Raw genomic sequence first — 55429 nt, forward strand, 5'->3', positions numbered from 1 at the left:
TACACCTTTAATCTTAGCACCCAGGAATCAGAGGCAGGGGGATCACTGAGTTCAAGACCAGTCTGGTCTACAAAGTGAGGACTGCCAGGGATACACAGAGAAACCCTGTGTAGAAAAAAATAAAAGGGGATGGACTGGAGAGATGGCTCAGAGGTTAAGAGCACCAGCTGCTCTTGCAGAAGACCCAGGATTGATTCACAGCACCCTCACAGTGATCCATGGCTGCCTATAACTCCTGTTCCAGGTGATCTGATGCCTTCTTCTGACCTCCCTTAGGGTTCACACACATACATGTTAAATAGACAGACTGCTGGTAAAACACTCATACAGTAATTGAATGAAGAAAAAAAACATTTTTAATCATAAAAGATAATATTCTTAATTTTTTCTCTTTAACAGAGAAATGCATACAATGAGAATACAAACAGTATTTAATAACAAGTAGTATGGGAAATAAAACAAAAATGTGATCTAATAACTACTCATATAATGAATATTTGTTAATAAATAATTCACTAATAAATATTCAAAGTAATAAAATTCATGCTGACAAGTGCATGACCCAAAAATTATTCGTTTACCCGGGAGTAAATGAACTAATGAATGAATGATAAGCTGTTGTACAAATAAAACAGCTTTCAGTGGGCTGGAAAAATAAGCACCTACTGGCTGTCAGCTCTGATTCAACAAGGACATTTTTATCACAAACCTCACCGTGGTGGTCTGAGTGAGAAATATGCCCAATAGGCTCAAGGACCTGAGCACCTCGACCCCAGTTGGTGGCCCTGTTTGAGGAGGTTTAGAAGGAATGGTCTCACAGAAGCTTTGCAATTTCATGAAGTCCCATTTGTCAATTCTTGATCTTAGAGCATAAGCCACTGGTGTTCAGTTCAGGAACTTTTCCCCTGTGCCCAAGTATTTGAGGTTCTTCCCCACTTTCTCTTCTATTAGTTTCTGTGTATCTGGTTTTATGTGAAGGACCTTTATCCACTTGGACTTGAGCTTTGTACAAGGAGATAAGAATGTATCAATTTGCATTCTTCTACATGCTAACCTGCAGTTGAACCAGCACCATTTGTGAAAATGCTGCCCTTTTTTCACCGGACAGTTTTAGCTCCTTTGTCAAAGATCAAGTGACCACAGGTGTGTGGGTTCATTTCTGGGTCTTCAATTCTATTCCATTCATCTTCCTGCCTGTCTCTGTACCAATACCATGCAGTTTTTATCACTATTGCTCTGTAGTACAGCTTCTGTAAGGCAAAGGACACTCACTGTCGATAGGACAAAATGGCAACCAACAGATTGGGAAAAGATCTTTACCAATCCTACATCTGATAGAGGACTAATATCCAATGCATACAAAGAACTCAAGAAACTAGACTCCAGACAACCAAATAACCCTATTTAAAATGGGGTACAGAGCTAAACAAAGAATTATCAACGGAGGAAACTCAAATGGCCAAGAAGCACCTAAAGAAATGTTCAATATCCTTAGTCATCAGGGAAATCCAAATCAAAACAACCCTGAGAGTCTATCTCACACCAGTCAGAATGGCCAAGATCAAAAACTCAGGTGATAGCAGATGCTGACGAGGATGTGGAGAAAGAGGAACACTCCTCCATTGTTGGTGGGATTGCAAGCTGGTACAACCACTCTGGAAATCAGTCTGTCTGTTCCTCAGAAAATAGCATTACCTGAGGACCCAGCTATACAAATCCTGGGCGTATACCCAGAAGATGCTCCAACATATAACAAGGACACATGCTCCACTATGTTCATAGCAGCCTTTTTTATAATAGCCAGAAGCTGGAAAGAACCCAAATGTCCTTCAACAGAGGAATGGATAGAGAAAATGTGGTATATTTACACAATGGAATACTACTCAGCTATTAAAAACAGCGAATTTGAGAAATTCTTAGGTAAATGGATGGAACTAGAAAATATCATCCTGAGTGAGGTAACCCAATTACAAAAGAACACACATGGTATGCACTCACTGATAATTGGATATTAGCCCAAAAGCTTGCAATACCCAAGACATAACTCTCAGATGACATGAAGCTCATGAAGAAGGAAGACCAAAGTGTGGGTGCTTTGGCCCTTCTTAGAAGGAGTAACAACAACAACAACAAAAGCTGGGCAGTGGTGGCGCACACCTTTAATCTCAGCACTTGGGAGGCAGAGGCAGGCGGATTTCTGAGTTCGAGGCCAGCCTGGTCTACAGAGTGAGTTCCAGGACAGCCAGGGCTACTCAGAGAAACCTTGTCTCAAAAAAAAGAAAAAAAAAAGTGGTAACAAAATGGGAGCAAATATGGAGACAACACTTGGGGCAGAAACTGAAGGAAGGGCCATCCAGAGACTGTTCTACCTGGGTATCCATCCCTTGTGCAGTCACCAAAGGTAAACACTGATGAGGATGCCAGGAAGTGAATGTTGACAGGACTTGATATAGCTGTCTCCTTAGAGGTCTGCCAGAGCCTGAAATATACAGAGGCAGAAGCTCACAGCTAACCATTGAGCTGATCATGGGGTTCCCAATGGAGGAGTAAGAGAGAAGACTGAAGGAGCTGAAAGAGTTTGCAGCCCCATGGGGAGAGCAACAATACCAACCAACCAGAGCTCCCAGGGTCTAAATCACCAGCCTGGGAGCACATAGGGAGGGACCCATGGCTCCAGCTGTATATGTAGGGGAGGATGACATTGTCAGGCATAAGTGGGTGAGGAAGTCCTTGGTCCAGTGAAGGCTGGACGCCTCAGTGTGGGGGAAATCATGGGTGGGGAGGTGGGAGTGGGAAGGTGGATGAAGACATGTCCTCATAGAAGCATGAGGAGGGGGGATGGGATAAGGTGGTCCTGGGTGGGTGGGAAATGGAGAAAAGAGATAACATCTAAAATGTAAATAAAATATCCAATAAAAAATAAGAAAATAAAAAAGAAGAAGGGATGGTCTCGCTGGAGGAAATGGTCACTAGGGGTAGGGTTTTGGGGTTTTGTTATTTTGTTTTGGTTTTGTTTGTTTATTACCTTTAATTTTTTTTCAGTCCAGTCCTTATCCCCCTCCCAGTCCATCTTCCGACAGTTCTTCATCCCATTCCTCCTCCCCCCTGTCTCCAAGAGGATGCCCCCGACCCCACCCCACCCTGCCTGGCCTCTCCACTCCCTGGGGGGTCTCAAGTCTCTGGAGGGTTAGGTGCATCTTCTCTCACTGAGTCCAAACCAGACAGTCCTCTCCTGTATATGTGTCGGGGACTTCATATCAGCTGGTGCATGCTGCCTGGTTGATGGCTCAGTGTCTGAGGGATCTCCGGGGTCCAAGTTAGTTGAGGTTTCTGATCTTCCTGTGGGGTCACCCCAGTTCTCCCAGCACTTCCAAGTCACTGTGCTTACATTTGAGAATGTGAGCGTCCTGTCCCAGCTGCCAGGCCTGCCTGCTGTCATGTCTTCCCGACTCCATGGTATACTCTATCCCTCAGGAACCCAATGCCCAAATAAACTCTTTCTTCCTTAAGACACCTCAATCTGGTACCTTATTAACTTAGATGCCCTCTACAAACCCCACAAAGACCAATGCTTCCCCTTCTCCCACTTTCTCTCTCTCAGCTGTACATAGTGTTAAAGAATCTGGGAGCCAAATTACAGAAAGAATGTCTAGAAGAATTTTAGCTTAACGCTAACAGGAAACTAAACCAATGTGCTAACAGGAAACTATCAGTGGACATGAATTATAGATTACAGTTGACTATAGAAAAAAATAGCTTTACTGGGAGTTTGTTCAAAGTGGAATGAGTTGTCTAAGAAAGTTATTTCAGGAGGAACTCAAGCAGAGACTGTCTGTTTTCCTCTTAGAGTTGTTATGGGTCATTTCTACTGAGGCTATAAACGGGTCCTTTAGGGCCATTAAAAAGAGTTTAATAACGTGATTGGAGCTAGAATGTAAAAAGTGAACAATGAAATAATTTATAAGCCCCCATCTCTCAGCTCAGTTCAAAGGACAGAACCCACGCCATCTATTCAAGTAAGCTACTTCATGATATTAGGTGACTTACAGAAACATCAGAAGAGTAGCTTCAACTTTCCAAACTTCACAGCAGGTATCACCTGAGGGAGCCTCTGACAGACGGAAAGGAGGCAGAGGAATTAGGAAGCTGTCAGTATACCTGCTGGCTCCAGGGTTATTCTCTGCCGTGCATAATGGAGCATGTGCCTCCTGTTGTCTACCCTGCCTTACCAGTCTCATGGGAGTGGGGGGGGGGGGCAGCTTGCCGTGATGGTAGACATCCATAATCCCAGAACTTGGGAAATTAAATGAAGCAGGAAGATCAGGGGTTCTAGGTCAGTACTCCACTACGTAATGACTTTAAGGCCAGCCTGGGCTACAGGAGACTTTCTCAAGAAGACAGAGAGAAAAAGAAAGGAGGAGTAGATATAGGAGATATTTGCTTCCAGTTGTGTGTCCGTGTATGTGCAAATGTAAAGACAGTAATGTTGGGATTACAGGACCTCCAGCTCATCTAAATGGTCTCAATGTGTCATCCCAACTTCACAACCCACAAATGTTTGACCTTCACATGTTATCTTTTGTCTATGAGCTCCATCTATGTTGTAATGACCACTCCGACACACACACACACACAAAACAGAATCTAAGACTGATTTTGATTATATCACCTCCATAGCAACAGAGATATCAGATTATTTTAGGACAGAAGAAACATTAATTCTCTGACTGAGCCTCAAAATGAAAATTTAAAAATCCAAGTCGTTTGTCAATTCTTCCTATGTCATGGTAGGCAGCCAGCACATCTCTATGGTTTTGTATTACAACTCCACTACTCTCTGTGTTAGGCGTGGTTCTAAACCGCATGTTACTCCAGATGACCTTGGGATTTAAGTGTCTTTCTTTCTCCCTTCCATGACCTGCCAGGAGCCCATTTATTACTTATCACTAACTGCTACATCCTAACTACTTAAATTATCAGATCCTGAGGGCTTCAGACTCAATCAACTCAGGAAGCCGCCCCAGAATCCCACCTCTGAATGACTTTCTAGGACCAATTTCTGTATTTCTTTAGGTTCAGAGCATGCCACAGAATCTATGTTAGTAACTTTTAATCTAAAATGTATTTAGAGGCATTATCAAACCATTGAGCTGGTCCTGCAGGAGTGCCTAAGAGGACAGTGTAGCATGTAGAACTTGCCCATCTATTCCACTGTGATCAGGACATTTTCAGGGAGGCTGAAGCCTACACAATACAACTTGTTATGATTTAGGTGCTTATGTAATTTAAATTTTTTATTTTAAAAATATAAATAATCCCAGGGCCAGGTGGTGGTGGCCCAGACTTTTAATTCAAGCACTTGGGAGGCAGAGGCAGGCGGGTCTTTGTGAGTTCAAGGCCTTCCTGGTCTACAGAGTGAGTTCTAGGACAGCCAGGGCTGCATAGAGAAGCCCTGTCTCGAAAAAGAAAAAAAAAAAACTTACTCCCAGGTCTGGTGCTGTGCTCAGGAGTTAAGATCACACACATGCTGCTCTTTAAAGAGCCTGAGTTCCTTCCCGGCACCATGTCCCTCAACAGCTCACTACTGCCTGCCACTCCAGAGCCAGGACACTGATGCCATCTTCTGGCTGAAAGCTTACATCCAGAACCACAAGTTAGAGGAAAAGGTGGGAGGGAGTTGCGGGGGAACTGGGTCTGGCATAAGCTTCTGAAACCTCAAAGTCCATATCCAGTGGCACAGGCCACACCTTCTAATCCTGTCCAGGCAGTTCTACCAGTTGGGGACCAAGTATTCATGATCCTATAGGGACCACTTTAGTTGTGTATTATTTAATAAATCCCGAGATGGGTTCCACACTACCTGCCCCATGAAGGATGTACATCTTGTCTTTATGTTTTGATACGCATTAATCAGCTCAATGGTTGGGCCACTTCCTAATCTCCATGTGGTTAATCCACCTCCCACGAATAATCTTTAGTTATTACTAAGTAAATCTTATATTCCATCTTGGCTGCCTTGAACCCAGTCAGGCAGCTCTCCCACCAGGTCCTACACGGGGGCTATGCTCTCTGTCCCATACCCTCTCAGGTATGGCATCTCCACTCCTCCACCTCTCTCAGCATGGCAGATTTCCTTCTCTCTTTCTTCTCTGTCCCAGGAATCCTGAAAGTCCCACCTCTGTCTGTCTTGTCCAACCATTGGGCATTCTCAATGAAACTACCATACCAGATAATCTAATGTGAGAACTCCTTCCCTCACTCAGCAGCACCCCACTCAGAGCCAGTTTGGGTGACTTCTAGCCTCAGATAAAGTCATCATAAACGGATCTGTAAGATCCAGGAAAGCATGGGAAGTTTATTCAGTGAAGACCCCCAGTATGAACAAAGTTTGGTGGTACATGGCATCATCCCAGCACTGGCTGAGTCAGGAGAATAGCAAGTGCAAGGCCAGCTTGACTTATATAATAAAACCCTGTCTCAAGACAAAAGGAGTTCAAGAGATGGCTTCGTGGTTAAGAGCATTTGCTGCTCTTGCAGTAGACCTGAGTTTAGTTTCCAGAATCTATATGAGGTGGTTTATAATAACCATAACTCCAGCTCCAGGAGATCCATTTGATGGTACAGGGTTGAGGTACAGTAACAAAGAGCAGAGGGTAACCCAAGGAGTTCTGTTCTTGAGTAGTCAAACAGATATTCGTTGTCTTGATCATTGGACCTGAGTGACAAATCTCTAGTCCGTTAGAAGTACATTCCTGAAGTGAAGAGTCATTGCAGAAGGAGAAGCAGAGTAAATCAAAACCAAATCATGATGAAGTTCTGGGGCAACAAGAAGTTTATGGATAAACAGAAGAAGGAAAATGGAGTTGGAGAGGTAAAGAGACACAGCCCAGAAAGCACAGGACAGACTGGAGAAGTCGTTTTCTCTGTACCTTCTGGCTTTAGTCTCCAGGTTTCTAAGCCATTTTTCTGAGGTAATTGCCTGTGAATTGAAATATCCTCTCCTGGCAGAAGGGTGGCTCATAAAACTGAAGAAAGTGCTCAAACTTGGAAGATCCCAATGTTCAGAGTTATGCAGTTCTCAAGGTCCCTCCCCAAGGTTATATGAGCAGTAAGCAATTGCTGAAGAAGAGGAAACTATCCTGTACCGCTTCTGGCACACTGGGCAAAGAACTCCAAGAATTCAGTTTCAAGAGTCATTCACCACACTGAAGACAGCCTTGTGCTGACGCAACAGCTGTCTTTGAATAGCCCATGCTCCTGTAAGCAGCCCCTCACCCATGCCCCAGTAAACTCACTGCTTCACTAAGCTAGATTTCAATGAACTCCTTCCTTTGGTCCAGCATGTTATCTGAGGTGAAGAGAAGACATTTGTCCATGCCTCCCCAGGAAAATACACACAAGTGCCATACATCCTTCAAAACTGAAAATCAAAAGACAGCCTTCCTAATATCTAACCCTATCAGAACTCTTAGGTTAAGAAATTATCTGCTCGCCGGGCGGTGGTGGCGCACGCCTTTAATCCCAGCACTTGGGAGGCAGAGGCAGGTGGATTTCTGAGTTCGAGGCCAGCCTGGTCTACAGAGTGAGTTCCAGGACAGCCAGGGCTACACAGAGAAACCCTGTCTCAAAAAAACCAAAAAAAAAAAAAAAAAAAAAGAAATTATCTGCTCCCAAAAGAAAGATACTACGGGAAGGATGAAACTAGGAAATGTTGATTATGTAGAATCAGAAGTAATGACCTCAAATCCCATATCACTCTGCTTCCTTGCACAGTTAAGCAACTGCTTTACCCTCTACTGACTCTACTTTCTTGTCTCTGAAATGGGAATAGTATCTGTTCCATTCATTTCCTAAAGGATCCCATAAGATCTCAAATTTAAAAGATGTTTTTAAGTTAACATTCTAACTGAGATAAAGGATGAGGCGCACACACAGCAAACACTCAGTAAGCTTACAGTTTCAGGGAGTTAGTCTGCCGGACTGTGTACTGGATGCCGTCTGCAGAGATCTGCAGAGCTCTGGCCCAGCCTGAGTGGCCAGAAAGTGCCCCAAGCTTGGTGGTATTAACTGGAGAAGGTTGATCTACAGATGGAGCTCCTGGTCAGTGCACGCTGCCGGGGAGGATGCAGAAAGCAGAGTGAGCATGTAGAAGGCTGTTCACCTGTCCTGCATCTGAGAAGCCCATTTGAATGACACCTCTTCATCCCTAAGCTGCTCTCATGGGTGGTCCAGACCAGCAGCACACCCACATCATCTGGGAACTTGATTTTTTTTAAAAAAAAAAAAAAAGTAGATGATTTGCCTCAGAACTTCTGTATTAGTCATCTACTGCTAGGGGAAAAGTGACTCCTTAAACTGGGTAGCCTAAAGTGTTTTAATCTCATAATTGCCATGGGATGGTGTAATCATTATTGCTCTGTTGCTGTGAAGATACATCGTGACCAACACAGCTCTTATTTAAAAAAAAAAAACACATTTAGTTGGGGCTAGCTTACAGTTTCAGGGAGTTAGTCTGCTGGACTGTGTACTGGACGCTATCTGCAGAGATCTGCAGAGCTCTGGCCCAGCCTGAGTGGCCAAAAAGTTGCACTTTTCCAAGAGGAGAGGAGAGTCAGCTCTGGAACACGGAAACTCTACTCATGAGCTAACAGGCGGCGGGACACTAAGCAGAGCTGGCAGTGGGGCTCGGCTAGCCTTCCAGCTAGGAGCCAAGGTCAGGAAGTGACCTTGGTAGGCTTGGCAGCTTCCAGCAGCAAAAGCTTTGAGAGAGTGCTCTCTTTCCCAAAAAGTGTTACAGTTCTTATATGACGGATGCTCTCAGACAGTCTTTGATGAAGCAACTCTCAAAACTTTATTCCTTGTGGTCAGGGTCTTACAAATATTTGGGGGTGGGTTGCGGTCTTAAGGCAGATGCTTTCTATTGGCTTGGTCTGAGATGTTAGGGATGCCTCATCTGCATGTGGGGTATCCTCAGGGTGCTACCCTTATATGACTGTCACTGTCCTCTCCATGGCTGCCGTGGTCAAGTGACAGGAACCTGGTCAGGAGTGGGTGAAATGCCTACTGTCCTCAGGTCTGAGGGTACTGGGTTTCTGAACCCACTCAACCTTACCAAGTTTCCTGGCACAGTCGACTTCCCCACATTAGTCCATCATGGCAGAAAGTAGACAGGTATGGTGCTTGAGTCAGTAGCTAAGAGTTTCACAGCTTGACCCATAGGCAGTAGGTAGGGAGAGAGACTAGGCCTGATGTGAGCTTTTGGAACCTCAAAGCTCCTTCCAGTGACACACCTCCTCCAAGTCTACACTTCCTAATCCTGTCCAAACAGTTCATCAGCTGAGGACTAAGCATGTAAATCTATGAGCCTACTGGGACAATTTTCATTCAAACCACCACAGGTGGGAGTCTAGGCTTGACTTCACAGGATGCCCATAGTTCAGCTCCTACCACAAGGCAGCAGTCACAGTGTGTATGAGTGGTCATCTCAAGGACAACACTCATTAGCATGGCTGATGCCAGGCCACTTATAGAGTAATTCACAACAGACAGCTGGCGTTCCTCAAAGAAACAGCATCAGAATCGTGATCTGTGTTACTTAGTCTTGGAAGTGACATTCACCCACTTTTACCATGTCCTATCTGTTAACAGTAAACCATTAGGTTCCACCCACGCTCAAGGACATGAGTACCAGAAGGAATGATCAGAAGCCATTACAGGAGCAGCCTGCCAGACCTACTGAATCAAAAACTCATCAGTGGGACCCAGACATCTGTTATAACAAGGTCTCCAAGTGACTGGTGCATAGTAAATTTAAAATCCATTGGACTATAAAGTAGGTACAAGGTTCTCTGTAGCTTTCTCAGTAGAATCCTTCCTAAGTGGGTAAAATGTTTTGCTCCCACAATCATATACCTCAGTATAGGTAGAGACCCAATATCCATCCCACTCAATGCCACACAGATTTGTTCCGTATTAGAGACTAGGGATGGAAACATTGAAAAACAAATGCATCCTGATACCAAGACCCCCAGACATATAGAGTATTTAGAGAACTTACATTTGTGTTTATTAGCATCGGGTACCACTGATGAGTGGTTGGCATGCAGATGCTACTGTACTTTTTAAAAGTATTTTTAAAGACCACTCATTTAGCCTTCCCAAGAATCCAGTGAAGAACATTCCATTCTTCTCATTAGATGAATGTGAATTTTATTGATTAGTTTTAATGGTCAACTTGCCACAATCTAGACTCACCTGGAAAGGGAGTCTCAGTGAGGGGATATGCATATCAAATTGGCCTATCGACATGTTGATAGAGAACTGTCTTGGTTATATGAATTGAGGTGAGAAGACCTGCCAACTGTGGGTGGCATCAATCCCTATCAAGAGGATCCTGAGCTGTGTAAGAGCAGAGAAATTGAGCTAATCACAAGCATGCATGATTTCCTTGTTCTCTATTCCTAATTATGAATGTGTGTGTGTGTGTGTGTGTGTGTCTGTCTGTGCCAACTAGTTTTATGTCAACTTGATACACACTAGAGCCATTGGAGAGGAGAGAGTTTCAATTAGGAAAATTTCAAAATGTTCCAATTCAATTGAGAAAATCCACAAGATTGGGCTGTTGTCAAGCTTACATTTTCTTAGTGATTAACGGGGGAGGGCTCAGCCCATTATGGGTGGTACCAGGCATGGGCTGTTTCTATAACACAGCAGACAGAACAAGGCAGTAGACAACTTTTCTCTATGGCCTCTGCATCAGCTCCTGCCCTGCAGCTTCCTGCCCTGTTTGATTTCCTGTCCTGACTTCCTTCAGTGATGAACAGTGATGTGGAAGCATAGGCCAAATAAACCCTTTCCTCCTGGGGCTGGAGAGAGATGGCTCAGTGATTAAGAGCACTTGCTGCTGTTCTAGAGAACCTGAGTTAGGGTCCCAGAACCCATATCTGGTGGTTCACAACCACTTGTAACTCCAACTTCAGGAATTCTGACACCTTAATACCAACACATATGTACATACATACATACATACATACATGCATGCATACATACATACATAGAGAGACACATATACAAATACTAGAGTGCATACTTAGAAAAAACAAAATAATCTCAAATAAAACAGCAGAAAAAATCTTAATAAATAAATAAATATATAACCTTTTCTTCCCAAGTTGGTTATGGTGTTTCATCACAGACAGAAAATGATACCAGTAGTCAGGTTTCAGTGTGAAAGACCTGACCATATTGTTTTTAGGAGGATTGTGGAAGGATTTTGGAAATTTGGGCATAAAACAAGCTATTGTGTGTTCAAAGCTTGGTGAGCTATTCTATGGGAGCTTGGAAGATAATGCCAAGATCAGTATAGATGGTGCAGGCTTGGTTTACAAAGTTCAGGGGAAGTTTAAAGTCTCTATTGGGACCCTTCTCAATTTTTAGTTAAAACTCTCTAGTTGGGGTCATCTGGGACTGGACAGTCAGCTTTAATTAATAAGAGACTAGTATGGGACTTCATAAAGGTTCATGGTTGGGCATGTGCCTAAAACCCCGAGACTCTACGTGAGAACCAGCAAGAGTTCGGCACGCCCCCAGAACCCAGGGTCATGAAAAGCAGTCTAGTCTCCATAGAAATACATTGTTCAGTCACACAGGCCATTACAGCCCCTCCCAAAGTGCACAGGTAGAGGGTGTGACTAGAGGCCTCAGGCCCTCTGCTATCAGGCAAGCCAGCTGGGCTATAGCTGGCTGCAAATGACCTAGAAGGTGAAGTGGGGAAGGGGGCAAGCAGGAAGTTGGCCCTGTTGCTTCAGGCAAGCTGGCTGGGCTGTAACCAGCTGGCCGCAAATGGCGGAGGAGTGGGGGAAGTCTATATTAGGCTAGCAGGCAGCCTGTGAAAGACTGATCCCCTGGGGGAAAATCACTGGGGACTAGAGTTTAGAGCCAGTGCTCCTGAGAAGCTCGAAAAACTGACCCCTGGGGGATGGGTAGAGAGAAGAGATTAGGGAATCGCCGCCATCTTGTTAAGTTGGAGAACATGTGGGGAGAAAGAGAAAGAAAGCTACGATAACAGGCAGCACGTGAAAGACTAAAGTAGGCACTCCTGAGAGCTCAAAACGAAAGGGGAATCTCTCAACCAAGGGAAAGAGTCACGGCAGGCGCTGTGGCTTGAAACAACTGTTAGCTGTGAAGGAGCCCTCTCTGTGGAGCTGGGGGATTGGCAGAGTGGAGGCTAGGGAGCTGCTGCCATCTTGCCCTTGAACTGCAGAACACGTGGAGGAGAGGGAAAGAGAGATAGACCTAGTCTTTTGAGCTAAGCAGGAGCTAGTGGTAGCTAAGAGTCAGAGAAAAAATGCTGGCCTGAACTATGTGGAGGGAGAAAGAGAGAGACCTGCCTAGTCTTGGGGACTAGGCTGGAGTTACTCACGGTTCCATGGAAAGGTTCTTGGCGGGTACTAGTGGAGGGTACTCTTGGAGCTGGCTTTGCCTGAATCCTGTACCACCTGTAGGGGACAATGTAGCCCCAATGCATGAGCACGCGCGAGCATGAGTCTCTGTTGCATTGTGGGTCCATGCGTCTGCCACGATGTGGTAGGCTAGGATTGTAGCTCAGCATGGCAGGAGCACACAGGATCTTGGCTGAGTTTATTCCCTGCAACACCGGGTGAGCCCAGTGGGGCCCCACCCAGCATGGGGAATTCTCACTCTGGTTCCGAGGTGGTACAGAGCTCTTGGATTGGGGATCCCTGGGCCAGAAGTTGGCCAGAGACCGACTGGTCTCAAGTCCTTGGGCTCTCAGACTGCTGAGAGGCCACCGAAGGACTGAGACAGGGACATGTGGGCACACGACTGGACAACCCACAGCCGAGAAAAATGAGAGGGATTGGGGATCCCTGAACTCTGAGGTGGCCAGGGACCGACTGGTCTCAAGCCCTTGGGCTCTCAGACCGCTGAGAGGTTGCCGAAGGACTGAGTCAGGGGCATGTGGGTGCGCAACCGAACAACCCACACTGAAAGAAACGAGGGGGGGGGGAGAAAGAGGCCCTAGCAGCATGTGTGGGAGAGACCGTACTTGCTTAGCAGACTCAGTGGCCTGGCTAGCTTGCTTGAAGATGTGGGTCCTCATGTCTGGAACGCAGAGGTTCTCCAGGTGAGAAATTAAGCAGCTGCAGTTGGCTGAGAGATGGCTGTTCGGCTAGCTTGTTTAGTTACTATAGCTGTGTGGCTGTTCATGACCGCACTTTGGGTGCCAAATGTGGGACAAAATGTGGGACCCGCCACAGCATGGACGCCTCCCGGGCCTCCACCACCGCTGTGGCCCCTATATTTTGTCCCACAGTCTAGCACCACAGAAGTGAAACCTTTGGGACAATCAACACTAGTCAGCTAGAGCTGAGACATTAGTAGTGACTGAGAACATTATCGCTAAAAGGAAATCTTCTGGGAAGGGTTTCCTCAAAGTCAATACACAGAAGCCAAGTTACAGAGTTATCCAAGGATGTGCCGTATGCTGGCTGCTGAACTTGGTCATGCGTAAGAACCTCCCAGGTAGTACTAGCTTTGGAAGCATGAAGGGGTCATAATGAGGAGCCAAGGCCTGGCTCCTCAGGAGATCATCAGGAGAGGCCATTGGTGAAGGTGCAGCATCACTAGCAGCTGAAGCCCCAGGATTAAAGGAGTCATGGAGAATATTTGAGGCTTAACACAATGAAAAGAATCCAGGAGAAGCTATTGAAAGTAGAGCCCAGTTGCAGCAGAAGACCCCAGAATTTTGGAGATGCCATTAACACAGGATGACCACCAAGAAGAATAGCAGTTCTGGAGTGGAGCAGGCTTACGCCTAGAAGAGTTGTGTGTCTTGCAGAGGGCAGAGCCTGAGGAGTGGCCTAGGCCCTTTGGAGGAGTGCAGAAAATTGTGAGTGAATCACAGATAATAGATTTAGCAATTTATACTGTTGAAGTTTGGTTTTGCTCTGATGATTATGACTGTGCCCTAGCTCCTCCATCTAGAAATAAGAAAGGATTTAACTTAATTTTGGTTTTATAGAAGCCCACAATTGAAAGCATTTTGATTTTAAGAGTTTAAATTTTTTTTTCTTTTAGAGACTGAACTTTGAATGAGTAAGACTGTGGGACTTCTTAAGTTTGTAAAATGTTTTATATTATGATGTTTATATCAATGTGTGATCTTGGGGATGAACAAGAAAGGGAAGACTGTGGCTGAACAGTGATGTTTGTGTGTCCAGTTGACAAGGGGTTAGTTGTACTGGCTAGTTTTACAATCAGCCCCCTCAAGCTCCTTCCCTAGTGACTTCTCTGCTATGATGAACTGCAATCTGGAACTGTGAGAAAAATACATGCTTTCTCCTCTAAGTCTCTTCATCAAGGTATTTATAACAGCAATAGAAATGAAACTAAGACAAGGTGTTGAGGCTTGGGGGCTGCATGACTTATCCAAGGTCATACAGATCACATATGTAACGTGGTCTGGAGTCATGCTGAGCTTCTAGATCAGATGAAAAATTAAATGTGTGCTAGAATCCTAAACCCAAAGGAGCAAGGCGACATAAAGTGACACTTTATGACTATGTTTCTCCTGATGGTATTTCTCTCCTGAACACACCAAATAGTCAAGTCTTAAATCACATGAGCCACAGCAGTTGGGGACCTTGAAAGTCCTACTTGGTCTTTAGACAACAGCAAGAGTTCAGAGAATAAAAAATAAAACCTCCAGGCCCCTCAAACCCCACTTCTCTTTGGTAATTTCCTACCAGGAGCTGTACCCGGCTTGGTGGGAGGTGGGGGTGATCTTCTTTCTTCTCCTCCGGTCCGGTTGGTTCTTCTTGAGGCAGCTGAGGGGGATGGGAATTGGAAGAGCATCGGCGGGGGTAAGACTTTGGTCTTACGAGATATTTATGGTTGCTGTTTAATAAAATCTTTCCTGTCTACGTTACTAAACTTTACTTACTAGGCTACTGTAGCTGACCTGCTATCTGTTTGATCCTCTGAGGCCAGAAACTGCAGTTTCTGGCACTTAACACCTCCGCCCAGGGACAGCAGAGAATTAGGCAAATATCCTTAGTACGATCTCTGCAGGCACTGCCAGGCTCTAACTTAGGTCTGTTGGTTTGAGGTCGCAGGAAGAAAAGACACTTAAAGAAGTTATTGTAATTTATTACTAAGTGTAAAGAGTTTCCTATGAAAGCTAGCTAAGAGACAAAGTAGAAAAAGGTAAAAAACTCTAACAAAGGAAAAATTCTAAGTGGAGAGAATCTAAGCAGGGAAGAAAGAAGAGAGGAGAGAGAGAGAGAGAGAGAGAGAGAGAGAGAGAGAGAGAGAGAGAGAAGTGAGAAAAGTGAGTTGCTAACGAATGTCCCTTTGTCTTATACATCATTCAGAGTACCTGATCACATGTTACAAAATTCATCACAAGTTCACACCAAAATTCAAATCATAAATTGAAATAGAAGTTTACAACAGAGAATGTTTACATGCATATCCATTAGGAGTAATTATCTGACTAAACATCCATCACCTGTCTAGCTCCACAGGTTCACCAAAGGTTTAAAACTATAACTAAGAAATTAGTGAAGTTTTGTATATATAAACCAGAAATATTTTCTCTTCTGTCCTAGCACCTATAATAAATCCTGAGTTCCCTTTTAGTGATCTTTGGTTAATTGTTTTACAATCACCTTGGAATGTGCTCTGAGCAGGAGAGAGTCTGGTTACTATCTAAGGGCTGTTAACTGATGACACTTGGGAGACTGGCAGAGTTCTCATTGCAGTTTTGAATATCAGAAAAGGACTTAATAGCAGTCCCACTATAAAAGAGCTTAATAATCATTGATATAATTTTAGGAATTCTCATAGGATTATCATTAAGACTTAAGAAGTCGTCTATTTCTCTATATAGCAACACTACAAGACAGTACATCTTCGTGTGTCTGCAGAGATCTGCTCCAAAGGGGAGTGCTATTGCTTAGTGATTGTTATATATATTTAATAATAATAATAATAGGAAAAGCATATTAATAGCAGGATCTTTCCTAAAATATGTCCGGCCACAGCCTTGCTGATGGGGCACACTTGTTGCAGATTATATAATAATCCGAGGCAAGCATTTCAGGATGATCAACTGCTAATTATTAGCTTGTCCTATTATGGCTCCTGACAGTTTCCAAACCACAGAACACTATAATATGGGTAGCCATGATAAGGTGATCATTTAGCAAATACATATATATAGATGTAGATATACGTATACAAATATATACAAATATACATATATATACACGTATTTTCCAAACTAATTCTTAAACTGCTAAAACTTTCATTACAATTACAATGCCCTTGGTAAACTATGGTATGATCTAAAAAGGCATGTAGACTGGAGATACAGTTGCCAATTAGGCATATACATATATTGGTTTCATGAAATAAGTATCTAATTTACTTGCCTTGCTGTGTGGAAGTAGGAGGAGGCTTCAGAGCCCCTCTAATAGTCTAGGCTAATTATCTGGTCACTATAACAACCTCCCAGAGATCATGATCTATAAAAACAGAACTATTTCAGAGAATTTCAGAGACAGCTGTATAAAGAAAATGGTTGAGCCTGAGGGCATTATCTTAAATATTTTCCTGCTTGATGTATCATATAAGAATGTATATATGTGTCTACATGTATATAATCTCCAGAGACATGCACATACCATGTGCTAGGCACCATAGCCACACATTGAGTCTTTTCCTCCATGTAATAAGGTCGAGGTTAGCAACTAGCCTATTCCTGTAGATGGAGATAGAGTCTATGAGGGAGGGGAGGAAGGAGCTTAGCCTCTGCAAGTGGGTTTCTCCCAGTGTGCGGTTGGTCTTTAGAAACATAGGAAATGGGGTGGGATTTGGCTATGGTAATATGCAAAAGGAAATGATTTTCCTGGGGTCCTAGGAGTGAAGTGTAAGTGATAGCTGCCATGAAATAGATGGAATAACTAATAGCTCAAAGAGAAGAAAACAAAAGTAGGGTCAGCATCCATTTCTTTTTAAGATTATGTCCATGTGTGTGTGAACACCTGTGTGACTTTACATACACCGTATGCATGAAAATGCCTGCATTGGCCAAAAGGGGGCGTCAGGTCTGCTGTGATTAAAAGCAGCCCAATATGAGCACTGGAAATCAAACTCTGCAATATCAGTAAGTGCTCTTAAGGGAGTAAGGCAATATCTCCAGCCCCTCATGTCTTTCAAAAGAAAACACATTGAGAGGGAGATGCATCCGCTAACTTGATCTCAGGATAGAGGTTCAGCAGATTAACCTTGAGTGTCCCTCCATGGAAGTAAGCTGCAGAGTTTACAGGTATAAATAAATTAGACAGAACTTGGATCAATCACGTCTGCTTTCCCCCTTTCTCCTCGCTAGGGTCTGAATGTATCTCTGGGTGGGAAGTCTGCTTGGTGACCTCCAAGAAGTCTCTGCATCAAAATGATGCACTGTAGCTTTACCCAGAACAGCCCTAACCAGCATTGTCCCTGTTGCCTGAGTTACAATCAAGGTTTCCAGAACTTCAGGTTATTCCTTCCACTGTGAATTAACTTTATAGGTTATAATTTCCTAGTACAAGGTGGTTTTTTTTTAAGTCTTTAATAAAATGTTCTGGTGTGACTTGTTTTTGTGACTACAACAGTTTTTGGTTTATGACTGGAGGTGACCGGAGGCCCTATACCCTTATGTGTCACTTCTTCCCTATTAGATAAAACAGAAATATAAGGTAATTTGGACTGTATTAGGAACATAAAGAATTTCAGAAACCATACCTTAGAGACATCATCAAAATGAAGAATGCAAAAGGAAATGATTTTTCTGGGGTTTGGCTTCTTATTTTTGAACTTTGTACGTAAAACAATTCCTTCGAGTCCTGCCAAGTGAAGTCTAAAAAGGGCCATATTCCTTCAATATTTATCAAACTTGATGGGAGTGCTCGGCATGACTCTAGGCGCCACACAGACATAAAATGCATGCTGTGCCCTTCAGTAATATACAGTCTGCTTGTGAAGCACAAGGCAGTTATAGGAGAGATAAATGATAAGACCAAGCAAACTCCATGAGGAACAGATAATTCCAGCACAGGAGGTCAAATGCAGAGCACTGTCCCTAAAAGCTTTAGGGCAGGCAGGTGACTTGCAGAGTACAATTGAAAAACAGGAGCGACTTAGGCTTGTGAGAAGATGGGTTTTTCAGCAGCTGTGTAGTCAAGGGGAGGAGGATGCATTTGTGGTTTATTCTAGGGCTTGGCCAACTGTAGCATCAGTTGTTGGTGATTAAGGATGATTCTCATGGGGTGCTGTCTCTCTCCCTCCTCCCTCTCCCTCTCCCTCTCCCTTTCCCTCTTCCTCTCTCCCTCTCCCTCTCCCTCTCCCTCTCTCTCTCTCTCTCCTTCTCCCTCTCCCTCTCTCTCTCCCTCTCCCTCTCTCCCTCTCCCCCTCCCTCCCTCCCCCCCTCTCTCTCTCTCTCTTTCTCTCTCTCTCTCACTCTGTCTCTCTGTCTCTGTCTCTTTCTCTCTGTCTCTGTCTGTTTGTCTCTCTGCATGTGTACATGAGTATGTTTGTATGTACATGTGGAGTATGGTGTGTGTGTGTGTGTGTGTGTGTGTGTGTGTGTGCGTGTGTGTGTGTGTGTAAACTTGGATACTGCTCTTCAAGAGCTGTTCACCTTGTTTTCTTGAGCCAGCTCTCTTACTCGGCCAGAAACTCATCTGTCAGGCTAAGCTGGCTGGCTAGGAGTCCTGGAGACCCACTGTCTCTCCTTCCCCAGTGTGCACACCATGCCCAGCTTCTTTGCATGGGTTCTGTTCTGAGTATCAGACTCAGGTCCCCATGTTTGTACAGCAAATGCTTTGCCAGCTGAGCTATGGTCTCCTTGGCAGGGTTCTTCATAAGGTGAGAAGGATCATGGGGGGAGGAGGGTTCCTAAATCTGCCATGACCTCCAGAGCTGAACTGATCATCTCAATCATCTGTGCTCGCCTCATTAGAGAGAAGACTGTGCTCTGAGCCACTAAAGCAAAACACAAAGCCCTGATTTCCATGCTGCCCCAAGCTGGACTCTATCTCCTGGCCTGAGCACTCGCTCTGCCTGTGCTCTGCTCTCGGGCCCAAGTTACCCCACCTGTAGAATACAGGGAATTTCAGGAGGGCGGGTCCCCTGTGTGCTTCCCACATTTGGATCACTTGTCTCTGGCCCATGACATTCCCAAGAATGCTGGCCACTTACACTTCTCCCTTCACATTTGCTCCCCTTTTAATGACAGGCTCACGTGCCTTCCTTGTCCCCCTTGCCAAGTGAGGCATGGGGCTAGGGACTGGGAGAAGTGACCTCAGGTCAAATTTAGTTTTTTCTGCCAACCCAATTATGACTTTAGACTTCAGTTCCTTGGATCTTAGTGGAGACATGAGGCTAGGACAATCTTCAAATCACTCTTCTACCAACAGGGACAAAAAAACATCTGAGAACAACAGGAGAATTGTGTCCTTAGCCAGTGTTACCCAGCTGTGAGCTTTAGGTAACAATCCCATTCTGCCTCTGAGATCTGAGAAAAATGCTCCTTTCTGGAGGAACCAGCCTGGGAATAGCCTGGAACCACAGTCCACCAGAACTCTGAAAATCAATAAAAGATGAACTCAGAAGCTATTGAATTGGCCCAACATCCTGACCCACCACTCTCTGTCAACCCCCTTCTCCCCTAAAAAGCAAATGTCTACCATGCACTTCCCAGGAGCCATTGGGTATTGTTCCAAACATAGCCTGTAGCCTGCCTCTGCTGATGCTTAAGACATAATTTCCCTCCAAAGTGACCAGCTGCTACCCTGGACAAATGTGAGTCAGAGAATGAAATCCTGTTTCTAATTGGTCATCTGGACCCATTCCCTATCCTTGCCATGACTCTGTGTCCCTGAGAGACAGTCCTATGCATGGCATCAAATGGGCCAGTACATTCTCTGCTTTCTGTAGGGTTCAGCCAGCCCTTCCATCAGGACATACAAGAGGAGGGTGGGTTAGTCAGGGTATGTGTCCTCCTCCCTCCATGTCAGGGTTTGGCCTGGACACTGGTTGTGTTCCTTGGTGTAGGCTACCACTCCTTTCTGTGACCTCACCACAGCACTGTCCTCGGCAGCTTCACAAACAGCTTTTATCAGTTGTCAATTAAGGACTGAAGGTAGCAAAAGCTTCTCACAGTGGCTGACTTGAGGGTCTTATTTAAGTATTAAGACACCATTGTTATTACGAAACCATTGTCTACATACCATGACAACTCAGGGTGCTACAAACTAAAGGGGCTCCCAAAGCAAAGTTCAAAGGACAACCAAGATCCAAATGTGTGAGAGATAAAATCCTAATTAATGACCTACCCAGGAGATAGAGAGTTCTAATAGGAGATTCACAACCAAGTGAGAACACAGGATTCCAAAGAAACAAACTCAGTCATAAAGGCAAAAGCCCTCCAAGGGACCATGCACAGGGAATCATTCTTTCTAAGTGGCCAGAATGAATTGATAGAGTAGGGTACAGGGACACATTAAACTGATTCCCAGGTACAACTGGCCTTCTCCAAGAGCTCAGTGTTAATATAAATTCTTCGGAGAAGACTTGTAACCAAGCACTGTAATCCTGGAGCCCAGAATCGCCAGACCCAAAAGAAGAGACCAGAAGTTCAAAGTGGACATTTCTAGTTAAACTACATTTACTCATTTTCATCTCTCCCAAACCTCTCATAGTTCTGAAACAGAGTCTCATGTAGTCCAGGATATGTAGCTGAGAATCATCTCACAGTCCTGATTGAGCCTCTTGCCTCCAGCTCCCAAAGGGCTAGACAGCAGGAAGTCTGTTAATTTCCCAGCCTTCTCTTTTCCTGAGAGAAAAGTCAAGTCCTCTCTGGCATCTCAGTACTAATACTGAAGCAGCAGGCGTGTGGTGCACTCTGCTTCCACGGGGACTGAGGCTCCCTTGTCCTACCCTCGTGTCCTTGATGTAGTCCTCTCTTCGAGTTGGCTGACCCTAAGTTGTTTTATAACACTTTGGTTTCAGAGTTGAGTCACCCCAGCAAATTAGTCCGAAGGGAATTACATAAATCTCCAACCCAAAACCAAGCCAAGTGTGGGTGGTATGGTGATGCCAGGATTTGCCGCTGGTTTGTGAAGATGGGTGATGATCCTTACCTGTGGGGTCCCTAGTTAACACAGGCACCAGGGAGCACTCTGTGAGGTGGCAATCCTTACCTGTGGGGTCCCTAGTTAACACAGGCAGCAGGGAGCACTCTGTGAGGTGGGAATCCTTACCTGTGGGGTCCCTAGTTAACACAGGCGGGGTGGGGGGGTGAGAACTGAATCAAACTCTGGGACACAGCAGTCGGTTCTGGGGAGCTAGTGTGAAGAGGTTAACTCTAAAAGGAGTGGGAAGGTCAGGGAAGCAGAGTTAGAGTCCTGCCTACTAGTAACATCAGAAGCTCTCCCAGGAGACTCCTGGGACCGTGACTATTTAGACATTGCCAAAGGCTGTTGATGCGTGTCACCTTCAAGACCAGGACCCCCTGAGGAGCTGGGACCAAGACACAAGTAAGTGCTGCAGGCTCTTCAGGGGTTAAAAAAAAATGTGATTTTCTGAGCTGGCAGCAGCTGGAGTAGTGACCACACAGAGCTATTCACACTGGGAGTTTGGGCTGAGGAGGGGAAGCTTGCAAGCCAACCTATGGGGGAAGCCCTGTGGTGAACCTGGAGGGCAAAGTTCCCTGGCTAGGTCTTCTCTGTGACTATGGTGTAACCAAGGAAAAGTATGCCTGAGCTGTCACCCTGAGCACATCTGTTGTTTCTCTTGGCAAACCTACTGCACACCAGTGTCAAGAATGAGTTGTGGCAGAGGCCCTCCCACAGTCTTGAGGTGCGGGCAGGTAGGTACTACGACCGTAAGAATGTGGTGGAGAGACAGAAGAGGAAGAGAAGCAGAATGGTTTTGTGCACTATGAAAAGATGCAATGGCAGTGAAGAACAGCCTGACGTGAGAGGCCTCTGTGGTCCTGGCCCATGCTGCTGCCGTGGACCATGTCTGGATTCATGGCCCTACTGCAGCCAGGGTCTGTGTCGATGTCCATAGGCCATGTTACCATCAAAGGCCATGAAGACATCCGTGATCTGAGCTACCACCTGAAGCCATGTTGATGTCAGAGGGCCATGGTGAGCTTGAGCTGGGCCCACCGCTTGCCTGGGCAGTGCAGGAAAGCTGGCCCAGGCGGCATGGTCAAGGAGAGCCAGCCCCCATGGCATGGGACAGCTGGCTGGCTGGACAACTCAGCTACTACCCAGGCTCAGATCCACCCCCAACACTGGCTCCATCTGTGAGCTGGAGAACTTGAAGGGGGCCAGGCCTGCAGAAAAAAGCCACAGGATCTCTATGACTTAGGGCAACAGCAGGGTATCCCAGAGGAGTCTGGTGAGGGTCCAGTACTGATGGTGTAGCAAGAGCCAGGGGCCTTGACCCAGACCAACAACTCACTGTAATGAACACTTGCATGCAAAGCTGTTTGGGCAAAAGGGACTAGTTTCCAATGCCACTACAATGAACAGGTATGTGACGTGGAGGCAGGAAAAGCAGAGGAGCAGGTGTACGCACAGCAAAACTGGAGAGCTGACAGTGTGACAGGTTCGAGAGAAAGCTTTGATAGACAGAAGAGAGCAGGTTGTGGCCCAGAGGTCAGCAAGATGGTTTTTTACTTAATTTTATTGGGGGGTGGGCATTACAAGGGTGGAGGGCAAATATGGAAAGACTGGGAAATTAGTGGAATTAGGGTACATGGTGTGAAATTCCTAAAGAATCAATAATTTAAAAAAAAAAACTGTGTTAAAAGAAAAAAAATGAGTTGTAGGATCCTGTAGGCAGCTCACGACTGCCTATATAACTCCAGCTAGCTCCAGGTGATCGATGCCCTCTTATGCCGTCTGGGGGCGTCTCCACCCCCATGCACAAGCCCACATACAAACACCACACATACACATAAAAACATTATCTTTAATAATAAAAAATGTGGAGTTGTACAAAATTCAGAATGGGACTGTGTTCTATTAAGGGCTGGGGACGGCCCCTGGGAGATGAGATATAGTCAGGAAGTGTCAGTAAGGCCAGAACTGTAACACCAGGTCTGGCATGGAACCATAAGGAATCAAGGTCAGTCTGGGGGTGCTGGAGAGATGGCTCAGTGGTTAGGAGCAGTTACTGCTCTGCCAGAGGACCTAAGTTCAATTCCCAGCAGCCACATGGTGGCTCACAACCACCGGTAATGGGATCTGTTGCCCTCTTCTGGTGTGTCTTGTGTCAGCATATTCATATACATTTAATAAGCAAACAAATAAATGTTTTTTTTTAAGTCAGACTTGGCTTCTACCTCATGCTTTTTAGAAACATCAATTTCAGGGTGATGTGAGCTAAATGTGTAGCTCTTAAGTGGTAAGGTTTGTGAGAAAACAAGACCATTACTGTCTTACACATGAAAGTAGGGCAGAAACACAGTATTCAGGGTAAAAATGCAGTAAAAAAAAGAAAGATTCTTGCTTTTTATTTAAAAAACCTCAGCCCACTAAAAAACAGTTAAGGTTGGATGTCCTAATTACTGCTTGTAATCCCAGAACTCACAGTGTTGAGGCAGGAGTTCTGCCACTAGTTCAGTGCCAGCCTGGGCTGTATGGTAAGTTTTAGGCCCTACCTGGGCTACAGAGCAAACCTGTTTCAGCCTACACTATCATCTCTGCTAGCCGGTGTCCTGTGGGATGAGTCGTTGTGTTCAAGGTGATGAATTGTGTGCATAAAGAAATGGTCCTCTGCACTCTAAAGCTGCTCACAGCCCGTTCACTAGGCCTGCGCAGACACCCAGTCTTCCTGGACTCTCTGTGCCCTCAGCAGCAGCCCAGGCAGCCACGGGAGCTCAGATCATTGTTCCCTTGTCTCCTAAACACCTCAAAACCAGCACTCCTACCTGCCCTTGTACAACCAGCTCCCCTGTCCCCTCCAGCCCTCGGGTGCTTGACTTCCCTTTGCAGACCTTGGGTGTCCTGTCCAGGAAGACTGCGCTCAGCATTCCCATGCAGGCTCCTCCAACTGTTTAAAGCTATTGCTTATTTTCAGGTGGTTGCACAACTTGAGAGTAGTTTGTCTTCCCTACTCCAGAATCTAAGTTAGGGTTGGGTGTGCCATATTTAGGGACAAATTCCTACTGGATTTTAATTTCTATTTAACAAGCTCTTTTTAAACATGAGGCTGCACAGCCAATGGCTTTCTTGCTTTTTTGCAATGAACATCCAAATTTCAAGCTAAGGTGGAAGCTCAGGATGGGGAAAAGGTGGCCCTGTACCCACCACAGTGAGGCACTTTAGTAAGCCGGCGGCGGCAGTGGTGGTGGGAGAGGTTCTGAAGGAGGCCAGGGTTGTTCTCCTACATGTTAAGGACTATATACATCTATCTCCTACTTTCTGGTGAGTCGGACAGGGAAGGCTTACATGTACATATGAGCTAACTATGACTCAAAGGCCTAAGGAGACCTACATCTAGAATAATTAGACAAATGCCATAAAGAGTTGTTGCGGTCTCATTCAGCTAAAAGCCTGGTATGTCTTCCACAGAGCCATTAGCATGCACAAACACACACACCCTCCCACCCCCCCACAGCCCCATTCCACCTCCACCACCACCTCCACCACCACTACTGGAACAATAACAAGTCTTCACAATCATGTTCAAATCAAATGATAGATTTATTATCTGTCTCTGTTACACAATAAGTGAAAATAGCTCAATTTAGGACATTTTAAAACTTGCCCTGATTTCCCACATACTGAGAGACTGGTGTCAGATGCCTGGGTTGACAGTCTGGACTGGCTCTCAAGTCTGTGAGATTTCTTCCACAGCTTTAAAGAATTTCATGTTGTGTCCTTCAAAGCATCTTCCTCTTTTCAAATTCCTTCACAAACAGGAAAGAAGAAAACATGCAAATGACATTCATGGGTAAGTGATTTTCAAACTCTACATGACATTAGGACCTCAACTCTGCAGAGGTAAAATGTGTGGGGACAGGGATCTTGTTTGAAAACCAAATACTTTGCCAGTGTCAGTCTAAGCTATAGACAGAGTCTGACATCTTCCTTTAAACCCAGAAGCAAACAGGGATGCTTTAACAATCCTTACATCTTCACTGCAGAACTACTGCTTGGGGTCAATGGGCATCACTGCTTATCTAAACCTATAATGTTCTCCATCCATATGCAAAAGGCCCTTTAATAAGGCAATGAAGACTTTCTCAGAGACTAAAACGCAACACTGATTCATTTAGTATCTGAAAAAAATGTTAAGAAGCTTAGAAATGCTTGAAACAAACCAATGCCCTTGACAGAGGAAGAGGTTAGCAGTCAGTCTGCAGCGACAGCCACCGACTGCCACTCACTGAAGCAAAACTGGTAAGGTTCAGCAGAAAGCATTACAAACACACTTTCTCAGCCTTTACTAAGTACCCCTCCTTCTGACCACTAAGGAATATGCTATCCAAAGCAAATGTGCACAGGCTCAATCAAACAAGGAGTCTGGGTTAGAATCCCCAAGATGAGGGCAAAGTTCACAACAAAACACAATTTCTGAATTCTCTTGAAACTGTTCCCATCTAGAAAAGTAATTTGTGCCTATTTTCAGCTTAAGACAGGGTTTTGTTGTTAAGAGACATATGTCATCATGAGCAGTTGTTTTATCTACCTTTTGTTTTGTTTTGTCAAGGTTAAAACTCTCATAGAGTAAAGAGGAGAGCCGTGACACCCAAGAAAAAATACTGAGATCACACAGAGAATATAGAATCAATCACCTGAGCATGCACTACAGTGTCCTATCAGAAAGGAAAAGCAAAGACACAGCTGAAGTGCAGCTCCTCTACCTGTCGTATGGACAGTACCACACAGCCACTCAGGGCACAGCCCTGCCCTCCTCAGGCACCAACCCCAGGCACCTCTTTACTGCCTGCTTCTTTGCTGAATTGCAGCCCCTCTCTGGAAACAGACATCTATGGAGTCAGGATGGCTATATCCCAAGGGCTCCCCTGGAAAACCCCAAACATGAAACACAAGGCTACAACTCCTTCTGTATCCCAGGCTGCAAATCAGGGTGCCTGTTACCTCTGAGATGCATTGCACACCACGCTTTGTCAATGACAAAGGGGCAGATATCTTCCTTTACATAAGGAAGGCTTTACAGTAGGGCCTCAGAACAGTAAGCTATGGAGAGAGAAGGAACACAGCTACTGTATGCTCACCTTATACATGGTGGTTCCCAGCTGTGCAGGGGACATGCTGACAACTACCCCTGCACTCTGAAGAGCAGAGATCTTCTCTTTGGCGCCACCTTTTCCTCCAGCGATAATCGCCCCTGCATGGCCCATCCTTCTGCCAGGAGGAGCAGTTATACCAGCAATAAAGGACACTACAGGCTTGGCCTTTGGACCCTAGAGAGAGAAAGAGAGAGACAGAGATGTTGTAAAAGCTTGAAGAAAACGTCAGACACACTAGACCTCACATCTGTGATTGCTGGCAAGCAGAGAGTGGCTTGGGAAGGGAAAGCCTATCATGCAACCCAAACACTGGAGTATTCTCCTTAGAGACTCAGAGCTCCACACCAACACAGAGGTTACTGAGCAGACACTTCAGCAGCTGGGTATCAGCACCGTCAGCACTCCATAAGCTGTTCCACACACACCCACCTGAACCTTTCTTTCCATAAGTAAAAAGCACACACACCTGAAAACTGTGTTTTGTGACTTGTGACAATAACTTAAGACTCAAGATCAATCAGCTTATGTTATTTCACATCTTGTTATTATAATTCTCATCCTTAATAAATGTCCTCAAAGAAAAAGATGAGGGGTGATGGGACACAGGGAAAGACCCAAGACTTGCACTCAATCTCCTACTGAGGCTGCAAGTCCATGGACCATGCAAATCACTAACACAGAACTGGACGTCTTGAATATAAAATCACATGGATGACAGTCACTAATTGTTTTTTTACTTTAAAATTCTACACTCTAAGAAAAATGATCAAGGTTGACTTTATTCAACAACAAAAAAAATGCATTCTAGAACACAAACTTATTTACATTTTGACATCAAGAAGTTTTAAAAGCCCCCACAGAGAAAACAACAATTGTTAAGCTCTGGGCTTGCATTATAGTTGAGGAAATATTACCAAGTATTATCAAATGCTTACATATCAATCCATCATGAGATGCCACACAGCAATATTCATGGTAGGTTTCACAATGGATCCAGGGAGAACAGGTCTGTAGAAGGCACAACTCGTGCAGCATGGAATCCAGAGCTTCCTTCAGCCACTCCTGCCACCCAACACCCCCTCACACACACACCCCCCCCCCCGCCCACCGCCGCCACACACACACAGCAGCAGCTCTCAAGTCTGGGGACCCTGGGGACTTATAAAGTTACTGAGGATCTCAAAGCACTTTTGTTCATATAAATGAACAAAGTCCATTCGCATATGTAACTTCTGTGTATATCAATGCCACAGCACTAAATCCTGAGCTATTTATTCGAAGAAGTAATATCCAATAATACCTACTATATTAAAAATTAAAACTGAGGGCCAGTGAAATGGCTCAGTCACTAAAGGCACTTGCCCTGAAGGCCTGATGATCTAAGTGTACTCTCTGGAACCCATACAAAGATGGAAGGAAAACTCATAAAAGTTGTCCAGTGACATCTACATGAATGCTACAGTATGTGGGGACACACCCACACACTTAAAACCTAAAACCAAGTTCTATAACTATTTATGAATTCACTAAAAAAAAAAAAAAAAAACTTTTTAAAATAGTGTCTAAAACATTCTGGTAAGACAAGTAACATTTTACAACTAATTTCTACAACTCAGTTGTAGAAACTCTGTTTAACTTAAAAGATGGCCAATCATTTCCACTTCTGCAACTGACCTGTTGTGAAAGCTCATTTACCTGATGTACAAGAAGAAAATCCTGCCTCAGACGGACAGATGGAAAAGGATGACATGCTTTAACTGCCTCCCTGATGCCTGTGAATATTCTCTGATACTACACAAGCCTCTTCAAGTGGTCATCTCAAAGGTCACAAGCAATGCTGCAAACTGAAACAGCAGCAATGAACATCTGTCCTTTGTCCTTCTCAAGTCCCCTCATCTGCCTTGGTGTCTCAGTGGGTCTTTGATCCACAGTGGTTTTATAACACAGACTGTCAAATCGGAAAACACCAGCTCACCCGATATGCCTGTCTCCTACATCTATCTTCTACCCTTTAATACGTGTTGTGCTGACCCCTCACGATGTGCTGACCCCTCACGATGTGCTGACCCCAAGCATAACATTATTCTCATTACTACTTTATAACTGTAGTTTTGCTGCTGCCATGAATCATGAGGTAAATATTTTTGGTGAGGGGATTCTGACTTCTCCTACTCTGCACTCTGATCAAAACGCTCCTGGCCTTCCTCGCATATAAGCATCGTTTTCACCTAGGACCGCCTCATCCCACCCTCCCACTAGAAGCCTGACTCTTCCTCCCACATCTCACCAATACCCTGGGCTGACAGCTTCTGGGGCCCTGCTCTGCCTCTTGCATGCGTCTGTCACACACAGCACACTGTGTGGTCTGCTTCCCATGTTCTCTAACCAAACAATGAGCTCCCTGAACATCAAAGTCTGCCTCAGCTCCCTAAGCCCAGCGCCACTGCAGTGCCTCAGAAACAGAATAAAAAGCCAACGGGCTCCAGCCATTCATTCATCCCCTCATGGTCCCTGCACAGATGAGGAGATCTCTAATTTGAACGGTGTTCACTTCTACCCATCTCTTCCCTAAAGCCCCTAAAATGACAATCCTGTTGCGCTAGGAAGAAAAGGATTATAAGCTTAGATGTCAGAGCCAGTGGAGATTTCTGAAGTGAGGAAAAGCAGAATTAGACAGCAGGGTAGTGTAGGAAGAGAACAGGACAGAGTGATGAGAAATACGGAAGCCCGCACACGCGGTCTGGTTGTGAGGGCTCAGAGCACTCAAGTACAGCCCGGGATGGCTACCACATCCTTCCCAATCGGCCTGCTTCAACCTTCAGCAGACACTGTTGACTCTTATGTAACTCTTTGTCTTAAGCTGCTTAACCTTGAACCTTGAACATATCAGGTTCTTAAAATAAACTATACCAGCCCTGTAAAACCCAACCAGGAATAATAAATGAAACAAATACACATGTTTTCCACAAATTTGTAAACCATTCAAAGAATTCAGAGTTGGGCCCTAATACAGTTTTAGTATTCAATTTGAAGTGTAACATAGTACCTGATTTTTTTATCTAAAGAGAAAGCACTTTTTACTTAAGCTTACAAACTTTTCTGAATGTAAGACAGCAGGCTGGAGAGGTGGCTCAGAGGTTAAGAGCACTAGCTGCTCTTCCAGAGGACCTAGGGCTCAATTTCCAGCAACCACATGGCAGCTCATCACTGTCTGCAACTCCAGTTCCAGGGGACTTGACAATCTCACACAGACATGAATGGAAGCAAAACATCAATGCATATAAAATAAAAAATAAATGAATAATTTTTAAAAAGAGAAAAGACAGCCACTACCAATCCACCATCCTTGCTTACCAGCACTCGTCAGTGCTTTCTATGGGCTGTGCTGAGGACAAGCACCCTGACATCCATAACCTGGAACATCAGACGGAGCACAGATCTGAGGAGGTGGAAGAAGAGATGCAAGAACTAGAACATGTGCCAAATGCGGCCTTCAGTCGCCCTTCCACGGTGTGACCCACTGAATGGACAGCGTAAAAGAAGACATGAATTTTCACTCGCTGTTTCACAGGGTTCCTTCAGTCTGCACTAGGCATGCTCCTCCGCTGTGGTATGCACAAGCAAAGTGCACTCTGCTGACATGGCTGTAGCCAGTAAGCAGAGAGCGAGAAGGAGCAGGTAAGATAATTTTAAGGACTTGCCTCCAGTGACCTGCTTTCTCCAACTCGGCTCCTCTCCTAAAGTGTCAGAACCTCCACAGTGCTAGCAGTCAGGGACCAAGCCCTCCACATATGAGCTTATGGGGACACTTTACATTCAAAGTGTAACATGTGTAGTACAAAATCCTGATTGGCTGTACCTACAGACAAAAGGATTCAGGCCTCTGAATCTGGAGCAATCATTGTAGACACAGGGTGAGAGCAGTGAAAGACAGCCCTGAGGTGTCTGCCACGGATGGGAGCATGTAGGATGAGACGCAGGAAACAGCCCGGGGAGAAGGAGCAGGGAGGTAGCTTATGAGAAGCCCCAGAGGATGTCAAAGGAATCTGAGGTCTAACTGGAGGCCCCTGGGAACCTTTACAGAAACATCACAACATTGCAGCTCAGTTCACCAAGACTGCTTCCCTATGTTATCGCCTCACACACACCCAGCTGCGCCAATGAAAAGACAAAGCAGCAAGGCTAAGGAATGTTCTTAACAGAAACAAGAACACTGTGGGGGTAAGGGAGCGAAGGAAAAGTAACGAAAGAGACCTGAACTTAAGGAGAGCTGTGTCATACCTTACAACTTCTGTGGAGCTTCCAATCTCCACAGAAGACTTGAACACTAAAAGCCGTCCTTGAAAGTTCCTGAAAACATGAGTAAGAGAAGACACACTACACACCAGGCCTGCAGTGGCATTACTGGTGCCTTGCACACTGCACGCTGCACACTAGGCCTGCAGTGGCATTACTGGTGCCTTGCACACTGCACACCAGGCCTGCAGTGGCATTACTGGCTCCTTGCACACTGCACACCAGGCCTGCAGTGGCATTACTGGCTCCTTGCACACTGCCATAGTCCCTGTTTCTCTTCTGGCATTTCATTCATTTACTCCACAGGTTTTTGGTTTTTTGTTTTGTTTTGTTTTGCTTTGCTTTGTTTGGTTTCTTTCCCCAAATGCTAAGGGGAAGTTATCACCTGTTTTTATTTTTTATCTTATTGTGTATGAGTCTTTTGCCTGCATGTATATAGAGTCACTACATATGTAGCTGGTACCTGTGGAGACCAGAAGAGGGCACAAGATTCCCTAGAACTAGACTTGCAGATGATTGTAAGCTACCGTGTGGGTGTGGGAAACTGAACCCAGGTTTTCTGCAAGAGCAGCAAATGCTCTTAAGCTCTGAGCCACCTCTCCAGTCCCACCCCCCGCTGACCTGGCCTCCTAAAGACCACTTCTCACCATCATCAGCAGAGGACGCTTGACTCAGGCATTGCACATTTCCCTCCTAGCTCTCAGGCACATTTACCAGAGCACAGCCAGAGTAGGCCTGCTCCCAGCACGGTGGCACCTCCAACCTCACCGCTCAGCTGCCAAATGCCAGCAAAGAAGCTTAGTTCCCTTAGCTAACTGGCATAGCAATACAACAGCACACTACTCCTTCACATATTTAACTCTAAGGCAGAGGCAACAGGGAAGACTTCCCCAGGAGCATACAGAAAGCTTTTCTGCTTGAACTTTGGTGCTGAGGGCTTTCTACAAGCAAAGACCAAAGCTAACAGGAGGCAAAAATAACAGAGAAAGACAGAAAAGAAAGGTTCTTTAGAGAATCAACCTTGCAAAAGCCAAGGACATTTATTTCCCTTGGACTCTAGAGCACCAGGGACCGCAGATGTAAGCCTCAAATGATATCTGGGCTTTGGGCTTTGGGCTTCTGGCCTGAACTCTCTCTACTCAGCAAGAGGCCAACACTTCAGCTACACAATGTTGGGTGACTCCTGTAAGGGAGGGTTCAAAGTGGAGAAGCAGGGAACAAATGAACTCAGAATCTAGAATATTCTGAGTACTATAGAATAAAAAACCTAGATTTAAAGTAAGCGTTCACGTTTTCTTGAGAAATGAAATCTGTGAAACATAAAGATAACCTCTGAAGCAAGCCCAGTGTCTGTCAGGAGCAGACAGCTGTGGTCTTCCAAACACACACTTACTGAGTTACGCTCCTTCAGAAATTCAGCAGCGTTCTCTTCAGCGTGACCACCAATTTCACCAATCAGTATGATGCCCTCTGTGGCTGGATCATTCAGGAAGACTTCAAGGCAATCAATAAAATCAGTCCCATTAAAAGGGTCACCTCCAATGCCTGAGAAGATCAAAGGATGTCAATATCAGTCAAAAATGTAAGGACAAAGCATGGAACTTATATTAAGAAATGTTCTAACTCCGATTTTATTCTCTGTACCCCTTCTCTTTAATATTTTCAGACGAAGCATTGTTCTTCGACAGTCAAACCTCTCAAAATGGCTCTTATTTATGAGACTGGATGCAGGCAGATGGTGACGGGTTGCCCATGCTCACAAACCCAGTCCTATTCACAGAACCCATAAAACTACTCCACACTAACAAGCGTGTCTTGAAAGAAATGGTGTTTGGGGCAGTGAGTGTCTCTTACTACTTGTTCTTGATTCTATTTCTTTCAGCATATACTTAATAAACCTGAAAACACTGCTCAGAAATAGAGAACCTTTTGCATTATGTACACCACAGGAAAAGATAAAACAATGAACACGTGTCTTTGCACAGAGAAATTCTTGACAAGTGTGCTGCAGAGAAACTGCTAAGTTTGAAGACACACTGTCAGTGAGCAGTGGAAGGTTCTGTGGCCTTCTTCCTGTAGTTGGGAAATGGCAGCACCTGCACACATGCCTCTCTTCTGAGCACATGACGTTTAAGAATGAGAACCTGGACAGCCACGAGGTAAAGGTTCCCTACTCTCTGCTTGCTGATGTTTTTGTTTTTACATTATATACATGGGGAATAGAAGTAATTTTTCACTTTCAACACATCTTTGAGAAATGAAGCTGAGAACAGGAAACAGCAGTAATCAGGAGGCAGCCAGGGTCAAGTCCTGTGCTCTGCTTCACAAGAGGCAGACGGCCACTGACGAGTCCTCTACCCTGTGCTACGGCATCGCTACCCTCCACTCCACGGGAAGAATGGAGCCTTGAGAAGATGGAATTGGCAAGTCTGTTTCAAAGCCAGTTCTGAATTCCTATCACACCAGACGACCTCATGTCTAACACTGTGACCTGAGAGTAGAAAGGCCCAGTGTGTGTTTTCATTTATTTATTAAATATTCCAGGGGTCTATTTTATCACTTTTATTATAAAGAAGTATTTTTGAAAGGCTTTTAAGATATATTCTGAGGATTTGAAGATTTAAAAAAAAATGAGAATCTTGTCTAGTTTTTGGCAAAAAGAACAAAAAGACAGGTAATTTTAAAATGCAAAGCCTGGTCCGACTTTTTAAAGTGTCACACACAGTCTTGTATGGTACCTAGAGAAGCCGTAGGCATGTAGCTGTCCTCAACCTGGACTCTGCCCAGTAAGGTACACACTGCAGCCTCAGCTAAGAGGAGCACCCGGGGATCCCCAGGAAGAGACAATGAAGCAAAGAATTCGATAACTACAAAACACAGAAGATAACTGTGATAACACAATGCCAAATTTGAAGTGCCACTTCTTCACAGTAAGCAACATCAGTGAAGCTTTGGGCACAATGCCCACCCTTTTGGTTACCTGTCGTACAATGTGCACTCTTAACCTAGAATCAAATCTTGAGAAACAGAAAGTGCCACTCCAGCAAATTAACCATGAAACCATAGCACCTTCCCACTAAAAGCCATCTGGTGTCCCTGTCACTGTAACATTCCATGAGGATGCTATGCTCCAATAAAAGACTCTAGCCAGGCACTCACCAATACACAAGGACTGCCCCAATCCAACTTGGGTTGTTTGGTGAACTGCTTCATAAGTCAGAGTACCAGACCTGGAGACAATACCTTAAAAGGAAGAGAGTGAAAACTATCAGACTGTGTGGATGGCATACCACCAGATGGTGATAAAATTAACTAACACAAGACTGTATACAATTCCCATCATGGTTTGCCACTTAGATCAATAGTAGCTTCAAATGAAGACACCAAAGGAAGTATGTCATTAGTTAGGGTTGTTTTATGACTTTGAAACCAATGCCAAGACAAAGAAACAAAAAAACCTTAAAACCTATCTTCCAAATTTTTCAGAGAGGATAATATTAATATGACCTTGGTAGGTATAATCCTGCCTAAGGCAGTGGAACAGACTGGCGTTAGGTACTCCATCACTAAACCATGAAAAAACAGAATTACTGTATTTAGCAATACTATCTACCCTTCTGCAACTATTTTTCTAAGAATTTTCACACTATTTAGGTAAGCTCCCTCCTGATTCAGCCAGTTTCCCACTTAACTTCCTTACTGCATCGAGCCTGTGGTGAGAACACCTAACTTCACAACCAAGGTCTATGGGCAAAGAGCAGCAGGCTTGCCTGTACTGCCCTGCCCAAAGGCAACTAGTCCCTGGCAGCAATCCATGCAGTACTTACCTTACAACAGATACATGATGCAGTGCAGAGATTCCTAATTCTACACAAGCATAACTAACTTTAGTTGTTACAAAATATTAAAAATCTTAGATGTTAATTAAAACACATCAGAGCATGACGGAAGCTTGGACAGCTCTGGCATGTTCATGGGGTACTGAATCTCCTCCTTTGGGTAAGACCTCATCCTAACAGTATGGCCCTCCTACTACGGCTAGGAGAATTCTTATCTGACTAAAACAAAAACCATGAGCATCGGCTAACCATGACCTCAGCTTCAGCACAGCATGTTCGGTCTTAGGCCAAATGCAGTGTGTTTCAGCTGTCACTGTATAATCATGGTCACGACGTATGCAATCTATGCAAACGCACCTCTCCATCCTATGTACTCAGGCACACAAGACTCTAGATTCTCCACATAAAACAGTAAACCTGGACACAAACATGCATGGACCTCCCACACACCACCCAGATGTTCTTTTAGGTGAGTTCCACTCAGCTCCCTGAGAGCTTCACCTCGTGAGGGAACTCTGCACTAACTCCCTAGCCCAGCACATACCTGGCCTACTCCCTAAAGGCATTTCCATCGTTTCCTTCTCCTAAAGGGCCTCATGTTCCTTCATGCTTCCCTACCTTTCCACACTCATTCTGTTTAAGATGGAGGGCTCACCTCCATCATCTGACAAAACCCACCAACTATCTATCCAAGCCACATGAAAGCTTGCATGCTGCTGCTTTCCCACACAGGTCCTTCCTGGACTGTCCCAAAGGAATGAGATGGGATCTGCTTCTCTCAGTCCCCCGTTTCTGCTTTCTATTGTCCCTATTAACAGTGGGATGTCCAGAGGTGACACCTCACATACCACAGAGTAACCCTAAGTATTTTCACGTAAGAACAAGTATTAACGATGTTCTACTGTGATAATTGCTCTTATTTAACACTGATAGTTACAGTGGCAGGTAGAGAACACTGTCCCCACCTACTGCAATGGAGACACAATCTAGCTGAGTTAAAGTTAGCTGCAGAGAATCCAAATTCAAGCCTAGAACAGCTAACTTTGAAATGTGGATTGAAATAAGGAAATATGGTCAGTTCCATTTCCTTAAGGAACCGACCAAGTAACAGTACAGTTTTCCCAAAGCATTTTGAGAAAGTTTGTGAAATCCATGAAGCAAAGTTAAGTTTCCTGGCTCATTCTTCCCAAGTGAACCTCTTGATCAAGAGTAAAGTTTGCCTTCAGATAGAATAGTGGTCTCTTTCTTTGTGACCCCAAACTTATTTCTAATAATTTGGGTGCTCAGTCCAGGAATGTAGCTCACCTGAAAGAGTGCCTCAGATCCCTCCTATGGGAAACACATGCTATCACCTCTTTTTTGGAGGCTTTTGGGCAGTGGGTCTTAGGCATTCTCCAAATCAGCGAAAGAGTCCAGAATGAAAGTCTCTGGACAATACTGTGAGAGCCAGCCCAAGGAAAGTCCCAGGGGACCAGGACTGCTCTGTGCACAGGCCAAAGGGAAGGGATGCTGTGGGGACACCAAAGCAGTCCTGTGGGAGTCAGGGTATCCTAGAGCTGAGATGTGCCTTGGACATGAAACTCAGTACAAGAAACATCCCTGATGGGGGCTGAACACAAAATAAACCAGGATGGGAAAATAATTCTAAGTTATCTTCATTTCCCTCAGAGAACCTGGGAAACCTTGGGTCAGATCTGGTGGAGGGAACAAAGCCAGTCTTGTGACACGGTCAAGTCTTACTGCCTTATATGAGATCATCCAGCTGTCACTTTTCTAATTGAGTAAAAGTCAAGGCTACTAATGTAGTAAATGAGGATGAACTACTTTAACAAGTTGGTTTCCAAATGTATTAAGTTCCTGCCTACATAGGCAGTCACATATCCATCTGCCCTCAGTCCACATAACAACGTTCAAGTGGAGTAAAGGAGGCCAAGCAACAACTTGTGTCTGTGGGTGGAGGAAAAGCTAAGACACATCCAGATGAAGCTCACAGTATCCACAGTTATAATATGTGCAAAGTCACATGGGACTGAGATCATCGTGCTGACTGTGAGCTGATTGCAGCAGTTATCAAAGAGCTTGTAAAGCAGACTGCAGCTTCATCACTCTGGAGAGCAACCCTGGAGGTCAAAGGAAAACCAGGAGTCCCACTGACAGAGGCTCTTATGAGCCCAACAAGAGAGTCTAAAGAACTTTAATCTCAACATTTTAAAATCCTTCCCAGACTTCAGTCAAGGACTTACTTTTCTCCCTACATCTGAGAGTTGGAGTCTTTTAAATAGGCCTTCTGAAGGGGTACCCAAATACTGCCACACCTGACACCCCAAATTCAGCTGCAAGAAGCCAGATTAGTCATCTCAATCCCATAATGAAAGTTAGGATTACTTCTGCAGAGGGGGCAGAGATGATAAGAACATGAGGTAAAAATGGTCTAGTTTGGGGTAAAAAGATCCCAAGGAAAAGTAAGATGTTTCTTTATTGACTAAAAGCCAGGGATGTCCTCTTGGTAGCTTCAAGCTCTGATCTCTGAGCTGGTCCTACAGGATTCTCATGATCTCTTTAGAATAGCAGACTGTTAAAGCAGCAATGAGGCCCTGTTAAGAGAAAACCACTCCAGATCAAGAGACTGGCAATGCCTGGCCTGGAGGCAGACTTAACATTCCAATGGGGCCAGGTATATCTCCAGGCCAACAAATCACCCATAGGAAGGTGGGCTCACCTTAAACAATGTTAATGGAAAACCTACCTCAGGATTAGCTTCTTAGCCAGCATCTTAATGAGTTTCACGAAAACAGTGTTTTAAAGAAAAACAGAGGATTAAATACAAAAAGCAAACAGAATAAAAAGAAAACTGGATAGTGGTGGTGCATGCCTTTAATCTCAACATTTAGGAAGCAGAGGGGAGCAGATCTCTGAGTTCAAGGCCAGCCTGGTCTACAAAGTGAGTTCCATGACTGTCAGGGCTACAAAGGGAACCCTGTCTTGGAAAACAAACAAACAAATAAACAAGCAAACAAAAAGAAAAAGGAAAGAAAAGAAAGAAAACAAGGGATTGATAAGAAGTGTCAAATATCCATCTTTTCAATCTAACATGTCAAATATTCATCTTTTCAATCTAATCTTATAAAATTTGTGTTTCAGGGCAAGGAATTCAAATTCTTTTATCTCTCCCATCTTGGATAACTTTTATGTGACTGTTTCAATCCTCCCCATCCATACAAAGGTGCAGAGTTCTAGTCTAGAAATTGGATGCCCTGGAGCAGTGACCTTTTCTCCTTGGAGCAGTGACCCTTCCCTCCTCCTCCAATACCCCCAGGCAATTCTTTTCAGACTAACCAACTGAGTAGGATGTGAGGACAGATCCCAGGCAGCAGGGACAGGACAGGCAGCACCTGAGTTAGACTAAAAGCCAAACTCACTTCCTGCCTCTGTGTGTATGTGCTCCTCCAAGTGCACCCTCTGATCAAGAGTAAAGACTGAGAAGTTGCGCTTTGACCTCACCCATCAGGGACATCACAACAAAAGCCAATGTGACACCATTTCATCCCCAAAAGAGCAAGCACAAGTCTGCTGGACACAAGAACCCTAGAGGTCGAAGAGTAACTAGAACTCTGCTGACAGAATACAAAACAACACAGACATCTCCTAGAACTATCTAGCAACTTCTTTAAAAGTCAAACATACTTAATGGGTGTTCTTATAATTGCTGCCCATCAGAAATGAAAATGTATCCACAGCAAAGCCTATATTTTAATCTTGTTCCTAATGCTCAAACTTGAAAACAGCAAGAGATGACCACTAAGAAAATAGATAAACAAACAGTGGTAACACCATAGAGCAGACAGCTGCTGTGCAGGAAGCTGGTGTTCACCATGGACACAGAACACACAGAAGAACCCAGAGTCTGAGCAGAAAGGAATCACTACTCTCCTCCCCGGATGCTCACTGGTTCTGCAGAACTACAACTGATTCTCAAATAAGCCCAGAATATTTGAGATACATCACTGACTCACTGTAAGAAAAAATTAATTTATTACAGAGACATATTTATTTACAGTCACTGTCACTGTGAGCTGAGCTAGGAAAATGAAATTTTTATTTTTTAATCTACCAGAAAGTAACAAATTCACTCACCTATTCTTCCTTTCTTGTGAATGTGGCCAGGCATGATGCCGATTTTGCATTCTCCAGGCTAGAAGAAAGTAAAAGAAAAGTTCCAAAGAAAATTCTAAGTCCAAAGTCACATGTGCACACACACGTGCACACACACATATACACATGCACACACACACATGCACACACACACACACACACATGTACTTTAATGTAAAGCCATAGCCTCATGACACAGGAAATGTAGGCTTCCCTCCTATCTTGTACTCACATTGATGACGCCGGGGCAGTTTGGCCCAATTAGCCTCGTCTTTCCCTGGCGCGTCAGTTTGTGTTTGACCCGTACCATATCCTGCTGCGGAATACCTTCAGTAATGCACACAACCAAAGGAATCTCTGCATCAATTGCTTCATTGATGGCAGCGGCAGCAAAAGGAGGAGGGACATAAATGACAGAAGCCGTCGCTCCTGTTTTCTCTTTGGCCTGAAACATTAATCACAACCAATTGAATCATAAATAAAGTATATTCAACAGCCTAATTTGATGAATGTTTAGAAAGGGATCACAGGCAGGCTCTCCTCATTCCCCCATTCTGTAGTCCATGAAATAGTCAAAAAAGAGCAGAATCCAAACAGAGCCTCTTCTCTGTCCTCTCTGAGTGTCACGTGAATTTAAAGCTTCTGTACATCTTACCCTATAAAAGGACAGTAAGCCTGAGAGCTCTGCCCACGTGCTCCCTCCTCCCTGAGGCTATGCAGAGCTTCAGTCTTCCTCCCCAGACTCACAAGATCCAGCACCACCTATCCAGCTTCAAACTCTGCTTCTCCTTAGAACCAGGGCCGGGGAGCCCGTCTTCAGAATTAGTCTCCAAGCATCGCTTTTAAGTCCATGGTAAATACTACCAACAAACAGTAAGTGTTCCTTTTTATATAGATTTATTTTTATGGTGTGTGTGTATGTGTGTGTGTGTGTGTGTGTGTGTGTGTGTGTGTGTGCATGTGTGCGCTTACATTCATATAGGTGCTCTCGGAGGTCAGAGGAGGATGTTGGATTTCCTAGAACTTGAGTTATAGGCACTTGTCAGGAGTCCAGTGTGGGTGCTGGAAACTTAGATCTTCTAGATGACCAGCAAGTGCTGTCTCCCTGTGGCCACTTCCCCAGTGCCTAAGTGGAGTGTTCTTGACATTTCTTACTTAATACATACTTACTAGAATTCAACAAATCACACCAAGTACATATACATACATGGCCACAGAGTAAGAATGTTGGTTAAATAAACATTAAGTTTTAATGTTGTCACCCACCACAATGCAAAGCCTTTACAGAATGCCAATCTACTCTTCATTTGGTCATAACCTGATCCATATGTGGCCCTTGCACATCCATCTTTTGTTTTAGGATTTTTTGCTGTTGTAGTTTTTCTCTCTATGTAGCCCTAGTTGTCCTGTAACTCACTATGCAGACAGACCACACTGTCCTGCACTCAAGAGACTGCTGGGATTAGAGCCTGTACCACAAAGCCCAGCTTTCCATCCACCTCTCTGTGTGGCCATGCCTCCAACTCTAATGGAATTCCCATAGCCACAAAGACTACAGACGCTCTGACTGCAAGAGCAGTGGCACCCATTCCACAACAGGCCTGTGAAGGCTCTGAGCAGGAATCAGTCAGGCTTCAGGAGATTTCTAAACTACAATATTCCAGTTTACAAACCAAGATTCTGAAGCCTTGGGGAGGGGCACATGAGGCCTCACACTTCCCAAAAGGACTAACAACCGTTCAAGATTTGCTGAAGGAATGGGTGTCATTTTCTTCAGTGCTATAGCCACTGATAAGTTACCCTTGCCTCCAACCCAGGTACAGAAAAGCAACTCTAATTAAACTAAGTGGGCCATACACAAGAAGACTCAAAGTAAGGAGGAGATTACTTGGGAAGAAGGGCTCTGTCCAGTGAGAAAGAAGAACAGGGCACATATATTACACACGCACGCACGCACGCACGCACGCACGCACATCCGTGTATATATATGTATGCATAAGAGACTGCTACCAAAAAAAATTTTTAAAGAAAAAAAAAGATGCTGTGATTGAGACATAGTAAACACCACAGGTATGGTAGTGCACGCCTTTAGTGCCAGTACACCAGAGGCAGGCAGATCTCTGAGTTTAAGGCCAGCCACGGCTACCTAGAGAGCCTGCATCAAAACAAACGACCAAACAAAATATAGTAAATTCCCACACTAAATCACATAGCCAGGAAATAGCAGAGTCAATATTTAATCCTGAGTATAACTGATTCCAAAGTGCAAAGTGATTTGCTGAGTGCAGCTACAGCAGGTGATTCTCTATAATCAAAATGTTTTTGGAAGGTTGTACACCAAGGGATTTTACACAAACTATAAATACAGAAGTACAGAATATATAGGTACATGTAGAGGAAAGACCACAGACAGTGTCTTCAAGAATCATCCCCAAATGAGTCCATGCTCCCAGAGACTGAGTTTTGACCACTTTATCCCCAATAAACAGTATCATCTCAACAGTGTCCAAAGAATAGTCAAAGGGCACTGAATGACATGAAAGATTAGAAATCATTCACTTTAATTCTTTCACGATGTAATGATAGGCCTGCTGTGGTGGCATACGCCTATAATCCCAGTGCTCAAGACTTAGACACTAATTACAACAATGGTTCTCAATCTGGGGGTTACAATCCCTTTGGGGATCAAAAGGGGTTGTCTTAAGACTATCAGAAAGCACAGATATTTGCATTACAATTCATAACAGCAACCAAAATGATTTTATGGCTGGGAGTCACCACAACACGAAGAACCGTATTAAAGGATCGCAGCATTAGGAAGGCTGAGAGCCACTGGACTAGAGGATCATGGGTTCAGGGTTCAAGACTATATTGGGCTAATGAGAAGACCTGGTGGGGTGAAGGAAGCAACAACAGAAGGGAATCAAGGAAAAGATGGAAACCATGGTCAGAACTATCCAGATCACGGGCATATACCATCTCACTGAAAAAACAAATCCCCAGATTCTCCTATCTTAAGGTTGTAAATACTTCCAGACACTGGCAACAAGTACTGTACACAGGGGAGTCATACTACACAATCAATATTACTCTTCTTCATTCAGAAAGTTCTTTGTAAAAGATGAATGGGAAAGTAAGAAACACAATTTGTCAAGGAACTTAGGATATCCAAATTTCACATCTGCCTGGGTCACAATGAATAACATATTAACTGATTCAACAAAACTATTGGTTTACAAAGCCTAAAAGCTGAAAGGAAAAAAAGACTGATTCACCTAAAAATCTGTATTTGTAACTTCTACATTTTAAACTTCCCGAAAAAAAATCACTTTAAAGAAATCAGGAACTGGTGAAGAAAGCAGATCCCCACCATATGTGAATCTGAATACTGTTTGATGACTGACACAGGACAGTCCAGGTCTGCCATATCTCAGCTGGGAGACTTCAGACAGGCCCCTGAGCCTCTGCATCAGCAGCATCCTGGCTTCCATACAAGGGTGCCTGTACGGAGGGGAACGTAAGGCCTGGCTAGGGCAGTGTGCATGAAGCACCCAGCACCATCCCTGCCTGACAGTCCACTCTGAAACGGGGTTTCTGAAACTGTTGCTGATGCCTGTACCACCATTCTGGAAGAAAGGCAGGGAAGAGGTAAGGAGCCAGACAGAAGCCAGGCCATGGAGCTTCCTTTAACAGATGATGAACATCTTTTGCAAAAATCACTATTGGATTTTACCACAATCCCAATTTCTCTAGGTCACTGGATATAAGGCAAAAAGCATGCAGTGAAGACCTCTACCCACAGGATGCCTGTCTCTGCCATGTTTCTTTTTCTCAGAAACTGTAACTTACTTCCTTCACAGTATTAAAGACAGGTAAGCCCAGGTGCTTCTGGCCACCTTTCCCTGGAGTGGTTCCTCCCACGAGTTTGGTGCCGTACTCCAAAGCCTGCTGGCTGTGAAAGGTTCCCTGTGAGGAAAAAGCACAAGAGCCATGAAAGAGGCAGAGGAAGACAGCTGAGAAGCAACAGAACTCTCTCAGCAACACAGAGAAAGAAAACCAAGCATGTTAAGTGCTCCCAGGCAAGAACCCAAGCCAAGCCCTTTCACCCACTTAGTAAACACTGCTGCCAACCCTCAAGTAAAACCAGCTTCTGCAAAGTCAAAAGAGCCGCTGGAAGAGCCCTTTTCCACTCCCTGCTGGAACTGGCTGCTGATCTGGAACACTCTGTTACTTGTTTAAAAGGCCATCCCATTTTTCCTGTTCCTCATTTCCTTGCACCCCACTTTGCCCAACTGCAAATCCATGATGAATCATTGTAGTTATCCAACCCTGGCTCTCTCCCTTTAAAATACATATATATCAAAGGTACAGCTTGGTTTACTCTAATTCACCACCACCCTCCATGACATACATACACACATAAACACACACGCATAGCCAAACAGTAACTAGAGAAAACCCAAGGCTGTGCTAACCAGTTTGTCTTTAAGGATCAGTCACTTCTCAGTGGGCCTTTTAGACTTCCCTGCCACTTCCTGCATTCCCTGTGACTCACTTTCTCTGGCAGCATACCTAGTCTTTGGGAACACAGGGCTTCCTTGTTATGGGAGACCATACTGCAAGGTATTTAACAGTATTCCCCAAATTCTTCCCTCAACATGTATTACCACACCCTTCCCTAAACCCACCAAACTGTAACAAGGACAATGGCTCTGGAGATTGGGAGATCCTTTCCCACTAACATTTAGGCCTCTGTTTCCTCCTGTTCTCTCTGATTCTCTTTTCCATCTCAGTCAATGCCTTTTGGGATGCCACCCTTACCAAAGCAGCAAGCAGAATCTCTATGGTGACCCTTGCCATTCATATCCCTCACTAGCCAAGACCTCTGACTACAATCACACACTCATGTGCCTACCTAACCCCTCTCCCTGGAGAGCAAGTAGGCATCTGACTGAACACCTCAAACTGAGCCTGATCCCTCTCCCCTCCACCTGCTCCATCTGTTGATGACAGTCCCAGAGATGCTCAGACTCAGAGTATGAAGTCACACTAGATTCTTCTCACTCTTGAGCCATTAGTAACCCTCACCATTCTATCCTCAAAACAGCCAGTCTCTGTCCTACCTGTTGCTGGGAACTGTGTTGGCTGATGTCACCTCAACTCCTAGAAGCTTATTGTCCTTGCTCCCTTTGAATCTATTCCCCATAGCAACAAGAGTCATCCTATAACATCTGAGGAAAATCTCCCCATCTCTTTCTAGTTTATTAACTGTGAAAGTTAACACATACCCTGTTTCCTCATGGCAGACTCCATACCTGTGAGTCCTCACTGACTAGCCTGGGGCTTCCATGGCACAGGCCTGCCTGCCCGCCCGCCTGCCTGCCCGCCCACCCGCCAGCCTGCTTGCAGGCCTGGCTGCACACTATGCATAAGCCGCCCCTCCCTAGGCAGGCACATGACCCACTCACATATCTCCTTTAGATCCTGACTGAGAGCAAACCTTCCCCACCACTTGATATAAAATCTTCCCCCCAATGCCAACCACATGACTGCACACAGGATGGACACTGACTTGCTCTTCCATAGTGATCACACTTTCTAGTGTACCACATCATTTAGTCATGGATTCGTGGATATATTTCCTCCTCTCAGGTGAGAGGCACAGCCCATGAAGATAGTAATGTCTGTCTACTGTTCTTGTTGCAATATGGCACCTAATTCAACACATTACTTATAGAAGACACTCAACAATGACCAATCATCAGTGAAAAGGTCTATGTGGTCATTCTACAGGGACCTAACAATGATGAGCCAACTACTCAAGTTCTTAATCATGTAATGCATAAAAATTATGGCTTTAAGAACGTTAGAATTTTTTCACTTAAATGTCTCTTTATACTAAGCAAATTAAACAACGGCTTGAAGCTAGTGATGGAGTCTTAGAAACTCCTCAAGTCAGTCAGTACTTTGCACGCTCCAACAGTGCTACTCCATATATGGTCTACAGACCAGCTGTCTAAAGTGATAAATGAGCAAGACAGAAGGAAAAACAGATCCCAAAGGAGAGAGACGGACAAAAATCTAATTAAAAAATAATGATAATGTCTGCAAGCAGTGTGAAACTATTTTAAGGTTTAGCATATTTCACAAAAGCACTGATCACATTAGATCAAGAGACCCTTTTACTCCAGGGAGTCTGAGAAGCAAGGGCCTAGACTTCCAGGCAATGAACTATACTTCCAAGTAAACGTCAATGAATCCATCTTTTTAGTCCTACTGTGTGATTAAATAAAAGTAATGCTTCCATTCAAAATAAGCTATTTCCTATAGTTTTCATGTTACCACCAGTCAGTACACAATTTAGAATAAGAATAATTTCTGCAGCTCCTAAGAGCCAGGAAAGAAATCCTGCAGCACCCACCGCCAATGTACATGGCTATGATCCATCCTAACATACAGCATTTCTCATCTATGTGAACAAGGTGTGCACTGACAAAGGAGCTAATGTGACAATCCTCAAGCTTCTGTGGCTCTCAGCCTCAAGATCTAGTCAAAAAACCTGAGACCATTAAAACTCACAATTACTAAAAAATGTAAACACAAGGAAGGTGAACGAGAAACAGCTTACTTGGAAAGAACTAAAAGACCCCAAAACTAGCAGATCAGGAGGCAGAGGTAGGCAGATCACTGTGAGTTAAAACACTATGAGTTCAAAGCCTGGAACTATAGTGAGTTCTAGTCTACCTGGGGATACATACTGAGACTCTTGTTTCAAAAAAAAAAAAAAAAAGGAAAGAAAAAGAAAGAAAAAAGGAAGGAAGAAAGGTGGTTGGAGAGAAAAAAAAGAATAGCAAGACCAACACCAGACTCAAAGACTTGAATAAATCATTAACTAATTTAGGAAGCAGGCTCAATTACAAATAGTGCTTATACATGGATATCTTACACCTTACAAAGACATCAAAAGTTAAAGTGACACAAGAACCTCATATAAAGTTTGACAAACAGAAAAAAGAAATTAAGCATAATGAACGTCCTCAAGAATTTGATTATAGGTTGATTAAGTGCTATTATAACATACACAAAACTAGACTGGCTGCCTGGAAAGGAGGAGGTGGATGCACTGTACACCTCCTTCCCTCGGGATGTGCATCTTCCTTGTGAGCATGTCTGTCTGTATGTGAACATGACATCTGTGACATCTGGCTGGCCTTCTGCTAGCACCCTGCAGATTAAGACCTGGCAAGCTGGTCTGTAAGACTTTGACTGCATCTCCTTTGGTGAATTGCATTGTATTAGAACAGTTCTACAGTACAAATGTGGTAAAAGTCCCATTATATAAATATAAAATACGTGTACATGAGTTTGTAATGAGACACACAGATCCCCAGAAATAAATCTGGAAAGCAAATACAAGCCCTGCCCTCTCCAGGGCTACCTCTTCACTGACAACTATGTAACTTTTTCTAAGCTGAGAAATACTGAAGTTTTATCATCTCGTTTCTCAGAAAGAAAACTGAGGTACCTGTATTTTTCATCTGGAGGACATATGCCAAATTAACAGAGGATTCCTGGTAAGCAGAATGGTTGGAAAGAGGGAAAAGAGACTCATGATGGTGTTACTGCAGAATCAGACCATAGGTACATTTCAACTATGCAAATTCTAAGGCAGAAGTAGGGAGAGGAGAGGTGTGAACAGAAGAGAAGGAGGACCAAGTCAATACTCAAGGGCAAGTTTGCCCTCTGGCTTCTTCAGAGACAGAGGATGCAGTGGGAAGTCCTGGTTCACCTGCCCACACTTTGCAGGAGCGTCTCTATTTATGCATTTCTCCACACTGAGGTGTGGATTCCACATTTAACACAAGCTTTTCTTTATAGTCTATTTACCTAGTGCTCAGAGGAACAGTAATCTGTTGGAGGAAAACCAGGAGTACTGTACCTGCTGAAAGACACTACCGTTCCTGTGTATTCTCAAGCTGTTTAAACACAATGTCCATTTTACAGAATTACCACATCACCTGCCTTCTTCCTGACACACAGCCCCTTTTGTATGGTATAGTTCTATGCCATCATATATTACTATTTTTGTGTTACTAAAAATAGAAGTTAGTTTTTTACATCTATAGTCTTCACTTTAAATAAAAATGTAGATGCACATACCTGCTTGCCTGTGAAACCCTGGCAAATAACCTTCGTATTTTTATCAATATAGATTTGTTTCCGAGAGGCTGTGTAAGACCCGTGTCGTATCCCATTCTGTTGCACTGAGAAGTAAAGAAAATATGACAACATTATAATCTCCCCATACTTCTGAACCATGAATTATATTTAATGACCCAATTTTTTAAAAGCAAAACTCTTCTAATCTAAGATCAATGCTGTGATCACAATCAACTTAAAACCACATCTTAAATGAGACAGGTGGATTTGGGCGCAAACACAAGGAGCCCGCTCTCCACCCAGGAGCCTCTTCGTTACAATCTCCAAGCACAATCTTCTATCTGAACTGGGAAAGAAAAGCTGAAAACTGTCATTTTCATCCCCCACAAAGGAACCTGGGATTCAAATTCAATGGTATCAATTAAAGTCTGAAATCATTCCCACTAATGTTTGCTATGTGCACACCGCACCCGGGCATGAGCGCCTATGAACACCAGCTGAGCTAGGAGGTATACTTGAGGAATGTAAGAGCTACTCTCTAGCCTATTCCTCAGTAAAAGCAATGCAGGGAATGCTAAGTTCTGGTATAAATCTGGCTACAACACAACCCAAGATCTCTCCAATTGATCCCCGATGATGTAGGATTCATGACCTCACTTATTAAGCAGAGAAAAGAAGATGAGTTCCAAAGTAGATGAGAAGATAAATAGGAAATAAACAAAGAAAACCCACACACCTAAGTCATTTTTGGCAACCCATCTTAAGGGAGACTGAGAACGTCCAAGCAGTTACTACAACCAACTCCTATGTCAAAAATTAGTTCAAAGGGCACAGGTCTCACATTTATGAGGGGCCTTCCAAACCTCCACAGGGCCACTTAGCCTGTCTTCTCTATGGCCCATCCCTCCCTCTTCAAAGTAGCCAGGCCTTCTACCTACCTCTGAGGAGTCCATAAAAGCTAGCTCCAGAACAGTCTACCTCCTTGTGTATTTCTCAGAGCCTACCCACACATTTTCATGATTTCCAGTCTTAAGTCCTCCTAGGCCACAACTGAAGAAGCACTTCTAGAAGAGGTATCTGGAGACCTCATACCCTAGGAAGAGACAGACGTCAGCCTGTACCTCTCAGAAAGTATCCTGCACATACACAGACAGCTGCACTCCTGGACCAGACTATGCTGAACAGGGAGCTGTGGGGCTCTGCAGCAGGGTCCTGGCACAAGGAACAAACAGTCAAGCACCTGACCTGAGCAGAGATACCACAATGGGGATTCAAAGCTTGTAAGGCTGAGCCCACTGCACTGTGCAGCAGAGTATAGGGATGTTACTCAGATCCTCTGTGCCCTTAGCTCATCGACATACTGATAAAGGCCAAGAAACACAGTATACGATAGTGGTAAAGCAATGGAAATAGAAAATGAACATGCTAAGTTAAACAGCAGGCCAGCAGGAAGCTAGCCACCAAGAAGAATATGCTGATGGCAAAAGCTATTAGGGTCACCTCTGAAGGCTCAAGCAACTGGCCAGTATAGCCTTGGAACTGTTCCCATAAGCAGCTGAGATCACTCTAAAAAACCAGACAGGTTTGTGCTGGTGTTTATGTCCTACTGGTCTTCAGTACTGTAAACAAGGCCTTGCTTTTGATCTCCTGAGCCTCAGTCTTCCCATCTGTCCATAAACAGGCTAACAGCTGCTCACAGGAATGGTGTGGCATTAACATGAAATGACACCTGTAGGCATCAAAGTACCTGCTAAATTTCTGAAATTCATTAGCACAAAGGTCAATCTTCCCCTAAAACAATAGTTCTCAACCTGAGTCACAACCTCTTTTGGGGAGAGGGGGCAAATGACTCTTTCATAAGGGTAGCCTAAGACCATCAGTAAACACAAATATTTACATTACAATTCATAACAGTAGCAAAATACAGTTATGAAGTAGTAATGAAAATAATTTTATGGTTGGGGGTCACCACAACATGAGGAACTGTGTTAAAGGGTCACAGCATTAGGAAGGTTGAGAACCACTGCCCTAAACAGAGAGAGTATACGGTTTACACATTAAAATCAAGTAAGTCCAGCCAGATATGCTTTCCAAATGCATCAAGAAAGAGAAAAAGAGAAAGAGAGACAGAAGGAAAAGATGAAAGAAGGGAGGAAGAGAGGGAAGAAGGAAGATAAAGAGGGAGGGAGAGAAAGAGGGAGAGACAGAGGGAGGAAGGGAAAAAGGGAGGGAGGGAAGGAGAGAGGGAGGGAGGGTGGCTCATCACCAGCACAGGAGGTCAGAGGTCAGCTTGTAGAGTCATCTCTCTCCCCACTCCTTTACATGGGTGTCATGGATGAGATTCAGGCCATCTGACTTGCATGGGATTCAGGCCATCTGACTTGCATGGGAAGTGCTTCTACCCACTGAGCTATCTCCCTGGTCTGTCTTCACACACATTCTATACACAAATAAACTAACTCTGCATACACATAAAGTGCAGCATTTACAAATAAACTGGGAATCTTTTCATATAGGAACATTTGTATGGGGTAATCTCACTGTAAAAATACAGATAATATTATGTACCTCACTGCTGATGTTAAAGTTTATATACAGCATGTAAAACAGTGGCTAGGGCACAGTATGTGGGTTATCACTAATTACTACCTTACTACCATTATCACTGTGCAGAGAGAGCAGAGCAAACTACGGTGAGAAATCAGTGGCTGCTCTGTCAGGTTCGTGAGTGCTTTCGTCAGGTCCTACCCACAGAAGCCTCCTGGCTCTGAAACAGAACCAAATGTTACCAAAGATGCACAAAACCATAAAAGGACAGATTAAATAAGATGCTCAAGGAAAGGGACTGGGCACTGAGAAAGCTGTTTTCCACAGAGGAGACAGGTTTGTCACTCAGTCCTGTCGCCTACAGGTAAAAACTATACCCCTTTGAAGATGGCCGTGCTGTTAATGCTGGAATAAAGAGCACCTGCCACGTGGGACCGGAACAGGTCTTTTATAATTAGTTTACCCCTAACCATTAACCTGACTCTAGTCATGAAAACACTTCTCAACTCAACCCTGAAAACTATGCCCCATTCCTCCTTTACTGCTGTTTATGAACTCATGAATTCAACATATGTAAACTCACTAACAAAATAACTGACTTTTAACAAAGTAACTAATTTAAAAGAAAACCAGTTTGTTCAGCTTACACTTTAGGGCAGCCTTATCTTTCCAGCCTCTGGTGAGGACCCCTCTGCCTGTATATAATATGGCAGAAAACCAAGAAAAATAACAGGATGCCAAGGCACTGGCCAAGTTCACGGGACAGTCATGCTTGGTAACTCACCTCAGGAAGAGGGGAGACTACCAGTAATCTCTTCTAGGCACGGTGATCTCAGTGACCTCAGAGTCCACCACCTCACTGGAGGCTCCTAGCATGGTAACTCTTGGGGAACAAACCCTCAAACCTGCTCTATCATAGCATTAACCATGAATTATACATATGCAAAATATAGGCTATTGTGGTCCCCAAATGAAGAGACCTTGCTCTGTGACAAAATTTTTCCTGGGGAGATGCAACACACACATACTTACCCCAGATAGGGAGTCCAGGACAGACCAAAGTACAAACACTAACAAAGTTCAACTTTGTGAACCACTGAGTTTTCCTGGGGTTATTTACAGGAGTATGGGTGAGGGGTTACTGACTTCAGCAGAAATGACTGCTCACCAAAGGTCACCCAGCATGGATGACAGCTCAACCAAGCTGGGAACTTGGAGCACACTGCACAACCTGCAGAAGCTCAACAGTCTGGACAATGCCCTTTTCTGGTGCCTCAGTTGGTCTAAACCTCTTCCAAGCAGCTTGGCTTGTTTCCGCTTCTTCCAGGTATGAGAGTCTTCTTTGCAGCTTGGCTCCCTTCTGTCTGAGGGGGAAGGCTCAGCTTTTACTACTTACTCTAACAATAAATCTGGTCAGTTTTAGGGACTTCCTGAAACTACTCAGAGATGTTTACCTTCCTGCTTAAAGAGCTTCATCCAGCAAGATGGAATATTTTAACTGCAGAAGGAACTATTACATAATAAACCTACAATACATGGGAGTACCTCAGCAATTACCCCAAATCCCAATCGACTATTCAAAAACAAAACTGTATATCCACTTATATTGATGATACATTCATCATCACTATTGGCTTAGTTCATTACAATCACCACGTTTTGTAAAATTTAAAGCACTCCTATTTTTTAAGCACTAAGTATGAAAAGTGTATACAATGTTGTATAAAGCAATGACAAGACATCCAGATTTTAGAAATGTCATAAAGTAAAAATCAATAAATTGGTCAAACACAACAAAATACCTGCCCTGTGGCAAACTCAGAATTATTCTCCTACACCTAGGAGAAATCATTTTAAACTTCAGTGTTCTATGAAGCAACTTTGAGGCTAGAAAAATCAAGTCACTTTTCTCAGGGCTTCATCAATGCATTTGGATACAGGCTTCCATTTCTGAAATAAAGGCTGAGTTCCTAGGTGCAAACAGCAACAGAGACTAGAAAGGGAAAGATCACTATTGAGTGTCCTTTACCATACATGTCCAAGAGCTTCCCTGAGTCTGCAAATAAGTCTGTGTAACTTGGCAAAGACAGGAGAAAGGCAAGTAGCAGCTTTGAGCAGGATAGATTCTTCCCCCACAGACCACTAAGAGTGCCAAAGGTCCTGCTTCTCACATGGAGGTTCAAGCCTCCCAAGGCACACATGTGGAAACGACACTGCACACTATACCAGCAGATCTGGTTTCCGGGACTCCTTGGACACGACCTGAGAAATTTTCTGGGTTTGTTTCCTCATTTGCCAAACAAAACAGAACTAACTAGACTGTAAGATCTACTTTCTGACATCAAACTATCCTAATTCTAAGGATCAAAATAATGCCTGTTATTATTAACTATTCTGAAAGATGTGATTTACAGTAACTCCTGGTTGATATTTTTTAAAGAATCTAGCAAACTCTAGGTTTCTTTTAAAACTTCATTTCAATCTCAATGATGCTTATAAAATTCTTACAAATTCTCATCAGAAATTATTCTCATTTTCCATTATCTATTCTCCCCACATCAGCAGGATCGTCCCCTCCTTTTAGAAGCCATTAAAATGTGTTGGGTGGAGGGCAGCTTAGCAGTTTCTTAGTTGCCCTCCAATACAGCCCTGTAGCACCTAGGACTGTTTGTCTTTTTATCTTTTTAAACTCAAATGAACATTGCAAAACTTGGGACCTCAACACAGTATGCCATCAACTAAAATTTAAGAACGGGGTAGAGGTGGGATTCCCTATCATCTTATTTTAACCTAACAGCCTAAATAATTTATGACAAAAAAAAGGAGAAGGGGAAGAGGAAGAGGAAGAGGAAGAGGAGGAAGAGAATGAAGAAGAGGAGGAAGAGGAAGGAGAGGAGAGGGGAGGAGAAAGCAGCAGCAGCAGTAGTAACTTTCAAGACAACATGGCCATGGCCACTGCAGTGGCTTGGAAATACTGCAGGTGTGAGAGAACTCCAAGGTCTGCCAACTTATAGGTTTTTAAACATTAAACAGTCACTTGTAACCTTAGTACTTATACTACTAATACAAAAATACCCTTGTTTAGATCTTAGATCCCTCCGATCTGAGATGACTCCAGCAACAGAAAGCTAAATCTCTTCTAGGCTTTCAGTTTTGGAGTCTAGAAAGAAAGACCTTCAGTTCTGTGGGGTGAGGGTTGGCAAGTTTTGCTAAGAACGAACTTAAGGAACCAAATCATCTAGAAATTCCTCTTCTGGAAACACTTCTGTTAAGACAGCAGACCTTCTGGATGGAGGCTAGGCTCTTTCAGAGCCTTGGACCAGCAAGACCTCAGCAGAGAAAGACATTGGTGCATAGGTGAGCCTCTCTTTGTGGGTGTTCCATTAAACTGGCTAATGTGCACATCTGGTGTTCCACATCTTAACCCACAAACAATTCCAAATAAGTTGGATTAGGCCCATACCCAACACACTAGTGTTCAAACTCTACCAGCCACAGTAATTGCTGGTACAACTAATCTCTTTCTTCCATTCTATCTAGAACACGTTCAAGTATCCTTTTAATCAGTCAAGAAGGAGCTCCAGAAAACTTTCCCAAATACACTCAACTCTTTCGCATTTGGCAAAGTTATCAAGTTAGACCTTTGTCCACAAATGATTTAGCCATGAGGTACAGCTACTGGGTGCACGCTTATCCTTGAACACTTGTAAGATACTCAAGAAAGAAACTAAGTCTCACCTACTATTTGATGCTAGAAGAAACAAGATATCACAAGGAAAAGAGTGTTACTTTTCTGAGTTGTAAATTGTCTCACTTATTCTGCACAATGAAACCAAACCACTCATTACTTTTTAACACCTCTTAGATCCAGATAAATGTGACAACTAATCACTCATCACAACTTTAATTGGCAATCCTTTCTCCTGTTAGTGATAAGCAGGACAGTGTTGTGCTTCACATCTATGCTGTCTCAGACTCACTAATACTTGAGAGATTTTAGTTTGTGTTTGTTTGTTTGTTTGTTTGTTTTGCAGGCTTTTGTTTGTTTCCTTTCATTTTGGTTTTGAGACAGGTTTTCTCTATGTAACACCTGTGGCTGCCACTTTGTAGACCAGGCTGGCCTCGAACTCACAAAGACCCTCATACCTGCCTCTGTCTCCTAAAAGCAGGAATTAAATGCGTGGGCCACCACACTCGTCGAGAAATCATTTTTTAAAAAAAGACTATTATACATGTATGAATGGTTAGCGAGACCTCAAATACGACGTGGCTGGTTCCAAAGTTGTTTCCTAACGTACGTAACACAGAGACTTTGAACGCAGCAATAAATTTCAAGAGTCAGCATAGCTGAGAGAGTTGCAACCCTGGGAGATTAGTTCTCAGAAACTGAAGTGTTCACTAAAGCCTCATAAAGAGCGACACATCACTGGTGAAAGTGCTTGCTAACCCTCCGCTTCTACGCTCCTACAGGGCCACGCTGATTCTGGGTGCAAAAATCATCTTTCCGTTGGCCCTACCACTCCACAGAACGGTCAACTCCAAGTGCAGAATCTTTCGGTACAAAATACTGCCTCTTCAACCCGGAGGCTCAATCTCCCAGCAGAGTTCATCCTGAACCTCTTCACTCTTAGCTCCAAGTAAGGGCCAGCCCAGAGGCCACCTCCACCTCACCCCTCGTCGCCGTGGGAACTAGAAAATGTTCCCGGGTGTGAAAGGCGCCCTGTGAACAGTGCGTCCGCTGATCCACGACCCCATCTGACCCCCTCCACCCACGAGGTCTGCCACTGGTTTTGGACCCGTGGCGACCTCGCCCCTTCCGAGGGCCCGCCCGGAAGAGCCCGGGCACCGCCGGGGCCAGGACCTGGAGCCCGAGGCCTACGGAAGCATGGAGGACAGAGCCCCGCCGGCACGACTCACGAAGGAAGGTGCGCGACAGCAGGCGGGCAACAGCGAGGCCACTGCTGCCGGAGACCATGGTTGCAGTGGCAGCAGCAGCAACTACCGCTGCGGTCATCCCCCAATGACACTCTCAGGACCCCGGGACCTTGGCATGGGCTCAGACTCCTGCAGAAAGGTGTCTAGAGAAGTAGCCTGAATATTTTGTTCTCCTCGGGGGGGTCTCTTCTCAAACATCGAAAGTCACAGGTGGAAAGGAAAAAAAATTGTCCTTTGAAAAGCAGACAATGTCTTTGTTTTTCTCTAAATGTGGTTTGGGTAACCATAAACATAACGGCAATGTGCCGGACAGCCCATGCGAGGCCCGATCGGCACTTGGTGTTGTGGGAAATGTAGTTTTCGAGTAAGCAGCAGGCAGAAAGGGACGCGAAGGCAGGCGATTTAAACACGGCGTGAGCGCCCAGGAAAAACAGTGACACTGAGGGGAGGCGCCAGCAGCAATGCCACGTGTCAGACCATGGTCCTGCACCTTGGTTTTTCTGACCTGTTACAAAAAAGATAATACCTCCCCCACTTGCCTTTCCTGTAAGGTTCCGAAAAGTACCCCTGGTAATAGGGTCCGAATTCGCACTAGTTGCCAGCAAAAGAACGGACGAAAAGAGCCTAGAGACATAAGCCCCTTAGCTGACAGTTTCCTGAAGCAGGAATTTCTTTATTAAACAAACTGACTCACTGCCTTTGACTAATGCTAAACGTATGGATGCCTCTTTCTAAAAAGGACTACAATTCGAGATCAAATATGACTTCTGTCCTATTGGAACGAACTATTCACTCCACTTTTTAAAACCTCAGTGAGTCCCGGAGCCAAAACACCAAGGTTCTTGTCCAAAACTGCGTTCCTAAGATTCCTTATCATTATAATCCATAAAGCTATTTTAGCTCAATAAGGTCGTCGTTATACTTCGCACCAGTCTCAGGCCGGGTATGTCTACAAGCTCCTTACTTGTCTTGTAGATCCTGCTCTTGTGGTAAAGTTAAATATCAATGCTTTCCAAATAGGTCCAGTGTGAACAATGGTTTTTTTAGGGAGGAAATTTTTCACTGAAACTTTACTTAATAATTAAGCATTTTATTTCATTTATTTAACAGAATGAGATAGATAGATAGATAGATAGATAGATAGATAGATAGATAGATAGAT

General features: G+C 44.2%; 1 protein-coding gene across 1 annotated transcript; it reads right to left on the reverse strand.

The window, feature by feature from the left end:
* Positions 1 to 24766: 24766 nt before the first annotated feature.
* On the reverse strand, positions 24767 to 54494 carry Suclg1 (succinate-CoA ligase alpha subunit). The gene is made up of 9 exons (XM_028762390.1): positions 54250 to 54494; positions 46786 to 46889; positions 42475 to 42591; positions 38858 to 39070; positions 38608 to 38665; positions 33794 to 33877; positions 32028 to 32179; positions 26324 to 26512; positions 24767 to 24991 (listed from the first exon to the last, which is right to left on the reverse strand). The coding sequence occupies exons 1-9, from the start codon at positions 54344 to 54346 to the stop codon at positions 24965 to 24967; spliced, it is 1041 nt and encodes a 346-aa protein (XP_028618223.1). The 5' UTR covers positions 54347 to 54494; the 3' UTR covers positions 24767 to 24964.
* Positions 54495 to 55429: the final 935 nt, after the last annotated feature.

The sequence above is a fragment of the Grammomys surdaster genome, unplaced genomic scaffold, assembly GCF_004785775.1.
Source record: "Grammomys surdaster isolate TR1022 unplaced genomic scaffold, NIH_TR_1.0 133, whole genome shotgun sequence".
Lineage (NCBI taxonomy): Eukaryota > Metazoa > Chordata > Mammalia > Rodentia > Muridae > Grammomys > Grammomys surdaster.

What these genes read in the sequence shown, in the direction of transcription:
- Suclg1 (XM_028762390.1), bottom strand. Translation starts at nt 54,346, where the DNA reads ATGACCGCAGCGGTAGTTGCTGCTGCTGCCACTGCAACCATGGTCTCC. An exon ending in GCTGTCGCGCACCTTCCTTC is followed by an intron (nt 46,890 to 54,249) that starts GTGAGTCGTGCC and finishes TTTACTTCTCAG; the next exon opens with TGCAACAGAATGGGATACGA. An exon ending in TTCTGAAGGAGCGTAACTCA is followed by an intron (nt 26,513 to 32,027) that starts GTAAGTGTGTGT and finishes TTCTCTCTCTAG; the next exon opens with GGTCCAAAGGCCAAGCCTGT.